Genomic DNA, 72089 nt, shown 5'->3' with positions numbered 1-72089 from the left:
GGCATGTTGAGTAAATCCAGTAATAATGAAAAACCAGAGCTAAAAAGTGGTAGTGTCACTTTCTTGTTGGATTCCTTCGGAGAACATGCACAGTATAAAAAGCTTTAGCTGTAGGTAGCTGACAGCAGTGGACAGTAGTGCTTATAATCAGAGATAAGCTAAGTGTGAACGAAATCTTGCTAAATAGGACAGCAGAAATAGGACAGTAAACATTATGTGCAGGACAATGCCATGCCCCTGTGGGCACTCAAAAATATAGGATGGTGATTATGACAATGATGAACGGGACCAGGCCCCGCAATCAGTGTCTAGAGCCATTAGCGAAAAGCCGTGCACTTAGGCCAGGGAGGCTGCTGCCTCCTCGCCCTGCTGGCACCCATCTTCACACACCAGGTTACAGGGCAGTGATTTGGGAAGGGGAGGGCTTCGAGAAGACAGGAAATGGCCTGTTTTGTGACCCAAATAAAATGCTGACGGTCTGTCATGAAACCCATTTTCAATCTCTGCCTTCAAACCTGATTTACATTTTTGTTCCTCTTCAATGTCCTATCTTTGAATAGGAAATTTATTTCCCCAAGGGGAAATTTCCCCAAGGGGGGAGGGGAAATGTTTTTTGAGCTTTCTGTGTCAGAAAGACATCAACTTACGGATATAGCTTGGAAGTTGCTTCAACTAACTATCTGAGGTAAAGCCGAGAGCGTCTTTATTTTCAAATAAGGTATTGATCAGGAGAAAGAGGGGGAAAGGCTAAATAAATAAATGGGACAAGAAGAATTGAGAAATGCGTCTCTGTTTTTTGTCTTTTTTTTCTACAATAGGCAGATCACTTGCCACCACCTATTCTCCCTTCCCTCCCGGCTAGAACAACTCCCACTTTGTTGGAGTTGATCATCAATGTCCCCAGTTCAATATGTAAATATCTTCACTTCCCCAAGTAACTTTGCAGCTGGGGGAAAGCTATGTTACCCAGTTCTGGCCACTAAGATATAGGCAGATTTATCTGGGGAAACCACCCTTTCTCAATACAAGACAAAGCCTTGTGGGAAAGCCTCCTGGACCTTTCCCTTTCTTCTTGCAAGGGAATAGGAATGTGATCCCTGGAGGAGCTCTCACAAACAAGAATACAAAGGCCACCCACTGAAGAAGGCAGAGGAGGGCAAGTCAGTCCTTGATGACCTAGCTGAGCATCAGCATTAGCAGCCTTGGGACTACCTATCTCTACCCCATCGGGTACATAAGACAAATGATCCCTTTCTGTGTTTAAGCCACTATTTTTCAGATTTTCTGTAGCTCAAAGCCAAACATGATATCATGCAGAAACATATGTTATTGCCAGAATTGGTTTAAAGTTTAAAACATACAAGGGTTGGAACCTGATTGTCTTGGATAAGCTCTCAGGAGGGCTTTTTGTCAAGATTGTGGTAAAAGTCAACTTCCCAGGAAGAAAAAGATGCAGAGAAGTTCAAGGACTCCAGGAATCTGCCCTTACCCATCCCACAGGTGACTCTCTCTGAGTCCAAAATCCACGTAAAGGATACAGTGTTGTCCTCTCATGCAGTTTGCCTTAAAAACCCTTGTCTTTTAAAGCCAAAAAAAGAGTCTGCCTGATTTAACTCGAGAGAAATGAGCTGAGACACCAGAGAAGGAAAATGAGGAGGCATTTGTTTCAGATGCCAGACAGTGCTAAGACTCAGTCCCTCCCTAGGGTGGGGTACTGAGACCCAAGTGCTCCAAGAGACTCTGGTTATCTGCAATTCCAATCCTATTTGATCAAGCCTCAATCCTGCCTTATCTACTCATCTCGCTTGGACTTTGTTTCTAGAAAAGTCTGCGTTGACTGTTGGCATTTCCCACTAGCTTCAATTCTGCCAGTTTCTTGGCCTACGTATATGTCTGGCTGCTCAGTCACCTCAGCCTCCTGGGTCACCGTGGCTCATCTTTCTGTTCCCTTCCCCACGGAGTAGGTCCTCTGTTCTTGTACCCATAGTCTTAATTTCTCTCTGTCTTATTTAGCTGAATGAGAAGAAAGCACAGGGGGGCCAAGGCAACACAAATCTCTTCGCTGGAAAAAATGATAAAAGGGCAAATTAAGAGCTTTTTTTTTTTTTTTAATTAGGCAGACTTTCTGCAAACTGTAAAATAATCACGAGGCTTAATGCTGAAAAACTCAAAATAGCATTTCCAAAGTATATGTCTTAGAATGCTTCTCAATGGTCAAATAGATTTGGGAAACAGTGTTCCATACTTCCCCTTTAGAGTTCCATAGTGAAGAGTTAAGACCCTTAGAAGTCCACACAAAATAAACCACTTTTACCTTTTTTTTTTTTTTTTTTAAAGATTTTATATGAGAGTTTGTGAGAGTGAGAGCACGAGAAGGGGGAGCAGCAGAGGGAGAAGCAGGCTCCCCACTGAGCAGGGAGGCCAATGCGGGGCTCAATCCTGGGACCCTGAGATCATGACCTGAGCTGAAGGCAGACGCTTAACCGACTCAGCCACCCAGGCGCCCCACCTTTCTTTATTTAACCCAGTGTTTCCAAACACTTCATTTTTCTTGGAAAACTTTTTTCAAATCACATCATGTGGGATAGAATTTGAGAAATGTTAACCTAAGGAGTGAAGTTAAAAATTTAAAATAATCGAGGGGGAGTATGTCTGTTGATTTCAGACAAGAGTCAAGGTGACATTACAGTACAGTTGAGCTTTGCACAAGGTGGGGGTTAGGGGCACCCATGCCCCCTTTGCAAAATCTGTATATATCCTCTGACTCCCCCAAAACTTAATTACTAATAGTCTACTGTTGACCAGAAACCTTACCAATATCATAAATAGTTGATTAACACATATTTCGTATGTTCTATGTATTATATACTGTATTCTTAAAAGAAAGTAAGATAGAGAAAAGAAAATATTATTAAGAAAATGATAAGGAAGAGAAGATACTTTTTTAGTACTGTACGCTATTTATCAAAAAAATAATCTGCATATAAGTGGGACCCACACAGTTCAAACCCATATTGCCCAAGGGGTCAAGAGATATTTTTAAATGGATATGAAAAGAATATTAAGAGCAGCGCAAATTTGAAACCTTGAATAGAAATGTTACGAAATTATAGATCCCTCAGTAATTTATGATTCATAGGGTGGGGCCATTGATGTTTTCAGGCCAGAAGTTGACCAAAGGAATTTACCATGTCTTTTAGTTTATGCTCCTAATTCTATTACAAAAAATAATTTGAAACTAACATTTTCAACCCTCTTTAATTCATGGACATAGTCAGTTACAACTATAGAGTTGGAAGGGTCCTGAGAAATCACCGTGTCCAAATCCTCTGATTTTATGGATCGTGAAGCCAGGATTCCAAAACACAGGTGATTTGTCCTGTGCTAAGGAATATGCCAACAGCTGAGCTAAACCCAAAACCATTTTTCCTGATTTTTACTCAGGGCCTGGTCACCAGAAAGACACAGGTCAGTAGATTCTCCAGCCTCAGAATCCCTCCTCTGCAATGTAGTTCACTGCACGTACGGGCATCCACTTGGGCCCTTTGTGTCACTTCTGGGGGCCTCAAGAAAAAGGGGGACAGACACAAACATAATGATGCTCATGCTGCTTGCTGTCTGTGAGTAATAAAGGCATTTGTCTCTGATCCAGGAGTCTCACATCTTCTGCCAGAATCTATGAAATAGTAATAGGTTAATTTATTAGCTTGTAAGTAGGATAAAAATTAAATGCCAGGCCTGCTATGAGCCTCCTAGTCAACACTGGGAATAGTTACCTCTTCTATTTTAAGTGACACTCTCCGTAGTATTTGCATTCTTTCTTTCTTAAATGTTTGCTAGAATTCGCCAGGAGAGCCATCTGAGACACAGGTTTTAGTTGTGGGGAGATTTTGATGACAAATTCAACTCCATTATTACAGGGCTACTCAGATTTTCTATGATGTCAGTTTTGAAACTTGTGTTTCTCAAGGAATTTGTCCAATTCAGCTAAATTGTCATGCACATTGTCATAAAGTTGTTCAAAATATTCTTCTTATTCCTCTAATATCTATAGTATTAAAAAAAATCTCTCATTTATTCCTGAAAATATTTAGTTTTCTTTTTAATTTTTTTGTCCTTATCAATCTACCTATAGTTTGATGGATTTTATTCATCTTTTCAGATGCTTTTGGTTTTGTTGATTTTCTACATTTTTTATTTTTTATTTCTTGGTTTATACTCATATTTATTATTTTTGTCCTTTTGTATATTTGGGTTTCAATTGCTTGTCTTTTTCTAGCTTCTTAAGGTAGGAATTTAGAGTAACCTTAAATTTTTTTTTAATCTTTAAAATCTTTCTTTCTTTCTTAATTTGAGAATTTTCTTTTTAAGTACTGCTTTAGCAGCATCCCACAAATGCTCATTGGTTATATTTTCATTATAACTTTAGTCAAATTAAGTTGTCATTTCCTTTGTGATTTTTTTTATCTTTGATCTCTGACATTTAGAAGGGGGTTCTTTAATTTCAAATGTTTGGGCTTATCTAGATATCTTATGCTATTTATGTCTACTTTAAGCCTATCATTATCAGTTAACATGCTTTAAAACATCAAGCCTTTTAAATTTATTGAATAAGTTTCATTTCCCAACATATGGTTTATCTTGGAGATTTTACTACCTGCATTTGATAAAGGATGGTAAAAATCTCCATTGGATTTGTCTATTTATCCTGTTAGTTCTACCAGTGTTTGCTTTGGGTTTTTAGTATCAACATAGCTTATCCTTCAGGTTTCAACTCTCAGGGCCACCATGTGAAGAGTGATGGTAGATTTGCTTTTGACTTTCTATCCAGTGTTGCCAACCTAGTACACCTCCCTAGCCTTCCTGCATGTATGAGTAATTGGGTGGTTGGTGGTGTTGTTTCGGAGCACTGTGGAGGAGTGAAATTAAGCAACAAGCTCTTAGGATGCCATCATTCCTTGAGAGCATCAGCTCTGTGAACCAAAGCTATATTAAACAAAATCCACTTCCAGTCAAGCAAAACAAGGATAAGAAGGAATGGTGTACAAAATCAGAATGTCATAGGCATCACCAAACCAGAATTAATACTGGTAAATATCTTGAAGCAACATGTGACAGAATATGCTGCTTGTCTGCCTACCCAATATCCATCCTCTCCTTGGTTTTTACCAAAAGGACCCTCCTTTACTTTTTATTGGCAATACAGCCAAGAAGGAAAAGAGAAGAGAAAAGAAGAGAAGCGAAGCAAAGAGGAGAAAGGAAAGGGAGAAAAAAAGAAAATAAAAAGTATCTACACCATTTCTCAGACTCTATTACAGCAAATACTGATCATATGACATTGTTTGGTCAATGAAATAAGCTGAAAGCCACCAGTTTTGCTTTCCTGACATAGGTGCCAGCCTTCTTCCTCATAGCTTTCTTATTCCTCCTGCCTGGAACACAGAAGGAGGTTCTATAGAGGTAGAGAAACATGGAGTATCTTGGAACCATGAAGTAACCATGAGGCCAAAGGAACAGAAAGACAAAAAAAAGCCAGGATGTTGATGATCTCATGCCACAACACCAACCTCGCCGACCTATGTCCAGACTTAATATCTGAGAAAAAGAAACCCTTATTTGTGAAGCTACCATAATTGTGTTTCCATTCTATGCAGCTTAATATATATATATATATATATATATATATATATATATATATATATATCCCAAACTAATACCAAAAGAGAAATTCTTAAGAAATTCACGAATCTATCAGAAGCCAAATTCAAACTTCTGCTGGAGACTTATGCTTCTACATTTTCTATTCTTCCAGAAGAGTTTTTATAAAGAAAAATCCTTAAAACTTTCTTTGTTCATTCAAGAACTCTGTGCGGACTTTCTCCCATCCATCAGGCATCATTGTGGTAATCAGAAATCCTCCAAGTAGTGTTTTTCTCTCTTTGAAATATCACTTTTTCTAAAATGAAGCACTAAATCCAAGCGCCACTGAGGAAGATTATCGACTGCCCTGCTGTAAAACAATTCAACTTCCTATACAGTTTGAAAGACACTCTAAGGTGAAATTTGTACAAAATTATTTTCTTATCTGGAATCCTTGCAAATGTTTCTGTAACTTGCTTGGCCTTTTCTATCTGAGTTGATGTCATGCTTACCCCTACCCTTCTGGGGAGTTTTGAATTCCCGATGTGCTGGGCTAATCCATCCCTTTCACATTAGCACTCAACCTCGGAAGCAAGTCCTGATGTGCATGTGCTGAGGAATTAATCACACTATTGATAATCAAGCTGTCACATAAATGTCTGCTGAAGCAAACCTCCACATCTAAAATAGACTGTAATTCCACTCAGTATTTAGGTTATAGCTCTGGATGCCTTAGTCGAATTAATGCAGGAAGAGAACGCAGAATTTCTCAGCTTTGTTAATCTAAAGTAGAATATTTTGTAAAGGTGGATACTTATCCCTGAAAGGCTATGAAACATGTACGTGTGCGCACGCACACACACACACACACACACACACACACACACACACACCGCTTAGCATTTTCCAATTGCTTCACAAATAAAAACAGTGGAACAGAAAAATCTCAGGTGTCAGTATTTAGCAAGTAAGCAAAAAGCCCAGAATTTTAAATGTCGAATCGCTTTGGGTCTGATAAACCTTTCAAGTCCAAGAGATTAATAACGGAAAATAGAGCCTGTTGTGGCTTAAATTGGGTCCAAGCCAACAATAATTAGATGAGAAATGCCAAAGAATCCTTCTTGAGGCTTAACAGATAAACTCTGGACCCTTTCTGCATAAAATGAACAATATCAAAATATTGTTCTGGGTTTTTTTTAATAGGTTTCAAGACATCTACAAATAAGACTGAGTTTTTTTGTTGCCCTTGGTAACTGATTAAAATTATATGCTAAAAGTTAGGGCAAGAAGTGATCTTGTATTTGGCTGTTGAAATGGACCCCTCTGTCTGTTAGGAATATGAATCCATTTCACTACATTCTAACTATTGTGTTCTCATTAAGACATCAAACACAATGGATCAGACTCAGTCACCCCCTGAGATTTCTACTTGTTTTATTACATAGGTAGAGACAGATACACATCTAGCTGACAAGTTATCCCCCAGGTATATAAATGTGATTGAGAAGGATAGAGCATACCCAACTGTCTTTAATAAGCTCACTATATTTATATCTGACCTTTAGCTAATGGTATAACCTGCTTCTATATGGTCTGTCAAGCTCAGGATTGAGTATTTTTGCTCAGACTTTGCACACCTTTGATTACTTCATGCTAGCAAGGTCCATCTGTTGCTGTCATTCCCCAGCTCTCAATTTCAGTGTTGCCTGAATTTCAAATCATGCCTCAACACAATCCAGGTAAGCTTGGAATGTCCACAAAGTAGATGACAAGGCATAATGGCCTAATTGAAGCATTTCTGTTTTAAACTCCAGGTTCATTCTCAGGCTCAAGACCTTCCCGTGTGTCTTCTTCATAGTGGCCAGAAGGATTTAGCTTAGTATCTGCTTTTCTTGTCAGCTGCCGCCTCCCACTCTGTCCTTTGCTTCCACTTCTCCAAATGCCTTGCTGTCCCTACAAATAAGCACATGGGTTAGGTTGTTAACTTTTTCAGAGTTTTCCAGTTCATTACGTAAAACCAGCAACCGTTAAAAATAACAATAAATCTGCCTTCTGCACAGGTAGTGATCCCAGGGTTCTGGGATTGAGCCCACATGCATTGGGCTCCCCACTGAGCGGGGAATCTGCTTCTCCCTCTCCCTCTCCCCCTCCCCCAGCTTGTGCACTCCTGCACGCTCTCTCTTTCTCTCTCTCTCTTTCTCTCTCCCATAAATAAATAAAATCTTTTAAAAAATGCTAGTAAGTCTTCTATTTCTCAGCTTTTATTTCTTAAGGGGAGCTCCTCACCAAACCCACCCCCCAAATTCTGACGCAGTCAAGGCAGGTAGGAATCCTGCATGTTTGAAGAATGATTACCTTGATGTATCTTCTTACTGGAACAAACCTGGTCCCCAACAGAATTTTAACGTTTATAGTAGTCACCTTCTGGGACCTGATCCCTTTTTGTCTTTCAATTTGACCAATAAAACATAGTTTATGTTGACAAAGTTATTTCAATTCTTTGCATTAATAATCTGGCAGGAGTTGTGGGGGAAATGGTCTTCAAAAGCAGTTGGCCACATGAAACAAATATACATAAGTGTTAATGTTCCTAATCCTTTTCCAAACTGCCAAATACTATGAATTTCAAAATTCTGCTATGAAGTTTTAAGCTCACTTATCTTATGATGAATTGCAGAAAATATTTAACCGAGTAAATCAGCTTCCTCTAGAAAATGCCATAACATAGCTTTGGTATCCCTCCTTTCTTTCCTTGCTAACTAAATACCTCAGAGTTAGTTGAAATAGGGTCCTTTAAAGATTGATAAGTGAAAGTTTAAAAGGCAGATAATTTTATCTTGTGAAAGCTCTTCCAGAAAAAAACAAAGATGGCACAAGTCACTTTCTAAGCTTAATATCTTGGTATAAAAATTGAATAAAGACAATATAAAGGAAAAAGGGGAGTAAATAGTCTTAGTTCACTTCTGAACACAGATGAGAAAATAGGAAATAAAACAGTAGCCAAATAAATTCATAATCAGTTAAGAATGATACGATGTGAATTGGTAGGAATTGTTTTGGGAATGCTATAATAGTTTACTGATCAAAATTCTATCAGTGTAATTCATCATAATAAATTGTATGCTTATTTTTTTATTTTACTTAATATATAATAATAATATTATATAAAGGACTAAACAAGAAAAATAAACGATCTCAGTAGATACAGAAAGCATTTAATAAGTTTTGTGGTTATGTACTGATAAAACAGAAGAAAAACTAAGAAAACTGAGAACAAATATGATATCTTTAACTTGATAAGAGTATTTACTTAAAAGGCTCAGCTAGATAGTGCTTACTGAAGAAATTTTGAAATCACCAAAGTAAGGATACCTCTTATCACCACTACTATTCAATATAGAACTGAAGGCCCCAGCCAACACAGTAAGACAAGGAAAATTATTAGGAATGATAAGAATTGGAAAGGAAGAGATAAAATTGTCATTATTTGGAAATGATAAGATTATCTACATAGAAAACCCAACAGAATGAACAAATGAGGACATCTAATAAAAATGTTAAGTGAATTGCCAGATACAATATAAACTTCAAAGATTAATAGCATTTTTCTACTAGTCTCAAAATATCGCTTCCCCTAAAAGTTGATAAATAAAACACAAAAAATAACAATCTTTAGAAAGCAAGCCAACTGATCCTATGAGCCTAGCATGACCCCAATATTTATTTATAAACTGCAGTTACATAGTTTACATGCAAAGTAGCGTATATACTATGAGCAAGATTGCCCTGGGTTCAAATCTTGGTTCTGTTACTCGCTGCTTGTGTGAACTTAGGCAAATTACATAATCACTCTCTGCCTTACTCTTCTTGTCTGTGAAATGAAAATAGTAATAATAATAATAATAGCAACACTTAACCACTTAGGATATTGTGAGGATTAAGTAAATTCATACTTGGAAAGCATTTGTAATGCCTAGCACAAAGTTAGTGCCTCCTGAAAATTAGCTCTTCTTCTTATTATAGAACTAATGTATTAATACATTAGATACCGTTTGCCTAAACATAAAAATGTTAAAGTAAAATAAAAAAAATAAGCATACAGAGAAGAGCTACTATTTTCCTCTCTTCCCCAGTGTATATGTTTCACACTGGAGTCTAGCCCCTCACATAGAAATTCAACAACAATAACTAGAACTATAATAGAAAATAATATGCCACTTAAAATAGGAACCCAAACAATGAAACAAATAGGAATTAAACGAAGGAAGAAAACACAGTATCTTAACATAGAGACTTGTAAAATTTCTAAAGTTGATTAAATGGACCTTAATAAAAGCAGACATGTTAACATTGTAACACTATGAATGGTTTCCCAAGCTTATCTACATATTTAATGTATTTATAATCAATATTTCAGCAGAATTTGGGAGAGAACAGGAAACATTGTCTAAATATAACTTGAAAGCTTGAACATTCATAGAAGGCTAGTATAATTTTGAGAGGGAAGACTGAAAAGCAGGAACTCACAAGACATTAAGACACAGTATAATATCACAGTCATAAAAATAGTATAGAATTGGTGCAGGAACAGATCAATGAAATACAACAGAGAGTCCAAACATATTTGTATATTAAGGATAACTTTGCATATAACAATGATGGCATCATAGCTAAAAGACTTAAATATAAACATAAGTGTTTTAATTACATTTCCCTAGGTTATGCTGCATAACGAACCATCCCAAAATCTCAGTGGCTTCGAACAATAAACATTCTATTTCTCCTTCACAAGTTTATGATCAGATAAGAGAACTCATGCTCCATTGAGCAAAGGTAGTTACATGGCTGGTCCTGACAATGGGGTGGTGAAGTCTAGTCCTCTATAAGAACACATGGCAAGGGTAGGGTTAATGATATTGTTTTGAAGAGGTGAGTAATAATTGGGAACAATAACTAATTGATCATAAGAAGACTATAAATAAAGTTAATAGAAAAAATGTAGAGAGATATTTTATGACACTAAAATGAACTTGGATGGGGAGGGGAGTATGAATCATAATGTGAAATCCTGATAAATTTGAATATATTAAAAATAAAACTTTTTTTCAAAATAGAAAAAGTTAGCTGATGTATAAGGGATGGGGAAAGGAAATTAGCATTATACAAGAGATGATTTTCTGGAGTATAACAAGAACTCATATAAATCACTAGTTTGTAAACTTCAAGAGAGCAGGAATTTTGTTCGTTTCCTGCCTTGCTCACTGTTGTATCTCTAGTGCTCAGATAAGTGCCTGGCATGATTGACATCTCCTTACTGTTTATTCTGCCTGAAGATTTGCTTCCTATCTATCCCATCCTCCAAAACAGATATATCAATTTCCTATTGCTGCTATAACAAACTACAAGTTAAGCGACCTAACACAACACAAATTTATTCTCTGACTATTCTGGAAGTCAGAAGTCCAAGATCAGTCTTACTGGCCTGACATCAAGGGGTCAGCAGGGCTGGCTCCTTTTGGAGGCTCTCAGGGAGACTCTGTCCTTGCCCCTTCTAACTGCTAGAGGCCACCTACATTCCTTGGCTCATGGCTCCTTCTTCCATCTTCACAGGCATCATACTGGTGTCACCACATCTCCTTCAGTGACTGCTTCTGGGCTCACGTTACCTTTTCTGTCTCGGACCCTCCTGCTTCCCTCCTATCAGCACTTATGATTACACTGAGCCCATTTGGGTAATCCAGGCTATTCACCTCATCCCACAATCCTTAGTCACATCTGCAACATCCCTTTTGCCGTGTAAGGAAACAGCCACAAGTTCCAAGGATTAGTGCATGAGCTAGGGGAGCAGGGCATTAATCAGCATAGCACATCAGGGTTTCTCAACGTCAGCACTGGACATTTTTGGCTGGATACTTCTTTGTTGTGGTGGCCTGTCTTGTGCATTGTAAGCTATTTTGCAGCATCCCTGCCCTCTGCCCATTAGATGCCAATAGCACTCCCTTCCCCCTAGATGTGACCAATCGTCTCCAAAAAGGCAAAATCGCCCTGGTTGAGAATCACTGCTTCACACTGTTCTGGTGATCATTAAGTAAAGTTTATATAATCACGTCATTCTCCTGCGTAGGATTCTTTATTTGCTCCCCCGTTACTCTCAAAATAATATCCATACCTCTTTGCATATCATCTTAGATTTTTCATAATCTTAGTTTGCTGACTTCTCTGGAAGCCATCAGCCCTCACTTCCTGACCTCTTGTCTTCTGGACATTCTTACAGTTCCCCTAATATGAAGTTCTCTCACACCTCCTGGCTTCAGAAAGTGTTTCTTCCCCATCTGCCTGAAAATCCCCTTCTCTGACTCTTCATGAGATGCACTTCTCCCTCTTCCTCCTCAAAAGGGAGCTGGGATGTCTGGAATCCCAGGTCTCCTGACCACATCTGCTTGTGGCGCTCGGAGTTTACCTGTTAAGAGAACTGGTATCCATTTCCTCTTCTCCCTGTGCTAGTCTATGAGCTGCTTCAATCTCTGACTTCCACCTGTATCTGCGGATCTAGCACCCTTCCTGCAACATAGGAGGAGCCCAGTGATTGTTTTTTGAATGAATGAGTAAATGGTGCATTTCATGCCTTAACCTGAATCCATTCTCTGGAGGCTGAGACTGATGAAGAATGTTGCCCCAAGATATTAACAAAAAATAACTCACTGGTCTCTTTCAAAATAGGAAAGAAATCAATTCTCCTATCCTCTCTCATGGAGGAAAACCCTCACAAAGGGATTATTTTGGCTCTTCTGTGAGTGATTAATAACTCTTTAGCTATTGATTTCCCCCAAATCAAGTTCATGCTCAGAAGCCACCTTTAGTTGCTTAATATGCTTAAGTTACAGACAAATGAGAAGAATCCCTTCTGCGGAGAATTGTGCGAAACAAAGCTGGAATGAAAGCCCCGCCATCCTTGATTTCACAACACTCTGAAAAGACTCAGTGTGTCAGGGTGGTGGTGTGCATCACCTAGGAGGCTGTGATTGGTTTCGTAGTTTCGATTGTGACTTTGCTGGCGGAAAACTGTCACCTGGCTCTTCCAGCCTTGGCAGTGGGACGAAATCCACTGCAACGTCTCAACATTTGGTACCTGCCTCAAACAATAAAACTGTCGAAATGGTTTCTGCTGCTGTGTGTTTTATTATTCTTCGGGTAGTCGAATGTTACAAGTTTCTCTTAATGGGTAGAAACTGGAGACTCTTTAGTAAATACCACCAAAAACACCTGCACCTCATGTTCACTAATGACTGTTTGCTCTATTCAGAGCTCAAATTAAGAGGATGTTGAGAGAGGAGGGATGTTATCTCTCTACTTGTTAAGTATATTCAGGTAATTTATGTAAAACACAGAAATTAAAGAAATTTCCCCCTTGCTACATTTTTATCATTCCACCTAAAAAAATCTGCCCACAGACTTTGTAAAGAGAGGGCTGAAAACAAAATTTCACCATCCAAAATATGTCAAAACTTAATACACTAAGGGAAGGTTTTAAGATTGTCTTTAATTCCTACATAAGGCTGACTAAACAGTTGCTTTTCCTCTAAACCACCATTTCTTAAGTCATTGCAGAAAATATCTGGTTGAAGGCCCGGATGATATAATTAATGTTGCTGAAAATATGTGGCTAAGACCGTGGCTTGCCTGGTTGGATCCCAACTCTGTGGCCTTGAACAAATTACCTAACCTCTCTGTGCCAGCTCCTTCATTTGTAAAATGAAGATAAGGATCGTGCGAACCTCAGAGGATTATTGCGAGGATCCAAAGAGTCTGTATTTGCAGAACACTTTGAACAATGCCTGGCACAGAGAAGCACTAAATAAGTATCTGGGATAATTGTTACTGAAAACAGAGGAATTTTCAACTAAGGACTCTTCAAAGTGGTATGAACTCAGCATTATGTAAGCAACTCTGCCCACTTACTGAGCAACTGTGACCCACCTATTTCTTTTCTTTTTTTTTTTAAAGACTTTATTTATTTATTTGAGAGAGAGAGAGAGCACAAGCAGGGGGAGCAGGAGAAGGAGAGGGAGAAGCAGACTCCCCACTGAGCAGGGAGCCCGATGCGGGGCTCGATCCTGGGATCATGACCTGAGCCGAAGGCAGACACTTAATGGACTGAGCCACCCAGGCTCCCCCATCTATTTCTTAATGAAGAATAAGCAAATAAGGGATCCAAACTGCAGAGCGGGTTCCTCTTCATAGTTTGAATGAAGTTCTGGATTTCAGTTTTGGTAAATAAGTATCATGAATTTGTGGGGCTTGGGGTCCCTACATCTGCTCAAATGTTTCATGGTTGCCCATATCCCAGGAAAATGAATTTCATTCTTCCTTATCCTGGGCTCTCCACCAATGCTCCCTAGGAGTCTTTCCAGCATTATCTACCACTACTCCCCTGCCTGACAATGTCTGCTTTAATCACTGTGTTTCAAATACATCACATGTTTGCCTGTATTCCTCTGACTTAGAAGGCTCTTAATTGATCTTTCTACTTGCCAAGGGCCCTCCTTCTTAAAGGACTGGCTCAGACTCCATCTCCTCTCTGAGCCTCTCCCAGACATATTGCTAGGTAATAAAGATCATTACAGCTTTCTCCTTGCCTTCTCTTTTAGATCATACCTCCCAGGGAACTCAGCTGCCATGTCGGGAGAAGATTCAGAGGATGAGACACCAAGACCTCCTGTCAACAGCTGTGCAAGTGAGATGGATCTTCCAGCTAAAATCAAGCCTTTATATGACTGCAGCCTTGGCCAACATCTTCACGGCAACTGCTTGAGGAACCACCCAGCCAGACCACTGCCACATTCCTGACCTGCAGGAACTCTGAAATAAAAAATGGGATAATTTACTAGGTAGCAATAAATAATTAATACAAAGGTAGAAGCAAATAAGGTATATAGCACTTTCCTCCATCAAAGGGCAGAGATTATGACTGAATTTGGGTTGTAATGAGCAGGAGGATTCTTTCTCGATTATTTAGTAATCGACCTAGAAGAGTAAACAACAATTAAACAAGGGAGTAAGGTACAAAGAATCCTGAACGTGATCCAGCTAACCTGATCACTAATCTCTCCCCACAAAGAGAAAGATTTAATGCTTCTTAAATGTTTGAATTCAAGGCTCTAGTACATATATATGTTCTTCTGGTTGAACTACAGCACAGTGATGGGCTGATTAAATCACAGACAAATGAACATTCTGTTTTAATGTGCTATATTTTAATTTTCAAAAAAGATTAGATTTTTTATTATTTACAGAAGTGTAAAAATTAGCTTCATATATTTATTTGCATGCATCTTTGTGTAAATTTGAAAAGCTATGCATTGCCTTCATATTTCTACAGAGCCCTGCCTTTTACAAAGCAATTTCAAATAACATTCATCTGGGGCATCCCATAGAAGAATGGTTGATGAATTTGGGTAGAGCTCACTTAGCTATCTAAAAAATGAAAGGGCTTTTAATATAGAGACTATAATGAATTTGGCATATAAAGCCACATTTTCGAAAATATGCTAACTCTACAGGAGAAAATATATAAGCTGCTTGTTCTAAAAACCCTTTTCTGAGTCCTTCTCCTCCTTACCCACATCTGAATAGGGCGTACAAAAACCAAAGGCTGCCAAGACTAAGGACCTTGAATTTTAGGGCAGAGTAAGAGGACAAGATCACAAAACGGACGTGTATTGAGTAGCTCAAGGGCAAGAGCAAAACCTCAAAACAAAATGTTGGAGTTTCTGAGGTCCCAATTGCTTGGGCTCTCACAGTTTAGCGGGGTTGGGTGGGCTCCACGCACTGTGGGCGGGTTGGGGCGGGGCCAGGCGTCCCTCAGCGGGAGGGGCTGGGGCGGGGCCAGGCGGACCGGAGCGGGGCCGGGGCGGGGCCAGGCGGCCCTCAGCGGGAGGGGCTGGGGCGGGGCCAGGCGGCCCTCAGCGGGAGGGGCTGGGGCGGGGCCAGGCGGACCGGAGCGGGACCGGAGCGGGGCCGGGGCGGGGCCAGCTGGGCCTCAGCTGGGCGGGGCCTGGCGGCCTAGGCGGTGCAGGAAGCGCGGGAGATTTGAATTTCCTGTCCGCTCAAGTGCCCGCGTAGGGATTAAGCTGCCCAGCGGCTTTCTCCGCGGGGGCCTGCAACTAGTGAACCACAGTTCGGGGAGGCGACATGGTGGAAGGGCCAGGTTGTACCCTAAATGGAGAGAAAATTCGGGCGCGAGTGCGCCCCGGCCAGGCGGTGACGGACGTGCGGGGAAGCGCCCTGCAGAGCTTGGGAGGCCAGGTGTGGCCTCCCGCAGCCTCGCTGGCTGTGGTCTCTTCCCAGGTGAGCCATTACTATAATTGGCTATGGGGTCAGCAGGGGACAGTGGAATAAAGACGCCGTCAGGTTTCCAGGGCCCAGAGTGTCATCTCTTTGCTCGGGAGCAGGCTCCCAGGGGCTCCGCGTTTCCCTAACTTTCACTTGGCTTTGCAAGAGGGACAAGTCAGTGCTCACGCGCCTGTGTAGTTAGGGACTGCGGGACAGCCGAGCGAAGGCTGCCGGAGAGGGATGCCCAGGCAAGAACTGACCGAAGGTGTTTTATTACGAATCACCTTGCTTAACTTGCTATAACCCAGCAAAAGATGTTCTCCTTGTGTCTGTAAGTGCATTTTCTGCTGTTAATATTATCAGACCTCTCCATTTTTTTTCTGCACATTTTTAAGACAATAAATTTTAGCGTGAAATTCCAGCTTCTCGCCTGTCTACTATTCTGCGGTTGATAAGTGTAGCAGAACTAACATATAATTCTAAAATTGCACACAGAAAATTTAGCGGTGACCTTCCCACTCAACTTAATATTGCCAGTCTAATGAAGGGGCTGTGGAACCCAGCTCTGGTTCCCTTAAGTGAATTTCTTTCTTCTTAAGATAAATTGTAGCACAGCTTCTGGCCACTCAAGGCATTCATTGCAGATGGTGGAATATTCATTTGTTAAGAATTTAGAACTTGTCCTAAAAATATTCTGATTAAGCCATCATGCCTTAAAAGCCCTTTAGATGTGTGGATGATTGTATTTCATGGATGCATGCAATATTGTGCTGTACTTAATTTCTCCTGCAAAACTCCCTCCTAGCCTTTGGTCCAGGAAGAAAAAGTGGCTTGCTATGAAATTAGCATATGCTTACAACTTGAAAGAAATGAGGCTCTAAGGCTGAGAAATAAATATTTTTCAAACTTGGAAAAGAATAAGTTTTGCATCTTCTTCCAACAGTCCTTGTATTTTATTTATTTTGACTTAATACGTCAAGTGCTCTGCACCTATTCTTTTAGTGTAGTGTTTCTCAAAATCGGGTCAGGGTACCACAGGGCTGGATCTTGAGTGTTCTCTTAGAATATTAATGTTTATAAAAATCACGCATTCCACAAAATTTTGAATACTCAAGTCACCTGGGGAGCAAAAACAAACGGTTCCCTTGTGGAGCCTACACTTGAGTTGGGAAGGTACATGGGCAATCATTAAGAACATAAATATAAATTGATAAATTCTCTGAAGCCTCTCCTACCTGGTTCTGTAAGGACTCAGGAAGGTCAGGAGAGGCTTGGCTGACAATTAAACTGAGGTTTGAAGGGGGAGGAAGGAATAAGCAACACCTGGGAGGGAGGTTGGCGGGTAGAACACGTTAGGCAGAGCATTAGCAAAGGAAGAAAGCTTCAAATATTTGAAGGATTGAAAGAAAATCAGTGTGACTGGAAAACAGAAAATGAGCTAGAAGGTAGGTCTTTTGAGGTTGCTGGGCAGGAGCCAGACCATGGAGATCGTAGACCTGGTTAGGGACTTCGTATTTATCTTACGAGTAATGGGAGTCTTCAAAGGGTGGTAAGATCCACTCACACTTTGGAAAGATTACTCTGTCTTGAAAAGGAAAAAGAAAAGACTGGAGGAAAGTAGATACTGCACCCTTACTTAGGAGAGGGCTGCAGGAATCCAGGGCAGGGAGGGCTGGTGGTGGAGGTGAAGAGGGGACAGAGTTGCTATTTCCCAAATAAAGGCAGTAGGGCTCAGAAATGGATATGATATGAATATGTGTATGGGTATCATGATTTACATCATTTAACAATCATGTATTTTATGTTATGTTTTATCCTAACTCCTGGGGATGCAAAGATGAATAAGATAAACTTCCTGCTGTGAGAATCCAACTTAATGTTTTAAATAAATATCACCTCATGGGTATTTAGGCTAAACTAGCAGGAACATTTCCTCTAAGTTTGTTGTGATTATCTCTGGTGGCAAAGCATAAAGTGCCTTTGAAGAACCTTTACATTTTATGTAGTTTGGAGAAATAATAACCCTGTGATTCTACAGTTGAGGAATGGGAGGTTCAGAGTGAGTTTAATTAAGTTGCCCAAGATCACATGACTAGTAAGGGGTTGAACCAGGGGTGAAGGGGGGGAGGGTTCCCTCTTTTGGGATCCAAAGCCTATTCTCTTAATTGTAGTTTTTCTCAGATATAAAAGATTCAGTGGGAAAGTGGCTAATTCAGAGGCAGAAACACCATATTGCCAATATATAGCAGTGATTATTAACTGGGGAAATGAGACCTTGGGTTTTTGGTTATATCCACCCACTGTTTGTAGTTTTGTTCAATTATCAATTTACCTAAGCTGAGAATTCTCTTTTAAGGACTTTCAATCCTCTGTTCAGATTGCACAAGATAGTGCAACCTGATAATAGAACGCAAATGCTTCATTAATTGTTGGGCAATTGTTAACATCTCTCTCGGAAGCAGTACTAAGTAAGCTATACTCCTTAAATAAAAAGGCCTGCACTTAAAGCTGTTCTGTTTAATACCTTGACATAAAGAGGTATTAAAAATTGGAATACGTCTTTATGACTGGGATCAGGAATCTGGTTTTATGGGAACTGGGTTTGAAAATCAATATGGAATTCATAGCAATCTCTTTGTGGTTGTCGGGAAAATTGTAAATATTTTGCCATGGTTTCGCTTGCTGGGCCTTTGATCAAATAATAATAACGATAATAATAATCTTTGTAAACAGAAAGGGTCTTTTGCATTTTAGAGGGTTGCTGGATCTATAGTAAATTTCATCAGCATGTGGTAGGTCGTCACCGATCTCCAGCATGGTCATTACTGTAACAGATGATCCCGCGTTTCCTGGGCATTTACGGCAGGGAGTTAAAGCTGTTTAAATGTTTCTGCTACTGGCTTGAAATGACTAGTTTTCACAAGGCAGAGTTTAAAAATAAACTGTTGTTTAAAAATAAGTTGTTAACTTATTTTTAAATTTCTTTACATTGCACTAAACATGAAAAAATACAAAGAGTTAAAGAAGTATTAACTGGGCGTTTAAAATAATTCAGGTAATCACTGTACTGAAAAACCAACCAGAAAACCCCCCACCTCTGTAGCTGCTGCCATTAATGAACCAGTTAGTGTATGGGATAGCGTTCCTTGCTTTTTGCTTCAGTTTGGAGTTCAGAGAGAACACACCATAATGTGTGTCTCCTTGTGACAACTGATCCTCGTTTTGAAGAAGCCGTACAAGATCTCAGCATCTGCTAGTCGTGTATGCATTGTATTATTTCTCTGAGTTTTGATCCACTGTCTTGTCAGCATAAAATTATGCCACTGTGTAAGCACATTGCATAAAACTCGGCTAGAGCTTGTGGAACCTTATGGTAAGAGACAATATTGGAATATTGATGAGCGTTTCTGGTTGATGAGCTGCTAAGAGTCAATCCTCCGATTTTAATTGTTGGGTAGATACAATATTTTAGTGAAATCGGTGTGTAATCTGCATATGTTTTCAATCTCCTTTTCACCAAACTGGATATGAAACAGTTTATTTATAAGCATTCTTTTCATTTGAAACATGATGCCCTGGCTCTTCTATCCTTCCTTAAGATTTGATACATGTATTCAATATGATAGCGACTCTTACTCATCTTTTTATGTCCTTCACAGTGTCGTGAAGAGAGTAGGCATTTAATAAACATTTTAAATGGATGGAGAACAGAAAATTTGAATAGCCCAAAATGATTAAGGATTTAAAACTAAATTCAGTCTGGACTCTTTCGTTATGGGTATGTGTATTTTGTTATGTATGTTATGTGGAAATTCCTACCATGAGAAAATAATGAAGCCACAAAGTAAAAGATTTCCTCCCTTCTTCCTCTTGTTCATAGTGGGGAAAAAAGAAATCATAGCTCATTTTAGTGCCATTGTATGAAGGGATGAGCTAATCCACAGAGATTCATTTTCTAGCTAAAGGAAGCTCATTCCTTTCAATACAAAGGGGTTTTAAAATGTCATAGAACATGCAATATGATACTGACCTGGCAGGGGAGATACCGTGATCGAGAGAGAACATGCATTATATAATCCCTTATCTTTTTAAATGCATACTGATAATGGTTTTACCTTAATGACTGAGGATCATTATTATCAGCATTCAGCCTTATATGGAATCATGGAACAAAGAATAACGGAGAACAGGTAACAATCTTACAGATGAGAAGACTAAGGAAGGTGATTTTTCATGGCCATTGTAGCTTTTAATCTGACACTGAAGTATTTGGTTTGATGTAGAGAAGAGAACATTTGACCATCTTGATTTTGAATTCCAGCTCTTTTGTTACTTCCTCCTATAGAGATGCATACACTCACATCTTTGCGGATTTGGTCAGGATTAGATTAGAGGACGCATGAAACTCTTAGTTTAGTGTCTAGCAAAGTAAATGTCCTGGTAATTGTTACTTTTTCTCCCAGATCGGGCTTTCTTGCCAGACCCATACATTGGAGGAACGCTCTTTTCCTTAATGAAGGGTTTGCAATCATCTGGTGCCCTCAAATTATGTACAAAGCATTTAGCCTCTGGGTAAATGCTTGAAGGCTCTGCTCTTAAAAAGATTGTAGAATATGTTTTGATGTATGAACCTAAAGACCTCTCTTTTGGTACTTAGAGACCATTTTAAAATTAGGTTCTTTGATGGTTTAAATTGGTAGGTAAGTGACCTCTGATTAAGAAAAGTGTTGTAATAGGGGAGAAAAAGGCATGTGGCAAAAAAAAAAAAAAAAAAAGGAGGAGAGACTATGAAAGTAAATATGCTATTTTCTTTGTGGGGAAAATATATGGTTGCACTAGAGTTGAAACATTTATCTATGGAAAAGTCTTGCTGTGTTCTGAAAAGTTCATCTTCCTTGTTCACCCATTGATAGGCAGGATAAATGGTAATCAGCACAATAAATCATGTGCTGTCTCTGAAGATACATGTTGTTTTGATGATTTCATATTATTAAGCCACTTGAAAATGGGAAGGTGAGCCCTTCTCAATCATACTTAAAATTGTGGCATAGGAGATTTTCGTCTCTATTTCAGGGGAAAAAAATGAAATGTTCAAATCACACAGTAACAGGATTATAAGGGTCAATGTGAGAAAGTCAAGCACATATTGGGCATTTGTGTATAGTTATAACAAAGATAATAGGCTGGTGGAAATTAATTTCTGAATTTGTCAGGGCAGCTAGAACTTATATAAAGAGGTGATAACCCCAGATTCTACAGTAGCACAAGTGAATATCTTGCAAATCTTAGGTTTATTGCAAAAGCCTTGGCCAGTTCATACACAATAGCTCTCAAGTGGAATAAGCCATCATTGGTATACCAGAATTTCCTCCTAAGATGGAATTAAAAAAAACAAAACAAAACAAAAAAAACCTCCAAAATATATGTAGGTGCTTGAGATGGTCATTCATAAGTTGAAAATTTTATTATGTCCTAAGTATATTTTCCAAAGCTGATTATTTTATAAATGATAGTGTGCTGGGAATCAGGTAACTTGGGTCTAGTGCCCAAACGATAGACAACTGAATTAAAAGAACTTCATGTATCATTACCCTCAAAACCCACATGAAGCATTAGAATCGATGTTTTAAAGCAACCATTTAAATGCTGAGTAAACATCTCAAACAGAAACCAGGGCATGCAGCACTGGTGGCTGAAAATACATCAGTCCTTTCCTACATCCCTCCCCCTGAAGAATTCCTTTTTTTTTTTTTTTAAGATTTTATTTATTTGGGAGAGAGAATGAGAGACAGAGAGCATGAGAGGGGGGAGGATCAGAGGGAGAAGCAGACTCCCTGCCGAGCAGGGAGCCCGATGCGGGACTCGATCCCGGGACTCCAGGATCATGACCTGAGCCGAAGGCAGTCGCTTAACCAACTGAGTCACCCAGGCGCCCCGCCCTGAAGAATTCCTAAACAGAATTCCTAAACCTTCCCATAAAGCTTACTTTATTCGAAATTCTGGTAAATACAGGATTTTACTCCCATCTAGCTTTTGGTCCTTATGCGAATGTGGTTCTCTAAAATGTAAGCCTCACTCCATTGTAGATCATTAGAAAACAAGACATTGGGGGTGCCTGGGTGGCTCAGTCGGTTGAGCATCTGACTGTTGATTTCAGCTCAGGTCGTGGTCTTGGGGACGATGAGATGGAGCCCCGTGTCGAGCTCTGAGAGTCTGTTTGGGATTCTCTCTCCCCCTCTGCCCCTCCCCCTGCTCGCATGTGCTCTCTCTCTCTCATGCTCTCTCTATCAAATAATAAATCTTAAAAAAAAAAAAGAAAGAAAACAAGAGACCGGAGTGTTAATAATTTTCAGAGGAGATGAAACAGATAGTGGAGTAGAAGTTTTTGCCAAGAAATCCTGGGAAAGTTTAAGTAAGGATGGAGATGGTAGGTGGGGAGACAGCCTGTATTTTTTTTTTTTTTTTAAATCATTAAAGTATAGTTGATGCGCAGTGTTGCATTAGTTTTAGGTGTACAATGTGGTGATTGGACACGTCTATACATTATGCTATGAGTGAGCCTGTATTTTAAAGCCATGCGTAGTTTTAGGAGGGGAAGGAGGAGGGATCTGATTAATCCCACACATGTTTACTTCACTCCAGGCATTGTGTGAAGCTCTCAAGAATACCAATTAAACACCATAGTCGCTGTCCCCAAGGAGCTTAGAGGCAGTCAGAGGAGAAACACAAGTCCCGGTCAAATACTCGCTCGGTATGGAAAGTACCGTGATAGTGGTTGCTGGATTTGGCAGGGAGAAAGCCTCAAGATGACTCTGCTTCCCAGGTGGGGAAATCCTAGTCCCGGAGAGAAGTGCAATCTATATGTGTGAGCAAGGAAGAGGTTAGGCTAACATTTCATTTTAATTCCCAAACACCTCATCAAGTATTAAAAAACTATTTCCGAAATGTATTCAAGCCCAGGTCACGTAGCATCTGTAGCTGGAACGGTTTCAGCCGCCCTGAAGTCGTCTGAGAGTCCTTGCCCTACGTGCGACCCTTCCTGCATTTGCCCTCCTGCGGACATCTGTGTTGTCCTCCGCACCATCGTCTGGCCGTAAACCTCTTTTTTCAGTATGTGTAAAGCTGTTAGTTTCATGACCGTTTCAACATTTCTTTCTTTCTTTCTTTTTTTTTTTTAGATTTTATTTATTTATTTGACAGAGAGAGACACAGCGAGAGAGGGAACACAAGCAGGGGGAGTGAGAGAGGGAGAAGCAGGCTTCCCGCCGAGCAGGGAGCCCGATGCGGGGCTCGATCCCAGGACCCTGGGATCATGACCTGAGCTGAAGGCAGACGCTTAACGACTGAGCCACCCAGGCGCCCCTTTTTCTTCCTTTCTTCCTTTCTTCCTTTCTTTCTTCCTTCCTCCCTCCCTCCCTCCCTCCCTCCCTCCCTTCCTTCCTTTCTTTCATGTCATTTTGTGTGTTATCTTTAATCATAGAGAGGAGGGTAAAACACCAGTAAAATAAGACCTGTATTACACCTGTTAGGATTTGGTGTGTGGTTCTCTTGGAGGCCCTCTCAACCAGAAGGACATATTTCACTTTTCACTGACAGCTGTGCAAAGAGATTTAATGGTCTCATTCATTTTAAGTATATCGGCCTTGATATTTTTGGATTCATCCTCCTAAGCACAACAGAATTTATTTACAAGGGCACGTACTCCCCTTTGGTCTTTTAAATATGTGGTCCAGTAACCATAAAGTTTTGGAGGGCCATCCACTGAGACTTTCTTTTGCTAAATAGCCAAATTTCCTGTGGTTGGATCTCTTAGACTTTCTAAAGTCTCTGATAGTTGACAATAATTTGGGGAGCGTAGAGATGCCTGCACCAGGACAACCTCTGATGCCTTGAGGAATTGATCCTGGATATAAAAACTTTTTTTAACCTACCCCTTAGCATTGGCCATAAAGGATGTTTCAGCTGTGCTCTCCGTAAGCTGTCTGTGGAACCAAATTTCCCACAGTGAGGGTTCCAGATAGTCCTGAGGAAGGACCTTATAGACCCCTTTCACCCATTATTAGACATTCCCTGGGAGGGAAATCTGGGATAGAAATCAGGATAAGCTAGGTTTGAATTTCTTCTTGATAGACAATATTAGGAGCTCTGGGGCATTTGACTACATGGATTAAAACAAAACAAAACAAAAGACAGAGGTTTTTATTAAAAACCCATATGTTTTTTTAACCAGGTTTTTACTGTTTCTTTCGATGAACGTCTTCTAAATGTATGTCATAGAGTGGTTCAAAGAATGAGTGGCACAAAAAATTTGATACGAATTGTACTCTTAAATATTTTGTTTAACCAGTTGCAACAAGACCCAATGATGTACGACTGCTGAATTAAATTTGGATGTTTTGATAATGGTGCAGCTATGGATGGTCCAGTCTAGCCACTGAACAGTGAGCACTAGTCCTTACGGAGTGGAAAACTTCCCAGGAAATAATCTGGGTTTTCAGAAGGCATAGAATAAAATAAAAAATCAGGGAACATTATGATCCTAGTAAGCCCGATTATGTAGACAAATACAAACGGGTACTTCCTTTTAAGAAGATTGATGCCATCAACTGATGAGCATTAGGTTGATGTAAGTAATTAAGGATACCCAATGTGGTCCTAAATAGTGGGGTTTTAATGACATTTTTTCATAGATGTCTCTAGAATGGATTGAGGGACACCATTTGTGTCCAGCCATTGGCCTCTACCTATGAATGATGATTCTGAATCTGGTCAGAATCTGGCAAAAATGAATCTTATTATTAGGCGCTACATATACCTAGAGAGGAGGCAGGGTCGTGAGGCCTACCTTCCTCTTAGCTGATACTTTGATTCCCATTTTACTGAGAAAATGTATCGACCACAAGAGAATCGGCACAACCACATCTACCTACGAGCATCTGTACCCATATAAGCTGCCTTCTTCCTGATGCCATAGATGGACTGTCCATGTTCCCTGACGGTTTCCCATTCCTCCCCTGAGCCCCACCACCAGGACATGGCAACGTGCTACACACCGTTCTTGGGCCCCTTCTCTTCGTGATCCGTACTCACGCTCCTGCTGACGTCATCCAGTCTCAGAGCTTTGGAAACCGTCTATCTGAATGCTGATGACTAGATACATTTACATCTGCAGCCTAGACCTCTCTCCTGACCTCCAGACTCACACCCAACTGCCTGCTCGACGTCTCACCTTAACTTCCCTGAAACCCAGCCCTCACCTTCCTCTCCCACCCAGTTCCACCCAAATCTTCATCTTCATTGCCAGCGCTACTGTCTTTCCAATAATTCAGGCCAAAAATCTCCCACATCCAGTATGCCAGCAAATCCTCTTTGCTCCACCTTCAAAATCCCTCCGGCAATCTGGCCACTTCTCACCTCCTCTGTCGCTACCGTATCGGCCCAGAGTTCCTTCCTCTCTCGTCTGGATCGTTGCACTGGTTCTTCTGAGTTCTTGGCCTGCTTGCACCCTAATCCCCGGAGCCAGAATTCTTTTTTCTTTTCTTTTTTTTTTTTTTTATAATTTTTTCCGGAGCCAGAATTCTACCCAGCAACCAGAGAGAACATTTTAAAAAGTAATGCAGGTCCTATTTTTCTTCGTGCTCTTTTGTGTCGAGAAGCAGCCAGTCCGTAGAGTGGACCTTGTGGGCCTCGTGGTCTGGTTCTCATCTGTCTACACCTTCCCCTGCGAGCCATCCTCGTCTGCTCACTGGTGATCAGAAACACTTTACTGGAGGGCCTTTGCATCACCGTTCCCTATGCATGGATCATGGCTCACTCAAAACCCCCTTGAGACATGCTCAGATACCATTTTCTTCATGAGATTATGACTGCCTCATTTAGAATTAGAACCTGCTACACCCTCCCTTAATCTTGATTTCTTTTCCAAATGTTTTAACACAGTTATTATAGTTATTGCTTACTCTCCCCTGCCTGGAAGATTATAAGCTCTGTGAAGGCAGGAGATTTTTAATTTTTTTTTTTTTTTCTCTCACTGATGCATCCCCAGCATCTGGAACAAGGTCTAATACATACTAGAAGGTCAATAAACTTTTCTAAAATGAATGAATCTGATGAACAGTCATGAATGGTGTGTCTTTAATGGTGAGGGACGTCTTTCCAGATGTCACATCCCACCTTTGTTGTCAGACGGGGTCAAATTACAGACACAGCCCAGTGAAGAGTGAATAACAGTGAACTGTGGTAGCTGTTGACGGTGCGTTTTAACCTGAATGGTGCGAGTGCTCTCAAAGCTGTGAATCTGGCAATGTGAGCAGACCTCACAGGAGACAATTGGGACTCGTGTGCTGTTTTATTAGGTGTTGTGCCAACCTGTCTAGCTCAAGGTTACCTTGTCTGTCTCTTTGCCAGGAGCCATGATAACACGCGGTAAATTCGGAATGAGGTGGAGGAAGGGAGGTGTGGGCAGGGAACAGAGAAGTGGTTGAGTAAGAGCTGCTTCCCATTGGGTGAAGTAGCGCGGGGGGCAAGATTAGCTTCAGGGCTATACCGTGAGAAACAGAAACCGAAACGTGGGAGGTGAGAGGGATACCGTGTTTCACTGTTCCCTGGGGGTCAGCCTGTGCGGAAGGCTAGACCCTAACAGGACGGTGGCCAAGGTTAAAGGGCAGCTAAGTGCTACTGGAAGAAACCAGCCCGATCCCAAGTTGCTGAGAAAACATGCACAGCAGGTTCAAGGGGTCCAGTATGCGCTGACAGCCCGAGGCGAGAGAGAGCCCAGACCCAGCCCCTCACAAGGCATGGGCCCCACGGCCAGCATGCCCCGTGTGCAGGAGACACGTTCAGTGTGACTCCACACCCCCCACTTTGTGCAGAGGTGGAAGGACGCTGAACCCTCCCCCTGGGGTCTGCAATTCAGAAAGCTGGGGTCGTGCCTGAGGGCCTAGTGGCGCACACAGGAATGTACATCAAGCCTGGAAGAGGGAAAGATACTCGCTCCCAAGGCAACAGAGTGTGAGGGCTCTTTGTCTCTAGATGGGAAGTGTTCCAGGCCCAGGGCTCCTGCTTAGGCAGCCAAGGGGATGGATGTATGACGGACTGCATATGATTACCTTCCCAACACACTGGAGACAGGTTGAGTTCTAGATGAACTTGTAAAACTTGGAGGGTTAAAGGAGATGAAAGCACTATGGTGGCAGTGGTCACCAGTTCCCCCTCGGCCAGCAAGCAGGAAAGCCACGACAGCGTCTGGGCTGTATGTATGACATGGGATCGACCAGCTGGCCTCTGCTGGGAACCCTGACAGAAGCCAAAGGACTTTGCAGGGCGTGGCTAAAACCACTTGCTAGCAAACAGTGTTGGGAGAGGATAAGAGATTGTTGACATGGGAGTGGTGGGGAAAACAATCTAGAAATGAAGGTTTTTAAAATGTCCCTAGGACCTTAGATCCAGGATCCAAAAATGTATCAAAATGTATCAAACTCAGTCTATGCTGAGGCAAAGGTGACTCATAACAGATCTATATCTGCTCTGTATATCATCATCTTAAGAGTGTCCAGGCTAGTTTAGAAGAACTTTTTACCTACTAATTGGTTGTCATGGAAACCTGCATTGAAACCTACCCTCTTAACCTACACTTGGCTCCAAGTGTATTTATGTGGCAAGGTAAAGTCTTCCGTTAGGCAGGAAAACATCAAGACTCCTGGTGCTTCTCAATTCAGGGCTCTAGCAGATTCCCTTTTGAAAACAAGGCAAATGTGCAAGTGTATTTTTCCCTCCCTGAGTCCTCAAGCCTGTTGTGAGAGTGCTTGATGATCCCTGCTAGGTCCTGGGGTTCAGCCAAGAAAGAGGAAAGGAATCAGAGGCAGACCCATCACCAGGCTAACACATCCCCGCACCCCCCTCCCCTCTAAAACCCTCAGTTTGTTTCTCAGAGTCCATAGTCTCTCATGGTTCATCTCCCCCTCCAATCCCCCCCCACCCCTGCCCCTTCATTTTTCCCTTTCTTCTCCTAAAGGTTCTTTTTGCGGTTTGGGCAGAACTGGAAGGCTGCTACTTGTAATCCCTTCTGTGCATTGGTTCGTTGGTCACTCCAAGCGTTGTGACTGATTCCCAGTTCTTATTACGTGGAGGAGGGATTTGAAGCCGATCCCCTGAACGTCAGGCAGCTGGGAGATTCTAGCATCGGCCGTAGCCATTGTAACTGAACAGGGTTTAGTGGAAGGATGGTGTCTGTTCCTGTCTTAGTCTGCTTGGGCTACCATGACAAATGCCATCACCCAGGAGGCTTACAGAGATTTATTTTCTCCCAGTTCTGGAGGCCACAAGTCCAAGGTTAAGGTTCAGGCCAGTTTGGTTTCTGGTGTGAGCTGTCTTCCTGGCTTGCAGACACCACTTCTGTCTGCCGTGGCACCGCTCTGAGCACACAGGATGGGGAGAGCGAACTCTCTGTGGTCTCTTCTAAGGATGCTAATCCCGCTGGATCGGGCCCCCACCCTATGACTTCATTAAACCTTAAGTACCTCCTTAAAGCCCTATTTTCAAAGACAGTCACACTGGAGGTTAGAGCTTCAACATAGGAGTGTTGGAGGGGACAAATTCAGTCCCTAGCCATTTTTAATCTTTGTTTTTTGTTTTTTTGGGTTTCTTAAAAATCTCTTATCCTCCTGTTCCTTTGAACTAAATACTATAATGTGTCTTTTTAAACAAGGGCCAAATGAGGAAACTAAAGAATAGAGTGGACATACCATCTTAACTATTTAGAATGGCAGATGTCTGTAAACCAAAAGTTTGAGAATCACTGAATATCATTCTACCATAAGTGGAGGGGAAGTTGTGATTTTCTCCTAGATTATGTCTAAGTTGTTTTATAATTATCTCCCTGTCACCCCCATCATCACTACCTCACCCCCCCACCAAGATTTTATCCTGGATCTTCTGAGAATGCATAGGTCCATTTGAGAAAAAGGAAAGAAGGGTTAGAAGTATTTGAGGATATTCCCTTAGATGAAGAGTTAATGTGTAAATATAATTATATGTACTTACTGTATCTTATAGACTAGCTAGGCATTAATGATAGTTTTAAAATTTTTATTATATGCTGATTGCAAATTAAAGAATATTTATAAACGTATCTCAAGAACGAAAAATAATGATACAAAGAACATCAGTTTACCTACTGCCCATTGAGAAAAAGAGCCTTACCAATATCTAAACCCAGTACCATTCCTTTCCCTGCCCCACAGAGGGGAAAGTTTATAACTTCCTTGATCTTTACAGTGTTTAGGGCATTTTTGTAATTATCACAATATATTGTTTGGTTTTGCACGGTGATGGGAGGAAGAAGTAGTGGGTTTCTTTTTCCTTTATTCTTGACGTTGTGGTTTGAGGAGGGAGAGAAGAGCAGGTCATGCATTAGATCCTGTCACTCAGGGGAGCCCGGTCTTTACCACTGATTCCCTACACCCCACAAGACCATGGAAACTGAAACTCCTTCCTTGGGGCCCGTAAATGCCTTTCTAACAAAAGCCTGCTTCAGAGAGCTGCTTATCTTTGGGGTTCTCACCCATTTTTACTTGGTTTTCAACCTCTTATTGTTCCTTCCTGGCCTTTGAGTTCATCATCACAGGTAAAAATATTTGGTTTCCATATTTTATCCACTGTTTTTTAGCTGTTTCTTTTTTTTTTTTTTTTTTTAAGATTTTATTTATTTATTTGACAGAGAGAGACACAGCGAGAGAGGGAATACAAGCCGGGGGAGTGGGAGAGGGAGAAGCAGGCTTCCCGCTGAGCGGGGAGCCCGATGCGGGGCTCGATCCCAGGACCTGGAATCGTGACCTGAGCCGAAGGCAGACGCTTAACGACTGAGCCACCCAGGCGCTCCTTTTTAGCTGTTTCTGAATCCTCTCTCAGAGACCTTGGCTATGCTTCTGGAAATGGAAGACTCTCCTATATTTTAGTTTTAAAGCATTCACATCGTTTTTCTGTGCTTTCTTTTTATAAGTGCACAGCTATATGGTCCTGGAAGAAACTCATTTTGGTTGTGAGCCAATTACTTTCTTTTCCACTTAATTTTTTTTTTTTTTTTTTTTTGGCCTCTCTTTTGAAATGACTCCATAGTAATTTGACAAAATGTATGTAAACAGCTGATTACATTACTTGACTTGCTGGAGATTATTCCTCTTACTGGGATGCACCTGGGCATGAAGTAGTAGAAATACGTTTAAGAACGAAATTATAATTTTGTTTAGAGTTTGTATGTGTGTTTACGTGGATGTGGGTGTATTTTCTCCTAGGCTGCTGCACTGAATAATAACAAAGATTCCAGCCCGAATTCCTTGAGACTGTTTAATGGATACGTTTACAGCGGTGTCCAGACTTTGGGGAAGGAGCTCTTTATGTACTTTGGGCCAAAAGCTTTACGGTAAGATAAACCTGCACAGTACATCTTATCTCTCTGTTTAGAGATGTGTAAAAGGCTTTTCTCGCCGCTCACCCAGTGTCACATTTAATCATGTAGAAAGTACTCCATTTTTAAGAGAGCTCTAATATAAGAGGTTGAGATTCTATCGTGGAAAGCAATAAGATGATGAATAGGTTGTGATGTCATCATTACTTGGAGGGCTAGTCAATTTATTTCTTTCAAGAAAAACGGATCGGCTAGACTGGCTTCCAGGAGCTGGTAGAGCTACACAGCTCGGCTTGGCTCTTCGCAAATTTCCCACACGGCTCTTCTCCCGGCCCTTCTCCCCTCCTGTTTTCCCTCGTGTTTTCCCCAAGCTTTTATTGTATTAGCGACATTAGTTTCTTTATATGTATAACAGCTTCCAGTTTGGTTTCAACCGGTCTCTAGATTTTTATAGTTCTCTGTCTTCCTTCTTTTTCTGAAGCCTTGTACGGAATTGGAAACTTATTTATAGAATTTCAGAACTTTTCCCAGAAGTCCCAAGTTCTCCATTCTTCCACAGTCCTTAGGGAAATTCATTGCTGTTGTGTTGGCAATGAAGGACAGGCAATCTCCCGCGTTGGTTGACTTAATGATAAGAATGTCAAAATGTGTGTACTCGCCAGAGCATGATCACCTGTTCAATTTTTGCAGGAAAAAGAGAAAGGCCTATGGATTAACATGTCTACCAAATCTTTGTCTTCTCTGAGTTTACCCTAAGGTATTGCAATGCGTGAATGAAGGTAGTGCTCCTTTGAATCTCTCTTAATGTTTCTGGAAGCTATTGAACAATATCACCTTAAAGGAAAGCCCTGTTACTAGGCCCTGGGCCTCTAACTGAAGGTGACTGATGCTCATAGAGAGCTAATATGACTGTATGATGGTTATATGCTGCCCCTCATCTACTGAACGTTTCGAGAATGTCAGAGTTTATGTAATTGCTTCCCCTTTGAAATGTTCTCTTTGTTGTCAGCGGCTGCCGTCCTTGGACAACAGCGTCACTTGGTGGGTTTTTTTTCTCAGTCTGGAAAGGATAATGTCAGCATAGGCTTCCTGGCTCATGCAGGAATGATCTACTGCAGATTATATTGTTGTGGTGGTAGATGGATGTGATGGAGAAGTCTTTGCTCTGAATGGAGGAGGACACAGTGGCATCCATGGAAGACGGTTGAACATTGATATGCTATTGATTCCCTGGTGTTAGGTGCGGATTTATTTCTGTAGGATGAGACGGAGGTTTTTATCAAGTGTTCTCCACCAGACTGATAAAGGAAGAATCATTTCTCAGTGCAGGGCTGTCAGTAAATGTTCCCTGAAGTTCTAAACGAGGGCAGTCACTTCCTTAAACTCACTGAACTAGTACCATCCCCGGGGAGTTCGTATCTCAGTGTATGCATGGGGAAAAGTGCAGTGGCTTGCTTCCTTTTAATTTCCTACAGCCCTAATGACTATTTGATAAAATAATTCAAGGGCAGTGGCAGATCAGCTATTTGAATACAAACCGAGCAACCTAAAATCAACTGCATCCCCTTTCACAATTTAATAGAAGTTTGTTTATATATATATATATATATATATATATATACACACACACACGCACAAACACACACACTCCCAACCTACGCTTCTTAAGAGAATGGATGACTCTGTCACAGAAATGTGATCGTTGTGTGAGGTTGCAAGTCTGTGAGCATGACATAGACATGTAGTCTTCATTCCTCAACTCTTCTTGCTACCACCAGGCTAGTCTGCATTTTAGAGAGCATGTAGCAGGAAACACGCTTAATGCTCACTTATATTTACCTCTTAACGCGCACCTCTTTACAGTTAAAATTGCCCTAGATTTTAATGCATCTTACAGGGCAGGCCATGAATCTTCCTAGGATTCATTTGTCACGGAAATAGAATACAGACCTAGCCCTCTGAGAGAGAATCTGCCATGCAAAAATCCACACTTCAGAGAGATACAAATTAGAGTAACTATTTCTGTTACTAAAAGATTTATCAAAGTGCTCAAGTTGATCCTAAAAGTGCCATAGAATGCAAAAAATTATTTGATATGCATTTATTCTTGGAGAATGGTTGTGGTGTTATTTGTGATTAATACCTATACTCCTGAATGCTTTAAAGAAGCTCGTCATCTTTAACAAAACACAGATCATTTTTAATTTTTTGGCTGTATATGTAACAGATACTCATTTGAGAAAACTGAGGCATAAGGAACAAGCAAGGATAAATTTATACATTCACACTCTCACTCCCAAATATAACCTCTGTTAACTGTGGATGTATATACATTACCAGTAGTGTGTGGGCATGTATCTACCCGTCTATTCACTCAGACACACCCACCCTGGAAGCTGCCATTTTCCATCAAAATGAACCCAGCTGTTACATCTTGGACTCGCATTTAAAAGATATATTTTTTTAATGAATCTCTCTTTCCAAAACACTTTGCTATTTCCAATTTGTGATTTATATGACTCAGATGGCTTGCAATGATCCTCTTCCGGAAGCATATCCAAAATATTTTACAGGCTTTGCCATTTTAGAGAAGCCTTATACATTATCCATTTTGTAATTTATTGGAGTTTAAGTAATCTGATCCTCGAAACAGCAATGCATGAGATAATGTGACAGTTCTTTGTAGTTTGTGAAACAATCTTTAAGGAGTCTATTCTACACTACTCAAAAAAGGGTTTTACAGCTTAGACATAGTTTTTGTGATCTGCCACATTACCATGTTAGAAAAATTGAAGCGTGATAAAAGTTCTAAATGAAATCAGATACTTGAAGCGTAGTCAGTCCTGCTTTCTGTCTGCCCAACATGCTCACTTGTCTTTTAGGGACAGCGTTCCTTCTGGAAACTGGTCATCCGGCCACACTGACCACAGAGTTCAAGTTAACTCTAGCACGATCTTTCCAGACCTTCTGTCTCATACATTGTCAGTTGGGTCAGTGTGGTTCTTCCGTGAGATTTCCTCATCTGGAGCCAAGGAGGGTCAGGCTCTGTAACGTAGGGAAGCTAGGATGTGAGGCCTTAGGACTTGTAGGTGGCCGTGTTACTTGGCTTGTGAGGTGGTGAGAAATAAAACCAGCCTGCACAAAGCTGAGAATCCTAAAGGCCTTCTAGCCCCTCCTTCCATCTGTTTCTGAGATCCAGCTGCTTTCCTTCCTTTCCTACAGCTTGATTCTTCAACCCTCCCTCAGATCCTGTGAGCTACTAAGTATTCCTTAGTGCCTAAACCTGTTTGAGTTGGGTTTCTGTCACCCGCAATTTAAGAAAACTGACCATTATCAAAAGGCACAAACTTCCAGATAGGAAATAAGTCCTGGGGATGTGACATACAGCACGGGGACCACCGTGTTTCACAATACTGTGCCGCAGAGTTGAAAGTTGCAAAGAGAGTAGATCTTAAAAGTTCTCATCACAAGAAAGAAATGTAACTGTGTTTGGTGACTGATGTTAACTAGACTTAATTGTGGTGATCATTTTGCAGTGTCTACAAATACTGAATCATTATGTTGTACACGTGAAACTAATTTAGTGTTATATGTCAATGACACCTCGATTTAAATGAAGGAGAGAAGGAAGGAAGCAGGAGAGAAAGAAAGAGAAAATAAGAAAACTAACCATTAAAAGTAATCTACAGGCAGAAAATGAAACATCTTTAGTTTTTGAAATGGTAGATTTTGAAATTTTTATTTTCTATTTCAGTTACCATGATGCTTTCAGGTATAACTGGAGAAAATCTAGAAATCTTTACCTTTTTCATTGGCTTTCCCTTCTGCACCCGACAGCCTACATGATTACTAGTTCTGCTTTCCTTTTCTTGCTTTATTTAATAATACACATCATTTTATTGCATTTTTTCTCTTATTTTAAAAGTAATATAAAAGTCAATTATAAAACATTAAGATAGTTCCAAAAAGTCTAACGGCAAAAATAAATACCACCCATAATTATTACCACCAAAAAAGGGCACATTTAACAGTTTTTGTAAATATCATAGATAAAATATAAATTGTGTATATACCATATATTCATACATAATTTATATTACATATACACAGATCATGATATCACTGCTGATTAGAATTTTCCCCCATTTTTCACTCTAATGAATAACTCTGAAGTTAACGTCCTTGAGCATATATCTTTTACCATTTTGATGTTTTCTTAGGATAAATTCCTAGACGTGGATTTGCAGGATCTTGGTTACTGATGCTTTCTTATATCCCTTTTGAAGGCATATAGAAATCTGTCATGAGTGGGAAGCATCTACAACTGGCCATATGACAGAGAATGGCCCATGCATGGCCTGCCTTGGCTCTGATTGTGTAGATTTATCCACACCTCTGTGCAAGGTTATAAAAGCCTGGAAACCTGTTAGCATAAAATGCATGTGCAGCACTATAGTAGTTGTGGAAGGTTAGAGATCTTATCATAGCAGAATTACCTGGCATGGTATTCTCAATTGACAACTGTAATTTTAATTGTTAAGTTGATTTTAAATTATCTGCCTCATAGTTCCAACATCTGGCACATCTTTGGGTCTGGCTCTGTTGACTGTTTTATCTCTTGACATTGAGTCCCTTTGTAGTTGTTTTTTCCTTATGTGTCATAATTTTTTTGAATTCCAGATAGTCATGTTTAGAGGAACAGTAGAGACTGAATTAAATAATATTTAACCTCAAAAATAGTAATGCCTCTTCTATCAGGTCATTAGTGCAGGGGATGAGTAGTCGAGCTTGGTTTGGATTTTGTCGTCTGTAGTTGGCTTTGGTGCACCAGTGACATCAAAACCTTCAGCGGCTCCGACTTCTTTATGCCTCAAGTGTGGCCTGGTGTGGCTGGAGCCGGTTCGCTGTGTTTCTGCCCTCTACTCGCAGCTTTTAGCAGACCCTGGGTATTCGTATCACGAGGGGATTTCTCCACACGCTTCCCCTCCCCTCTTCCACTCCCACCCCAGTGGTAGACTGCTGTTGTCCATTTTTCAGGGAGAAGTCCATGATGGAGAAAATGGTTCTTCTAGACCAGCCTTAATCTTAGGCCCTGTGCTCACTGACCTCAGGGTTGCACTTTTCTCAGAGCTACTGATCCTTTCCTCCCCAAGGCAGTCAAATTCTTCCTTCCATGTGTGGGTGATCTCCAGTAAAAGAGCATTTCCTTCCTCTCTCTCAGTGGGAACAGATGTCTCCACATTTCACTGCAGGATTCCGTGACAAAGCTGATGCCCTACCTCACCCCTAAAGACAGATGGCTTTTGCTCTGCTCATCCTCAGCAGAGTGCATTTGGCCTGAGCCTGGTGGCAAACACTTTCCTGCCCTCCCCCGTGGCCTCCTGCTTCTGTTTGCTGCCCGGTGCAAGACTGACTGTGTGTGCACGAGGCTTCCTGTTATTCCTTCAGGGACAGAGGGCTTTTGGCTGGACCTCTCCCTCGGCTACAGACCGGTGCCATGTCACCAAGAGTGGCTCTGTCCATCCCCTCCCATGACTCATCTTTGTCATGCCCAACTGGTGCATACCCGTGGACCAGAGCTTACGTGTGAGCCCATGCTCTCCTTGTGTCTGGGACTCCAGGGATTCTAAACAGTTATACTAACCACACCCAGTATTTAGAAGTTTGTGGAAAATTTTAGCTGTTTCCTTCTTACCTATTTTTACACTAGCTGTCTCTTCTGCCTGTACTCTGCCACAGGTAAAATAATTTGTGTGTCTGTCTTTCCCCATGGAGGGGGAAGGGGCTTGTTACTCTTTGGAATTTAGCTCACCTGGCTCCCTGCAGCCTCATGTCTCTGATGGATTCAAGAGAATTTACGGTTCTGTAAATAATATGACTTTTCTCTCCATGTTAGGATAGGAGCTCTATGTCCTTTGAGCTTCTGCACCCTAAGTAGATGCAGAACTCCCTGTTCCTTTTTTAACATGGTTCATTCCATATTGTTTTATAACTTTTTTCTTTGAATTCCTAGCATAAGCTTTACAATAATTATATTCAACTATTTTACACTCATTATTATCCTTAGGTCACTTTTGACCACTTGATAATTTTCATAAACAGTTGCCTTATTAGCAATGTATAGTTAATCATCACTCAGATGAACCTGTGACAATGCCATTATTTATGCTACTTATGTTTGCTTAAGGATGTTCTGATCATTCTGATCATTCTCATAGTGATAACCTGGAAGCATGTGGCTGATGTTTAAAATAGTATCAGGTCTTATTTATTGATTTGTTTTAGGAAGTTTTGTCTAACTAGAGGCATTTTCTTAATATCACTTCAGTGTTTAGTTTGGACATAATTTTTATGTTAGAACTTTGGTTGTAAGTGACAGAAGCCCAACTTAAATGAGTTCAGTAATTATTTCTTACAAGATTATGGGGTATCTTACCTGAAGATAATGCGGTCAGGTTTCAGGCAGAATTGGAAGCAAAGGCTAACTGCTATGAGGTCTCTGCATTTTTTGATTCTGTCCCTCACTGAATTCTGCTGTACTCTTCCTTTCTATAGACAAGCCTCCCTTGGCTTCTCCGCTGCCCATGTTGGGTAACATTCCCGTAGACAGTTCCCATGTTGGATCTCCTAGTACTAATGGGAAACTGATCTCTCTGCAGCCAAAATCCATAAATTCGTCAGGAGAAGGCAGATGAATCCAGGTACTGGATTGGTACCTGGCTTGACTAGCTTGACTCGGGTGTCCATTTCTGATTCAACTATGTCAAAACACAAGATCTGAGGAAGGAACAAGACACCAACTCAAAGTTGGGCCTAATGCCCACTATTGGCAGGCAGTCATGTTATGCAGAGTAAATGATCTTAGGTAACCAGTTGGGTTGGGGGTGGAAGGGATTTGAGAGGGTAAAGAGTTAGAAATAAGGATCTAATAAAATTTTCTTAAACTAAGTTGATTATAATGAGGAATCTTGAAAAGCAGATCGAACTCTTGAATGTAAATGTGATATGAGCCTATGTCCTGGTCTATAAAAGATCAATATGGCAATTGTTATAACAGTACAGATGTTACTGTGGCAAAAAATTTCCATGATAGTGGTGTATATTTCTCAGATTAATATAAAAGGTACTTAACAATAAACCCAACATTTGTTGGTTGATTTGGGCTCAATTATCACAACATTTTGCTATTTAATAATAATAAAGTAAATAAGAATGAACTAAAAATTTTGATTTTTATGCATATTTTCTTCTAAATTGAATAGATTTAATAAGGCTAAAAAAAGCATAATTTGATTCAGAGTTCCTATGGGGGGTACTCCTGCATTTCATTTGGGTCTTAACCTTTGAGATTTTTAATGTGGATGCAGTTTCATTATAGAAAGTGATTTAGAATCCACTTTATGAGCCATGCAGCTGAAAAGATTTTAGATATGATGGCTTCTGGGCATGACAGTTGTACACCTTTCACTGGGGTTGAACCTCCATAAGCTAAATTATGGAGTACTTACAGGCATACATTTTTCCTGTCAAGAACTATGGGGCATGTAAAATGCATTTATGATTGATAGTAGGGCACACAGAGTTTAAAACCCACATTTTTAAAGTTAGACTGGTTAACCTTGTACAATACTAAAACATGGTGCTTTGGAATTAGAAGCACAGTGCAGTAACATTTGATGCCAAAAGAGCCATATTTATTAACTCAACAAAGCTAGAAAGAGAAGGATTTGAAAGGCGGAACACAGTATTTCATCTTGAGAATCATTTTGATCTTCATCATCAGAGGTCTCATAAAAACCACTTTCTCTCTCTCTCTCTCTTTTTTTCTTTTGTTTTTACTGGACATGCTAATCAATCCTATAAAAACTGAAAGGTTATAAATTTTTCATCACTGCATTGTGGCTTTCAAGCTAACCGTAAATATTTATAAATCCCCTCTTCCCAATACATATAAAGGTAAGAGAAAACTAAAAGAACTGAAGACAATAGCATTTTGACGTGTTTTCTTCTCTTTTGATGCATAAGATTTTGCAAAAAATTGTTTCATTGTGTATCCCAGAGCAAGGGGGAAAAAAAGAGTGTCTTAAAGTGTAGATTATCATTTTGGAGTAGGTAAACATTTCCCATCCATTGTGGCTAGAAATATAGAATTTGAATGTCAGTGGCTTTGTAGAATTTATTAAAAAAAACCCAAAAAAAACAAAACTGTAGGCAATTTAAATTTAGCCTCATCTCATCCAAAGCCTTTGAATCTGAGAGAAAGCTGAAACACTAGACTGTTCCATGAATAAAAGTACTTCATCTGACAAGAAAAGAAGAACAGGGTATGTTTTCTTGGTCTTATTGTCGGACCCTATTATTTCTCTAGGAATTTATTTTATTTGTGGTTTGAAAAACTGAATTGTCACATCTTCTAGTTTTATGAGGATACAAAACCATAACAGAAAAAGATATAATATTGGCTATATTTTTTGCCCCCTAAAAGTGCCTATCTTGACTAACATTTGTTTGCTTATAATCCAAAAAGTGAAATGAAGGAGCAAAAATTAGGTACACTATGTACTTTCTGCCACTCAAAACTGCGCTTGATGTTGTTTCAGGATTCATTTTGGAATGAAAGGGTTCATCATGATTAATCCACTTCAGCATAAAAATAAGAATGGAGTTTCTCCTGTTCTTGAAGTACAGCTCACCAAAGATCTGATTTGTTTCTTTGACTCATCAGTAGAACTCAGGTAAAAAAAAAAAAAAAGAAAGAAAGAAAAGTACTTCAGCTGAAAACTTGCAGTGATGAGTCTGCAGTTTGGTTTGAAATGTGGAGATAGATGTTTTAAAAATGGTCTATAATTGATAAAACCTCATTTTGAAAGCGCCTTCAGATAATCTAGTTCGTTAGGGTCTTCAGTGTTTGGCTCTATAACTCATACCCCGATTAACAGAAAGTGTTTATATCAAAGCTCTTTTTAAATGACACTTTGTGAAATTATAACTAGACTTAGGATTAATGTGTTTTATATGCGTTGCTACAGAAACTCTACAGAAAGCCACCAGAGAGTAAGAATGATGGAAGAATTAGATGTATGTTCCCCTAAATTTAGTTTCTCAAGAGCAGAAAGTGAAGTGAAGAAGCAGAAAGGACGGATGCTGTGTGATGTGTTAATGGACCAGAAAGTGTTGCCTGGGGTAGGGAACATCATCAGAAACGAAGCTCTCTTTGACAGTGGCCTCCACCCAGCTGTTAAAGTAGGTCATAAGTATTTTTTAAAAATGATTTCTGTATTTTTATTTTATTTTTATTTTTTATTTTTTTATTGTTAATCACCATACATTACATCATTAGTTTTAGATGTAGTGTTCCATGATTCATTTGTTTGTGCACAACACCCAGTGCTCCATGCAGAACATGCCCTCCTCAATACCCATCACCAGGCTAACCCATCCTCCCACCCTCCTCCCCTCGAGAACCCTCAGTTTGTTTTTCAGAGTCCATTGTCTCGCATGGTTCGTCTCCCCCTCTCATTACCCCCCCTTCATTCTTCCCCTCCTGCTATCTTCTTCTTTTTTTTTTTCTTAACATATATTGCATTATTTGTTTCAGAGGTACAGATCTGTGATTCAACAGTCTTGCACAATTCACAGCGCTCACCATAGCACATACCCTCCCCAGTGTCTATCACCCAGCCACCCCGTCCCTCCCACCCCACCCCCCACTCCAGCAACCTTCAGTTTGTTTCCTGAGATTAAGAATTCCTCATATCAGTGAGGTCATATGATACATGTCTTTCTCTGATTGACTTATTTCGCTCAGCATAACACCCTCCAGTTCCATCCACGTCGTTGCAAATGGCAAGATCTCATTCCTTTTGATGGCTGCATAATATTCCATTGTATATATATATACCACATCTTCTTTATCCATTCATCTGTCGATGGACATCTTGGCTCTTTCCACAGTTTGCCTATTGTGGACATTGCTGCTATAAACATCGAGGTGCACGTACCCCTTCGGATCCCTACATTTGTATCTCTGGGTTAAATACCCAGTAGTGCAATTGCTGGATCGTATGGTAGCTCTATTTTCAACTTTTTGAGGAACCTCCGTACTGTTTTCCAGAGTGGTTGCACCAGCTTGCATTCCCACCAACAGTGTAGGAGGGTTCCCCTTTCTCCGCACCCCCGCCAACATCTGTCCTTTCCTGACTTGTTAATTTTAGCCATTCTGACTGGTGTGAGGTGGTATCTCATTGAGGTTTTGATTTGGATTTCCCTGATGCTGAGCGATTTTGAGCACTTTTTCATGTGTCTGTTGGCCATTTGGATGTCTTCTTTGCAAAAATGTCTGTTCATGTCTTCTGCCCATTTCTTGATTGGATTCTTTGTTCTTTTGGTGTTGAGTTTGATGAGTTCTTTATAGATTTTGGATACTAGCCCTTTATCTGATATGTCATTTGCAAATATCTTCTCCCATTCTGTCAGTTGTCTTTTGGTTTTGTTGACTGTTTCCTTTGCTTTGCAAAAGCTTTTTATCTTGATGAAGTCCCAGTAGTTCATTTTTGCCCTTGCTTCCCTTGCCTTTGGCAATGTTTCTAGGAAGAAGTTGCTGCGGCTGAGGTCGAAGAGGTTGCTGCCTGTGTTCTCCTTTAGGATTTTGATGGACTCCTGTCTCACATTGAGGTCTTTCAACCATTTGGAGTCTATTTTTGTGTGTGGTGTAAGGAAATGGTCCAGTTTCATTCTTCTGCATGTGGCTGTCCAATTTTCCCAACACCATTTGTTGAAGAGACTGTCTTTTTTCCATTGGACATTCTTTCCTGCTTTGTCAAAGATGAGTTGACCATATAGTTGAGGGTCCATTTCTGGGCTCTCTATTCTGTTCCATTGATCGATGTGTCTGTTTTTGTGCCAGTACCATACTGTCTTGATGATGACAGCTTTGTAATAGAGCTTGAAGTCTGGAATTGTGATGCCACCAGCTTTGCTTTTCTTTTTCAACATTCCTCTGTCTATACCGGGTCTTTTCTGGTTCCATACAAATTTTAGGATGATTTGTTCCATTTCTTTGGAAAAAGTGGATGGTATTTTGATGGGGATTGCATTGAATGTGTAGATTGCTCTAGGTAGCATTGACATCTTCACAATATTTGTTCTTCCAATCCATGAGCATGGAACGTTTTTCCATTTCTTTGTGTCTTCCTCAATTTCTTTCATGAGTATTTTATAGTTTTCTGAGTACAGATCCTTTGCCTCTTTGGTTAGATTTATTCCTAGGTATCTTATGGTTTTGAGTGCAATTATAAATGGGATCGACTCCTTAATTTCTCTTTCTTCTGTCTTGTTGTTGGTGTGTAGGAATGCCACTGATTTCTGTGCATTGGTGAGTTCTAGCAGTTTTGGGGTGGAGTCTTTTGGGTTTTCCACATAAAGTATCATATCATCTGCAAAGAGTGAGAGTTTGACTTCTTCTTTGCCGATTTGGATGCCTTTGATTTCTTTTTGTTGTCTGATTGCTGTGGCTGGGACTTCTAATACTATGTTGAATAGCAGTGGTGATAGTGGACATCTCTGCCACGTTCCTGACCTTAGGGGGAAAGCTCTCAGTTTTTCCCCATTGAGAATGATATTCGCTGTAGGTTTTTCATAGATGGCTTTTATGATATTGAGGTATGTACCCTCTATGCCTATACTCTGAAGAGTTTTGATCAAGAAAGGATGTTGTACTTTGTCAAATGCTTTGTTTGCATCTGTTGAGAAGATCATATGGTTCTTGTTCTTTCTTTTCTCAATGTATTGTATCACATTGATTGATTTGCAGGGTAACTTGAAAGATACGAATTTAGTGCCATTGTATTGCCTGTAAGGTGACCGTTACTGTATATTGTCTGTGTTCCTTTCTGGTCTATGTTGCTTTTAGGCTTTCTCTTTGCTTAGAGGACCCCTTTCAATATTTCTTGTAGGGCTGGTTTCGTGTTTTCAAATTCCTTTAGTTTTTGTTTGTCCTGGAAGCTTTTTATCTCTCCTTCTATTTTCAGTGACAGCGTAGCTGGATATAGTATTCTTGGCTGCATATTTTTCTCATTTAGTGCTCTGAATATATCCTGCCAGTCCTTTCTGGCCTGCCAGGTCTCTGTGGATAGGTTTGTTGCCATTCTAATGTTTCTACCATTGTAGGTTACATATCTCTTCTCCTGAGCTGCTTTCAGGATTTTCTCTTTGTCTCTGAGACTCATAAGTTCTACTATTAGATGTCGGGGTGTTGACCTATTTTTATTGATTTTGAGAGGGGTTCTCTGTGCCTCCTGGATTTTGATGCCTGTTTCCTTCCCCAAATTAGGGAAGTTCTCTGCTATAATTTGCTCCAATATACCTTCTGCCTCTCTCTTTCTTCTTCTGGGATCCCAATTATTCTAATGTTGTTTCATCTTATGGTATCGCTTCTCTCTCGAATTCTGCTCCTGTGATCCAGTAGTTGTTTATCTCTCTTTTTCTCAGCTTCTTTATTTTCCATCATTTGGTCTTCTATATCACAGATTCTCTCTTCTGCCTCATTTATCCTAGCAGTCAGCGCCCCTATATTTGATTGCACCTCATTAATAGCCTTTTTGATTTCGACTTGTTTAGATTTTAGTTCTTTTATCTCCAGAAAGGGTTTCTCTAATAACTTCCATGCTTTTTTCAAGCCCAGCTAGTATCTTTAAAGTGATGATTCTGAACTCTAGATCCGACATCGTACTAATGTCCGTATTGAGTAGGTCCCTGGCAGTCGGTACTACCTCTTGTTCTTTTTGTTGAGGTGATTTTTTCCATCTTGTCATTTTGTCCAGAGGAGAATAGATTAATGAGAGAACAAAATGCTAACAGGGTAACAACGTCCCCAGAAAATATACTCTAAACAAATCAGAAAAGACCTGAAGCCAGGGGAAAAGGAAGGGAAAGAAAGAAAAAAGAAAAAGAAAAAGATAAAAACAAACAAAAACAGAACAAAACAAAAACAGAATATGATCAAATATGATCAGGCTGGTGCATAGATCAGTGCCACACAGTAGATTTTGGGTGTATTTTGGTCTGATAGAAGAAAGTGCCTCCCAAAATTTTAAAGGAAGAAAAACTTATATATGTACAAAAATAAGGGTTGATATGATGAAGGGATAGAATATGACTGTAAAGATGGAAATTATAAAAAGTTTTATAAAAGAAATTGATAAGAAGTTGTTTGAAAAAAAGAAAGAAGAGGATTTTTAAAAAAAAGGGAGAGAATGTGATCAGGCAAGAGAGTAGAACAAAACCATACGCTAGAGATTTAGGGTATATTTTGATCTGTTAGAAGCAACTATGTCAAAATTTTAAAGAGAGAACAAATTATATATATATGCCAAAAATAAGGGTAACTACTATGAAGGGATAGAATATGACTCTAAAAATGAAAAATAAAAATGTTTTTTTAAAAAAGAGATTGGGGGCGCCTGGGTGGCTCAGTTGGTTAAGCGACTGCCTTCGGCTCAGGTCATGATCCTGGAGTCCCGGGATCGAGTCCCGCATCGGGCTCCCTGCTTGGCAGGGAGTCTGCTTCTCCCTCTGACCCTCCTCCCTCTCATGCTCTCTGTCTCTCATTCTCTCTCAAATAAATAAATAAAATCTTAAAAAAAAAAAAAAAAGGGATTGGTAAGATGTTGGTTGAAAAAGGGAAAAAGGAAAATTAGAAAAAAAAGACAGTTAAAAAAAAATTAACTTTGAAAGACTACAGAATCATGGTAAAAAAGCCATGGATTCTATGTGCAGTATTCCCCTAGCGCTGGAGTTCTGCCGTTCTCATTGATCGGTAAATCTGGTCTTGGCTGGCTGTTCTCGCTGATCTTCTGGGGGAGGGGCCTGTTGCCGTGGTTCCCAAATGTCTTTGCCGGAGGCGGAATTGCCCCGCCTTTGCCGGTCCGGGCTAAGTAATCTGCTCGGGTTTGCTCTCCGGAGCTTTTGTTCCCTGCAAGCTTTCCGTACAGCTTTGGAGGCGGAGAATGAAAATGGCGGCCTCCCAGTCTCCGCCCGGAGGAGCCGAGAACTCGGGGTCCCGCTCCTCAGCGAGCCCCCAGAGAAAAGCAGTCAGTCACTCCCGTCTGCCCGGTCTCCGGCCACACTCCGTGCTCACCCGGCCTGTGACCGCGCCTTTCTATCTGGCACCCGACCCCGGGTGGAGTCTCCAAACCCAGCAGATCCCCACGGTGCGCTCCCGCACCTCTCCTCCCGGGGGAAGAAGGTGAGTCTCCCCGGATCTGCCGCTTGTTGGGTCCCTGCTGGAGGAGCAGTGGCCCGACTGTGCCGCGGATCACGGTTTATGGCAACCCCGAGCTGAGAGCCCGCGCCTGGGCTCCGTCTCTGCAGCCGGCTTCCCTGCTCCGATACCTGGGAGCTCTGCTGCACTCAGGCATCCCCGGTCTTCCTGTGACCCCGAGGGTCCTGAGACCACACTGTCCCGCGAGGGTTCCACCCCCCGCTTAGCCACCAGAGTGACGTCCCTCAGCGGAGCAGACTCTAAAAGCTCCGATTTTGTGCTCGGCGGCTCTATCACTTGCCAGAAGCGGCCGACGGAGGCCCCTCCCCCGCCGTCTATCCTCCCGAATATCACCTCGGATTCACTTCTCCGCACGTCCTACCTTCCAGAAAGTGGTCGCTTTTCTGTTCAGAGAGTTGTTGCTCTTCTTTTCTTCGATCTCCTGTTGAGTTTGTAGGTGTTCAGAATGGTTTGATCCCTATCCAGCTGAATTCCTGGGACCAGACGAAATCCAGGTCTCCTACTCCTCCGCCATCTTGCTCCGCCCCCCATTTCTGTATTTTTAGATACTGTTGAGGGACCAACATGGAACACTCAAGTCTGTGTTTCAGTAAAACATTGTCCCCAAAGAGAGACTTCTGGGGTCTTTGCTCGTGTCAGCTTCTCGACGCATCCAACACTGACCACTCCGTGCGTCCCCTCCTCCCACTTCACCTTCCCTGTCTTCTATAACTTGCTTTGCTTTGTATTTCCCCCATACCATTCATCACTTTCGAACATAACCTAATTTTTACTTGTTAGATTTATTATTTAAAATCTGTCTCTTCCTGCTACATCGCCATCTCCTATGAGGAAGGTGTCTGTTGTGTTCACAGGATGGATCCAAGCCTCTAGAACCTGGTGTCTAGCACAAGGAAGGCATTCAGGAATTATTTTTTGGGTGTAGGAATGAAGTAAGCTCACAACTTGCTCTTTGTACCTGGCATATTAAATTCACACTCTATACACACTCCTGTATTCCTATTTCTCGCTACTTTGACATTAGCAAATGCTGTTTCGAGGGAATAAGCATTGCAGTTGGGGAGCGGGGACTGAGGAATAAGGGACTAGTGGGGACTGAGGAATAAGGGACTAGTGGGGAGATGGAAACAAAATTTGGATCACTTGTAAAACAGCTCTACTGGAATAAAGGGAAAACACAGACCACTGGGAGTGGGGGGGGGTCAGGACAAGGACCATGTTTGTTGTATTTTCCTTGTTCTTCAACTGCAGAGACACAAACTTATTTATATAAGAAAAAAATAGTCAGGAGGGAAAGGTTAAAATTGTAGGAAAGAGAATGGTGATTAATAGGGCCAAGTTGTAAGAAAGTCAGAGAGATTAAAACCCAAAGCCAGGTAGAAGGCTATGTATATTTTAGTTTCTAAGGGAAGAACTCTACTTTAGGGCTTTTGTCTACATCCAACTGGTCTCTTTAAAAGAAATCATTTTTTACATGAGTCCAAAGATACCTTTTGATTTTCTGTAATTATTTCCTAGATAGTTTTTCGTTAAATCCAAATCAGTAAGAAATAAGTTTTCAAAGAAATCAGTTAGTGATTTTTCTAGATTAGGTTCTGCTTTTTGATTCTTGGAACAAGTTGGTTAAATTTCTGTAACATGGGAGAAATGAAACAGAATTTTAATAAGAACAAGCTTTTTAAAATCATCTAGACCTCAATGGAAAAATGTTTTAGAAAAAAAGAACCCAGAGTATTGTTACTCAGAGTATTGTCATTATCTGTGATAAACTGGGAATTTACTTTTTATCTATATATCCAGCAGGCCATTTCATCTAGTAAAAGATCATTTGCCCATATGTCTGGGAGTTTAAAAATTAATGACAATTCTCAAGTTTAGCTATTAGCCGCCTAAAAACGCATGCACAATTATTGAAAAAGTAGTTTAACATTTGGCTAAACATAGTATATAAAATATGCTAAGAAATAACTCAGTTTCAAAAGTGTTTGTTTTAAACTTTAAATAAATGAAAAATATACATAATATTCTCATAATGATTATGTTGATTCAATGATTTTAGGTTTTATAGTCACTGATAAATTAGTTTCTGTTGTATATAGATGTTTGTTTACATTCATGTACATAAGCAAGGGTAAGTCATCAGACAGCATATTTTCTGACATCACCATTGAAAGCACACGCCTAATGATAATGTATTCTACAAAGGTAACACTGAGATTTATGCCAGGTCATGACACAAAAAATTCTTCAGTAAGGGCTATTTCTGAGTTCTTCCAGGTGTTAACAAGTCCTCTGATATTAATACATGTATATAAATTCATATCTTTTTAAAGCTCGATAGTGACCTTGATGGTCATCTATTCCTGTGCTGATTTTTCCCTTTTCCCTCCCTTCCTTCTTTCTGTTTTTTTGTTTTGTTTTGTTTTTGCAAATCCAGCGAGACTTTTCAAGGTGGCTGACACACAATGCTGGGACTTTGACGATGTCTGATACAGAAGAGATACTCATTTAGAATTACTTGTATTTAAAATTTATAAACAAGAATGGTATTTTTTTATATGTAGTGCCGTCACTTAAAGCCATTGTTAATGACATTAAATAGATGTGTGAGGAATGGAGATCTAGAAGAAATGTATATATTTTAAATCTGTGTATAGTTTTCTTAGAACTCGCAACTGGCATTATTTTTCAACAGTGACAAGTTACGAAACTGTCCTCAGTTATTTTTCTATTTTAAGGTTTGTCAGTTGACAGATGAACAGACCCATTACCTTGTGAAAATGATACGTGACTTCAGCATTCTTTTTTACAGGGTAAGAGGAAAAATGTTTCTACTATGTAAAATGTCAACTATTTCCCTTTGGATTGCGCCAAAAATGTTAAGGCTGTTTGTAGCCATCTAGTGGTCAGTGTGTAGAGGTACAGGAAGGGAGAGGGACGTGTGGGTGGCATAATTCACTTCTAGGAATTTTATGTCATGGGTCAGTCTAAACTTGTCTAACAATAATTGTATTAAATTATCTTTATACTAAGTTGGGGAACAACAGTGTTAGCATTTTACTTAGATTCTTGTTCTATTTATGGACATCTGAAAGTAAAATGTAGGAACTCCAGAGAGAGAGAGATTCAACTCTTTGGAATAAATGGACCTCAATTAGGTCAGATTTTGCCACTTTCTATCTGTGTGGTTTAGATTATTTAGATAATTTAGGTTTAGTTTCTTCATCTGTAAAATGGGATAATAATATTTTTCTATCTACCACAAAGACTGTTTTGAGAATGAAGTACTTGTTGACCTGTAAATTTAGTAAGTAATATATATGTGTATACATGTGCATGTATAGAGTTCAGAAAAACACATGTTCTCTTTTCAACAAAGTATAATAAATATGTCTTTTTTTTTTCTCCACAGTCCATTTTCTGTATTCAAAATTTTTATTTTTACTATGTTCAGAAAGGCAGGTATGATAGGAGTCTTCATTTATTGGCCTAAAGTCTTAACGAACTTCTTGCTTTACAAGTCTGCCTTGAGCATTATGGCTATTTTAATATTCTGTGTGCTTACTTACTCTTTCAGGGAAAGGTGATTGTAGACCACTACCCATTTTTGACCCCGATTAAGTTTTGGATATTTTAATACTTTGCTTAAATCAATAGAAGTTGTTTGTGTAATTTTCAACTTATGTATGGCGAGTCATATTTCTGCGCCCTGAGATTTTTACAGTGCTGATATAAACCCAAAACATTGTCTTTTTAGAAGCTTTAAATATATATGGGTAGAATAAAACTGTGACAGAATATCAAAATGTTTTTTGAATTAGAATGTATACCAAATGGGACATGTTCTTTGCTAGGAAGGCATTTGAATTTTTATTTTCCTTTTTAGTGAATTTGTGGGATTAAAAATGAAAAAGCATCCTTTGTCAGGTCAGCGAAAAAAGATGATCTCAGGTTTTTCACTGTAGAAATAAATTTTTTGTTTTTGGCTGTTGAAAGAAAGCAGCTTTAGTGTTCTAAAAATAATCAGATTTCTAGCTAATCTAGTCTTTTTTCTTATAACCACATAATTATGTTTAATTTTAAAAAAACCTAAAAGCATAAAAGACATTTTAAATTGTAGAACTTTTACATCCCAGTTAGATAAAAAGATAATGCTATGCAAAGAACAATTTTGAATACTAATAAGTTATAAAATAATGGCTTAATTATTTCACACAAATCTTGTTTGACAAATATTGCTGAATCTTGTCAATACCTTTTTTTCAGATGAAAGAAAAGATTATATGGACTTAGGTACAAACATGTAAATTTTCAACAGATTATTTTCAGAAATGACTTTCGGGAATGTATCTTTGGCTCCTTAGCAACACTGTTTTATAGATAATATTATAATGTTGTTTGTTTGTTTTTAGTGCCATAAAACGGGATCTGTTATCTCTAAACACTATAAGGTTTATAAGCGTCCTAACTGTTGTCAGTGCTGTTGCAAAATAACAGTGTGTCGCTTAGGAGAGAATAACAGAATGACATATTTCTGCCCTCGCTGTCAAAAAGAAAATCCTCAACATGTTGACATTTGGTGAGTTATCCAATTTAAACGTATACTATTTGCCCTAATCACTAACTCAAAGGCTATTAATAAGAACATAATTCAAAGATATTTGAACCCTTGGAAGGAAATAGTAAATAATATCATCAAAAAAACTGGAGAAGCTGAAGATGATGTATGGACCACTTCGGGATTCAGTAGAAAATATCCAGCTCAGATGTTGATATCAAGCATTTTGCTTTAATCCCGTTCATAAAGTGATCACCAGGAGGTGTAGATATGTCAATAATTGGAAAAATGCAACTATCTTCAAAAGTTTTTGCTTTATTTAGAAGTAATACTATAAAACACAAGCAAGATGTCTTTACAAAATTCATGTCTTTTTGGTCAAACAGTCGACTTCTTACCAAACACATATGCAGTGCTTCTTCCAGCTGCTGAGTATGTCTGTTCTAATTACGCCTTCCACAACTAGGGAAATAAATGCAGGATAGGCTCAGGGACGCACTGAGATGGATATGAGCTACAACTCCGTTCATCACCTGACTTCCACAAGCCCCAGCTCTGACTGGTGGAGCATGTTTTGAGTCTCTTGGAATTAGGATCTGTTTGGAACAGTGTCCAGCAGTTCCCAAGAGGTCTGATTACTTCCTTTTCCCCGATGCACAGTTACCCTGAATAAAAGGCCCTACCTACATCCCTTTGGGACAGACCAGGACAAATATGAATAATATAAAGGAGTGTGTGATTATAAGCAAAATAACCAGTGCAGACATTAAGTGCTACAAGAGTTCAGGGACTTTAGAGGCTTATATATGCACACAAAGCTGGAAAGATACAGAAACAGTGTGATTTTGAAGTTTACTTTAAAAAGACAGAATTTTGGGTAAGTAAAGGAGAAAACAAAGATTATTTAATTGGAAAGACAGAGCATAGCCGCAACCCCCCACCATTCATAAGCATGGCATGTTGGAGGGTTGATGGGGCCACCGGCCAAGCCACAGGAAGGCTCCGAGGTGTTGGATCGTAAAAGCTAGTTGCACAGGTAGAATGGGATCAAATAGGAGGAATCGTTAGTCGTTCTGGGAATGGTTGATGTCTCGCCGAAATCCGTAGATTAAGGACTTTTCAGTGGGTGGGAAATGGTGAGACTAAACCTTGGAGGTAAAGAAGCTAGTGCAGTGTGACAGTGAGAGAAGGTGACTGGGCCTGAGGTCAGGACACTGGACATGGAAAAGAAAATAGGTACTTCAGTTAAAAGTTTTAAAAAGTCGGCAAGAATTGTGACAGATTTGATTTTGTAGAACAGTGCAAAAAGTTTCAGACTAAGTAAATGTTCACTGTATGGGTCTGGGAAAGTTGGGATAGAGTAGGACAGATGAACTTTGCTTCTGTGAAACAACAGAGACGTGTTGTGGGTCACATCCCAGGTGGCAGGTGATGGCTTGACGGTGGTTAAGTGAAGTATTCAAAAGAGATCAGTTCACAGGGAAAGTAGAGAGGAGGGAACCGAGGTCTGAACTTCAGGGAATATCCAGAGTAGGAAGAAAAGAGTGAGCCAAGAAAGCACAGTGATGTGGGTGGGAATAGGTGGCCAAGCAGGGCAGGATGCCGCTGTGGAACCTGGGGCGGGAGGGGCGCCATCCTGCCCGTGGCAAGCTACAGGGCCAGGGGCTGGACGTGGTGTGCGGGGAGGCCCCCACCTGCGCCGTCCCTAGTGTCTGTGACTTTCTTCCTGTCCTCTGCTTGTGACTCCCTTTTCATCTCTCCTTCTCTTGTTCTCAGCTCCTTCTCCCTGAATCTCTCACAGCTTCTTCCTCGCCCCACTGTACTGTCATAGAGATCTGTGATATATTTAGATAATATATCTATTGTGCAGATTTGTGGTTTTCTTATTTTTAATATTATAGGTGTACATATGACCGAATGTGTTTAACACAGTATCTGGTAGATAGAGGACATTCGATAAGTGTTTGTCTACTGAATAAATGCTTAATGTTCTATATTTGTTTTCTTTGAATTGATAACTTTTGAGGCTTTAAAAGAAAAAGTGTTCTTGGGGCACCTGGGTGGCTCAGTTGGTTAAGTGTCTGCCTTCTGCTCAGGTCATGATCCCAGGGTCCTGGGATCGAGCCCCGCATTGGGCTCCCTGCTCAGCAGGGAGCCTGCTTCTCCCTCTGCCCCTCCCCCCTGCCCCCACTCGTGTTCTCTCTCTCGCTCTCCTCTCTCTCTCAAATAAATAAATAAAATCTTAAAAAAAAGAACAAAAAACAAAAAAAGTATTCTTCCAAATCATCAAAGAAATATGTTACTTACCATATAAATAAGATAATTGTCAATTTCAAAGATTTTTTGAAATTAGGTTTTAAAAGCTCAGGGGTTCCCTGCAAGAGACATGGGGCACCGATGAGCTAGAGGAGGCCTTGCTCTACTGGAAATATTCTGAGCCCTGCAGTCCCTCCTCCCTCCTCAGCTACTTCTGATTTATGTATTGGCATTCAGCTTAAGATGTCATTTGGAAAAGCAACTAAAAATAAATGTGTACATAATAAAACATTTGAAAACCAGTAGTATTTGCCTTATTAGAGAGTTCTATAATGAAGTATATTCTGTTAATTTTCTCCATGAGTTTTTGAACATTGTATGTTGACTACATTTTTTCATTTTAAGTCATTTCGAATTAATTTGAAGCAATAGGAAAAGCCCCACAGCATTGATCTAAATCCCCGTGTTCCTTCAGTTGTAGAGTTTACTTCACTCCTTCATGAAGTCCTCCCCAAATTTTGCAGTCTTTATTGATCACACTACCCTTTGAATACCTGTATCATCCGTTGTTGGCTCTAATTTATATACGAGCTAGCATAGTTTATACAGGTGAGTATTTTTTCCTTGAGAGGAAACTGTGCTATCGTTTCTTTTTCCGTACTAGTCCTTATTTTATAAATTCTTTTTTTTTTTTAAGATTGTTTATTTATTTATTTGAGAGAGAGAATGAGATAGAGCATGAGAAGGGGGAGGGTCAGAGAGAGCAGACACCCCACTGAACAGGGAGCCCGATGCGGGACTCCATCCCAGGACTCCAGGATCATGACCTGAGCCGAAGGCAGTCGCTTAACCGACTGAGCCACCCAGGCACCCCTTATTTTATAAATTCTTAAAAAAATCATTTGTTACTACTTTTTTTTTTATTAGTGTCTGTCATATGTTGGGTAGTGGGAATACAGAGACAAAATAAAACGCAGCCCCTCGAAGTACTCAAAGTTTAAGGCGGGGAGTCAATGAGTAAATAGTTCATTAAAACCCCACTGGGTTTGGAATGGAAGCTCTGCAGAGGTTTCACTAATGGCAGTGGGAATTGAGAGGAGGAAATACTTAAATCTATGCAGGAAGAACAAGGAAGGCTTTCTGAAGAAGGTGAACTTTGAGATCAGTGTGGAAGGAAATAGAGATTCATTGAAGACAAGAGGAAGGGACGTGTTTTGTAGAGCCACATGAAGGGGGGGGTGTTTTCTTCCTGTAAGAAGATACACTCGGTGGGACACCTGGGTGGCCCCGTCAGTTGGGCATCTGCCTTCAGCTCAGGTCATGATCCCAGGGTCCTGGGATGGAGCCCCGCTGGGGCTCTCTGCTCAGCGGGGAGTCTGCTTCTCCCTCTCCCTCGGCTTGCTGCTCCCCCTGCTTGAGCTCTTTCTCTGTGTCAGATAAATAAAATCTTAAAAAAAAAAAAAAAAGTTTGGGTCTCTGAAAGCCATCTAGTTTGGAAAGTATTGAGAATTGGTTGCTAGTGCATGAGAAGTTACTGATGTTTGCAAGCCAATTGTTAAGGCAGGTCTGAGCTGGTAGAGATTTTTGAGGAGGATGGAGCAATTACAGAGCACTTGGGAGACACGAATTGAAGAAAATCTGTAATGGGTTAACCTTGATAGGATAGGCTTGTTCTGGCAAGAGGGTTTGATGACACAGTTGTCATGTTTAAAAACACAATTTAAAAGGGAGTCTTTTGAGGACAATGAAAGAAACCCAGCTCAAATGATCTTAAACAGAAAGGGGAATCTTGGGGTCGTGTGGCCAAAATGAATATTGGTGGAATTCACAGGATTAATAACAAAGCTATCAAAACTTGAGTCTCGGGACCTGGAACCCGTGAAGGCCACCTTGCCTGGGCTCTCCACAGCTAGAACAAGGAGAAAGAATAAAGGCAGGTGTGAGCTGTTTCGTGCTCAAGCCTCACAATAGTAAATTCCTTCGGGTTTCAGCAGAAGAAACACATTCTGGAGGGGCTTCCACAAAGTATTGGTGCTCCGTGAGTGAGGGATCAGATTAGACTAGATTGCACTAAAATAGCAATTGGGCAGCAGCTTAGTCATTCTTTTTATTCCAACCCTTAAATGCTACTTTATTTTGTGTACCTTCTTTTGTTTTATTAACATTTACGATGCTGTCCTTAAAAAATAATCTGGTTTGGTAGACAAAGGGAAATCATTTGCTTGCCATGCCAGCAACTGGTCTCCACTGAGAATTGCCAAGACTCCTTAGAGACACGGTCATCCTCCACCTGTTTTTCATGCCTCTGGCTTCTGAGAACAGAGCTCCTCCCCATGACCTATCTTGGGATAATCTGAGCTGAGAGTCGAATCTGGTAGTATTTGCAGTCCCTGAGAGTATGCAGAGAGAGAAACTAGGAAGGTCCAGGAGAGAGCCTTGAGGTTACCTGGACTTTGCTGACCAAAAGAAGAAAACGCGCCCAAGGAAGAGCAGTGGGAAGTTTTGACAGAGTGACATCCAGGGAGTTCGAGCAGGCGGGGCTTGAGGGATGGCCACTGCCTTTGACGACTCAGAAACGCTGATCTTCCAGAAAGCAGCCTTCTTGGGCACGCAGGGCAAAATCCATTCCTTTCACCTGTATTTGTGGCCTGTTCATGGAACTCTATATTCCAGTGGGAGGAGATCTTAAAAACAAAGCTCCATGTCCCTGGATGTATAAGGTATCCGGCAGCGATACACGGAGCTCTGCCGACACATCCCCCTCAGTGAGGGGACACCTAGTGACGGGGAAGTTCATTTTCAATAGTTTGGGTGGATAAAGTCTCTGAGGAGACCTTTGAAAGAGTCTGATGCCTCGTGACAGTGGAGGAGACGGTGACTGGAGAAGCGTGAAGTCTCTGACTGGTTTTATGGGGAGAAAAGAGGCAGGCTTGGCTGGGAACTGAGCAGAATGAATGCGGGCCGAGGGGCAAGGAGTTTTGGGTTTATTCTGAGTATGATGAGGTGCCTTTGGAGGTTTTGAACAGGAGAGAAGTAACTGATTTATATATTCAAAGATGGCTCTGGGTAGCGTGGGGTGTATTGACTTTGAGTTAGCTGGGAAGCCGCGGGAACGTTGTGAGCGCGGGGGGGGGGGTGGTGACATACATGGACTTGTGTTTTATGAGGACCGTGAGGCCGCCATGTGGACAAGGGACGGTAAGTGTGACCAGAGTGAAGAGCTGGAGCCTGGGTGCCCTCAAGAGTAGCGCCCGTGATAAACGATGGCAATTTGTGGAGGGAGTGGGCGCAAGAAATGGCTGAATTAAGGATCATTTTAGAAGTTGAGGTAGGGTTAAGGGCTGAAACTTACACAATTTAGGGGGCCTTCTTTATGAAAAAAAATGTATGAGTATGAATGCTAAGTTTGGTCCTACTATGAGTATTCAGAATAAGAAACAACAAATTATAATTTACAAACACCACAAACATGAGATAAATAAGACACTTATCAGCTGCAAGCTACAACTGTGTAATCACTTTCTTCCACGTTTTGGCCTCATACTTCTTGCCTTTGCTAGGGGTGCGTGTGTCAAATGGCCTTGCAGCCTGGGTCAGAAAGGCCCTCGAGCAAAGAATGGGGCAGACGTCTTCAGGTCCTTCTGAAAGTAGACAGTGCTGCTCCCGATGCCGCCGGGGCACCTCGTCCCTGGCACTGAGCAGATGCAAGATGGTGCTGGTGGTGCGTGGGCCTTGCCTGGCCAGAACCCCAGGGCTGACGCCCCCGACAGTGCTCTTAACCCCATCTCGTGGCTGGGGTTACTGCCTGCACTCTCCCCGCTCCCCGCTCTGGTCCGTGAGAACACACCGAGCTATGGAAGCTTCAGTAGCTTCAGAGTAAATTTGCGTCTGGAGCAGAGCCGACAGGATTTGCTGGTGGACTGGATGTGGGACGTGAGGGTAAGAAGTGTTAAGGATCACTCCCGGGTTTTTGGCCTGATCCGTGGAGGGCACAGTGAAGCCCTTTACTGAGATGAGACAAACTAGCAGAGTTGCAAGGTGTGGGTGGGTAGGGGGGTGATCTTGAATTTTATTTCCACTAGTTTCCTTGGTGGCCCTAACAAATGACCACAAGCTTGGTAGCTTAAGGCAGCAGAAAGTTATTCTCGAAGTTCTGGATGCCAGAAGCTCAACATCAGCTCTCTGGGGCGAGAGGTGTGGGCAGGGCTGTGCTCCCTCCAGAGGCTCTAGAGCAGAATCCGTTGCCTTTTCTAGCCTCTGGTGGTGGTCGGGGCTCCTTCCTTTGTGGTTTGCCTCACTCCAGTCTCTGCTGCTGTGGTCACATCGCCTTCTCTTGCAGGGGTATCAAATCTCCCTCTGCCTCTTTCTTACAAGGACACTGGGGTTTGGATTAAGGGGCCACCCAGATGACCCAGGATAATCTCCCCACATCAAGGTTTTTAATTACATTCTGCAAAGGTCCTCTTTCTTTATAAAGTAACGTTTACAGGTTCCTGGTATTATGACCCATTATCTTTGGGAGATGGTTACTCAGTCCATGACAGATGTATATTAACTTTGAGATTCCTGTTGCACATCCAAATGGGGATTGGAAAGAATTTCTTAGTAGGTGATTAAGAAGTGGGACAGTAAGGGGAAGAAATGCTTCCAAAGCTTCTGCATGTAACAATGAACATAGGTTTCTGATTAGTGAAATCCGTAGGTTAGAAGATAAGAATGGTGAAAATTGTAGTATAGAAAATCTGAAGATTATTTAAATTGTGTTTATTGAATTATGAATAAATGCATTTAGCTCCCTTTCAGAGTAAGTTGGTAGGACGGCAGGAGTTAGGTCAAGTATACAAATTCTATGGGAGGTCTGGGGCTCCATCGGAATAAGAAATACTGAGGAGCATTAAAAGTCAGTGAAGATAAAAGAACCATAATGAGATGCGTCTCACTTTCAGACTTTCTTATGCTATTTGTTATTTCACCAGACAAGCCTGAATATAAAAACTGGTGTAATTATATGTAAGGAGCAAGGTGTTACAAGAGACAGGGTACCTCTGAAGTCAAAGAACTCATGCTTTGAAAAGGGAGGTCCCATAGCTTTTACCAAAAAGCTTTTCTCAGTATGAATGTTTGGAATCCTGAAGGAATCTGCGATGCTCTCATGTTGCTTACCCACATGATGTGCTCTGCAGAACTAGGTATTTAAGAGTAGGACTTTATCAGAGCTTTTAATGGCATTTTGTGTAACAATAAATAGTCAATTAAGAATTCCAGGTGGGAGGGGTCCCTGGTGGCTCAGTCGGTTAAGCGTCTGCCTTCGGCTCAGGTCATGATGTCAAGGTCCTGTGATCGAGTCCCGCATGGGGCTCCCTGCTCAGCAGAGAGTCTGCTTCTCCCTCTCCCTCTGTTGCTCCCCCTGGTTGTGCTCTCTCGCTGCCAAATAAATAAAATCTTTAAAAAAAAAAGAAAAGAATTCCAGGTGGGAAATCACGATTTGCATTTGTGTCCAGAAGTCAGGGTTGGTTTTATTGTTTTCTTACTGATCTATTCATTAGATACCTAACAGGAAACGGTTTTACCTGAGGGGAAGTAATATGAGGCCAGGTATCTTTTTCTTCATTATAGATCAGCTGATCGATATAGTGCTTAGCGGACAGTGTTGAGAAATTCTAGAGAGACATGCACATGAAGTAACTAAAATTTCTCTCATTTTACTTTCCATGTTTTAATTTCTGCCTAATTCTTTTCTCCCCCCATCTCACCCCCCACCCCCCAAATTTGGTTCAGTAAAGATATCTTAGTTTGGCTTTGGGAAGAGTACCACGTACTTAAAACCTTATTTGAGAAATGCTTCCTAGCAGTTATTGTCAACTATTTTTAGTGAGTTAAAAAAACAAAAACAACTCTTGTTCTAAATAAAAAGGTTTGTTATTTCTGTCTTTAATAGCAATCAACAGGGCCCAAGAAGAAACATCTTATTCCGAGAGAGTTAGGGCCTGTACCCACTTGGGTATTAATGGTTATAAGAATTTCTAAAATACCTAGAAAGTACAGGAACAACAGTAACAGTGTTAATGAGTAACCTTAAAAATCCTTTTGTAGCAAGTTGCCCACGAGAAACACTACAGTCAGGTGGCCATCTAGCAGCGGGGAGCACTTGGCTGGCGAACGTGAAGAGCAATGGACGTGTGTGGTCTGCACGCTGATAAATAGGCCGTCTTCGAAGACCTGTGACGCTTGCCTGAGTTCGAGGCCTACCGGTAAGCCTGAATTCTGATTTTGAGTTCCTAACACTTCAAAGAGGGCTAATGATACAAAGGTATATATCTTGTTCCATCTTGATATTTCATAACTAAGTAAAATGCTCTCTTTCTGAAAGGTTTAAAGGAATTGCCAGACTTTGCATGTAAACCACACTACTATTCTGTTGAGGACTTTTTTTTTCCCCCCCAACAGGGAGGGAAAACATGCTTGTGCTAAAAGAGTATGTGCCTTTGTATCTCAAAAAACGGAGATGATCACATCTGTTCTCTACTATTTCTAATGAATTATTCAATAAAGCTTTGTTTTATGCAGACTTCAGCAACTTTTGGGTTTGTTATTCAGTCCAAATGCTTCATAAACTGAAAGGGAGGATTTCTGCAAGAATATCGTTGCAGGTGGAATAGAAAAATGCTGAATTTTTTCCCTTCTTTATCCTTCCTACCCCTTGTTATTAAAATCTTTACCCAGACAATTGTACTGATTTCATTGAAATCCTTCAAAATAAGTCTTTACAGCTCACAATTTCATGCGTTCAGAGAAAGTTGAACCTCAGAGAGAGCCCGTGATTAAGAACCCGCTCATTGATGCAGCTCCTATTGTGTTCTCAAAGCGTTCTTTCTTCCTTCAATTAGAGATGAGAAAGTTCATCCTTGACTTGTGGACCCCACATTGTGCTGGCTGTCAAGCTGCGTTTTGTTCTCTGGGCCAGAAAGGCGGGCCTGGCCCTGCACACAGCTCTGCTGGAAGGGACAACGCCTCCTGCTTCTGGATATTTGAGCAGAGAGCCCTCAGAAAACCACAGTCTTAGGTCTCCTCGTTCATTTCAACAGAAATGCCTCTTCGCCTCTCATTAACTATTTTCTTGTTATTTCTCTGAGTACAAAAGACTACAATTTAGAACATATTACAGCACCGATTCCAAAATCCTGGGATGCTTTGCTAAAACATTTTTAATTAACGTTAAGTCTTTGTAATTCATCTTTGTAATTTTACTAAGCCTTTCCCTTTACTGTGTCATTCACAGAAACATTCCTGATAATCTAGAGACAGGTCTCTAGCTGCTGATCTGAAACCTCATGGCATACCAACCTCTTAATTACAGCTGCTTTAATATGTTGCCGCATAGTAACAGAATTGATAGCTGAATGACCTTTAAATGGTTAGACATAGTAAGAAGCAAATATAAATCTTTGTTAAACCCTCCTCGGAGCCTCTATGAGTAGTTGAACTTTTGATACTTTATTTTCCTAGCCGAGAACGTGGCTAATCCTGAATTTTCCAAAATAACTTTGTGTTATTCGTTCTATGTATTCACTATCATAGGGGAGTAAGTTGTAGTCATATAAATAGATGTTTCAAATAGTCAATATTACAAATATATATGTTTATATATATTTCAAATAGTCCATATACTATAGGAATACTGCAGAATTACCTCTCTCTCTCCTCCCAGATTCAGTAATCAAGAATGAAGAACATTCTATTGACTTTAACAGCTTAGTGAAGTATCCGTGTAATAGCTTTGGAAAACCAAGTACAGAAGTGAAGATCAACAGGAAAACGGCATTTGGCACTACAACACTTGTCTTGGCCGATTTCAGCAATAAATCCAGTGCTTTGGAAAGAAAAAGAAGCCAAAACCAGATACTAGATGGAGAATTTCAAAACCCTCCTCTGGCTGACGTTTGTTTTAGTGATCCACTGCACCCTTGCGAGGAGAGAGCACACCAGATAACTCAACCATCTAACAAAGTAAACGTATCGCCTACGGTCTGCTCTCGGTCTAAATTATTTAGCCCAGCATATAAAAAAATGAAAACAACCCACACTTCATCACCAGACCTCAAAAGTGGTAACCCTGGATTTTCTCACAGGTGTGATACTTCTAACCTTGATCTTGAAGGTATTTGCATTAAGTTTTAAGAAGGCAGGGAAGTCATCCATTTGGAAGGTAAATCAAACCTGGAAAGATGATTATGGTAATTTACTTCCCTTGCTTTCTCTAGCTTATAATGTTAGAGAAGGAAACAGAATGAAAAGAGAACCTTCTACATCTCTTTGTAAAAAGTTATTGTATTCTGACTGTAAGTGTCTACAGTTCAATACAGAATAGTTGGGAAATACTAGAAAGTATAAAGAAAAATGTTTAAATCCCCCATAATCCCACCTGATATCAGTCACCACTGTTAGCATTTTTTTATATTTCCTTCCAAAGAAAGATAGTTCTTCTAAAAGGGAGACTTACTCATGACAGTTTAGTTAAGTGTCTTCACTTCTAAAGAGAGGGAATTGCAGATACTTTTAGTGACATTTCTGCTAAAGAAAGTGACTTTATCTCAATAGCCATGTGGGATGGTGTTGTTTGTTTCAGCCAATAAGGCCCAAAGAACATGTCTGCCACTTTTGTATCTGAACTTGAATAGTTGTCATTTTGATTAGTAAATACTAGCAGACCAGATATGAGACTATGAACTTCACCTCTAGAAGCCCCCACCCCCCCACCGTCAGTTGCTGTCACCAGAGATATAGCAATGTTAATAAACAAGGTCACCCCTTCTCAGGATTCTCGGCAGCACCTAAAACTCCCTGTTCCATACTACCTTGCTCAGACCCTTTATCTAGACTCCCTTACTCTCACAACCTGGTATTAGGCTTCCCTCAGAGAGAGACATTTCTCCACAATTTTTTCCCCTGCTGTTCTGTGTTTTTTTTTTTCCTTCAGAAAGCAAGGGCTGTCCATCCTGCATTTTTACAATGAAGTGAGGGTGGAGAGTCTTCTTCCCATGGGTCTCTTAGCACCCGTGGGAGACAGGCAGAAAAGAGGTGGTGTGCGTGGGACTCAAAGTGATCACTGGCGGGGGCTTGCATTATTACCTTCTCCTCAGATGGGCTGTGTCTTTGCTGAGGGGAAGATTCCTCCCTCAGGCGGCAAGACGGGGGACCAGTTGGGGTACCGTCCCAGACTAGCCTCTGGGAACCCTTGGAGCTTATTTCATAATTCTGAGGCGGTGTTTGGTCAATAGATTCTTTTGTCTCGAGTCTTCTATCCCAACTCTAAATTTACCATCAAGTTAGTCTTGATGATTTATCCTTGGCTGATTTCTTAAAAAAAAAAATCTTGTTCATAATCATTTATAATAACTGCTTTAACTTTTGTCCGTAATACTCGGGAATGACAGACATGTGAATTAAGCTGTGGAGGCCAAGCATTTAACTGCCTGGATCAGGACACTCCCTTTACACTTTCATCCTAATTAATGTCTAATGAACCCCAATCAAAGGTCATGAAGGAGCTAGGGTCTGGAGCGTCTGAGTTGGGAGGCTATTCTCTAAGAAAATCCCTGAAGTCTTTTCTGTGCTGTAGCTTTGGCAGAAAGAAGTAGATGCGAGCAATTTAAAGTGTTGTGGCCTTCCTTGTACCCAGATGAAATATCTTGGCATATTTTTATTTCCTCGGTGCTTTGTAGAAAATCTCAGACAATTTAACTAATGAATTAGGGATTTAAAAAAACATTAATGTGACCCTAAATTTAAATGATTTCTTCATAAGCCATTAGTAATAGGGTCACATGATTAATCACAGCACACAGCATTACTTAGAAACACTGCAGCCTGTGTATGTGTTGAATATAAGAACCCCAGGACTGAGACTCTAAAATCAATCAAGATCAACTAGCAGAATAAATGTCAAGTGATGAAATACATTCACCCAGCAGCCCTTCTGCACCCAGCTACTTTACAAGGAATAAATTGCAAATTACTGTCATTTATTTCATTTTTCTCCTTGTCTGGCAGCTACAGTGTTCATCTTGTGGACAAGATGCCGAGCAGAAGCTCACAACATAATACGATTAAAGCAGGTGGTCCACTCAGAGAATTTATAGCCAGTTTATTTCTTTTTTCTTTAATAATTATATGGTAATTAATTCGCCTTTTGTTCTCTTAATTACTGATCTCATCACCACATGATACATGCTATGTTGATGAGGCATATTTCCAGATTGGTCTTTGGATATACTTGAATTTTATCCAGCTACTGGATTATAAATTAGAGGGTTGAACCGGTTTTTAAGCAGCTCAGAAGAACTGCTAGAAACAGTTTTAAGTCTTTGATCCAATTATTGTAAATGCAGAGCAAAACACTGGGGTGCGTATGCAAAGAACACATGTGTTTTCGGTTAAGGCTTTTCCCGAGCTGAGCCGAGGTTCACTCGCAGGAGGAAATAAAACTGGCAGAATCACGGACATTGTCTCCTGTCCCTGGTCAGGGTTGGCAGGGTCCACCTCTCACGCCGGGGAACACTGACCCCTTAGACGCACTTCCTGTCCCCTTTGCAGTTTGCAGCCCCCAAGGATTTTAGAACCACCTGGGACCATCTAGGATGAGTCACTGAACCTCTGTTTTATTTCTTGAAATACCACTGAGCTCCAAAATCTACATTCAACGGCACTGATTAGTTCGAAACATTATAGGCAGTGTTTTCATTGTAATGAATCACCCTATCTGTAAGAGAAGTTAAACCATGATAAATCGATCGTTGAAAACTGTCCATTTTAAAATTACAGACTATGCATGGTCATGTCCTCATTCTTGATAATAGTCTTTATCTGATCTCTGTTCAGTGTTATTTATTAACAAGTATTTATTGAGAACCTATTAGGCATCAAGCATTGCTCACTTCTAATGACTTTTACTTTAGCATTGGCAGGGCCAAATCCGGCTCACCGCCTGTTTTTATAAATAAAGTTTTATTGGCACACCTTCCATTCCCATAGGCTGACGTATTTTCTATGCCTGCTTTTTATGCCACAACAGCAGAGTTGAGTAGTTGCAACAGAGACTGTTAAGACCCACAAGCCGAAAATATGTGCCATCTGAAAAGATTTGTCAACCCTTGATCTCTCATATTAATAGGCCATTTATAATCCACTGTTAATATTCAAAATGATGGTCCTAGTTATCAAAATAAGTTAAACTATTTTGTATGCTAAGTTTACCTTAAGAAAATGCTCTGCTACATTTTAGAAAGTTTTTAAATAATGATGGAAACAAAGAGGAACCAAGATGTCCTCAATTAATCAGAACATTTAATTATCCTGGATAATGTTTTCTATCATAAAATTAAAATTAGCTGTGCATATTTAGAGTTGATGTGATCACAGGTGGCATCAATATCTTGGTCACATTAACTCAGTGCCTCACAAGTTAATGTGCATATGAATCACCTGGGAAACTTGTTAACATCCAGATTCTAATTCTGCGGGCGATCTGGAGCAGGGTGGATAATTCTGTGTTTCTAAGGCTGTCCCGGGTACTGCTGATGCTTCTCGTCAGCGGACCCCACTCTAAGTGCTAGGGATAGGATAGCATGTGGATATTTTTGTCTTTAACTTATACCAAGGAGGAAATGGAATGACAGACAGAAACGAGGAGCCCGAGGGGGACATGGGGGCCTTTTCTCCCCCCACCGTAATCCTACCTTCCACCTTGCCCCTCACCAAGAAAGCTTTACTGGTAAGAGAATTTAAACCTCTCCTGGGTATTTGGAGCCCTGGAGATATCTAGGTTGAAGCAAATGGGTTAGAAAATGTTCAACTAATTGTTATCTAAGGCAGCCACCTTCAAAATAATGTAGAAAACTGTGTTTGCATGTGTGCATTTTTTTCTGTAAGAAAGCATCATTTCACTCCTTTTTATTAGCATTCTTTACCTTTTTTCTTTCTCTCTTAACAGTTTTTTTTTTTAAAGCATATTTATGATCCCCTTGCTTTGGTTTTGACATTTCTTGACTTCTCTGCAACCATCTACATATTTAGCTTCTCTCGAAGTTTAAGTTTTAATATCCCCTCTCTTGGAAGGGGCATTGGTAAATAGAGGGAGTATGGAAAAAGAAAGGCCGGTTGTCTTCAGGTTTTGCTATTTCGGAATGGTATTACCTGATTCTAAAATACTGACTACCGTCCCCCACCCCGAAGAAGGTAGCCACAGAACAGTTGCTGGCAAGATATTGAACTATAATGCTTTCCTTAGCAATGCCTACTGCCTGACCAGCTTCAGAAACCACCCTCAGAATATTTGAGTTAATTAATTTCTTTTTAAAGCTTTTATTTATTTAAAGTTAATTTACTTAAAGTTGAGTTAATTTAAAGCAATGTATTTAAGTGTCTGTTTTATAGGTGACTTTAAACCAATTTCATCACAAATAAAAGACCTCGTATGTTAGTTCTATCTCAATAAAACTGGAAGGAAAAAATACCTCAAACTCTGAACATTTCAATTAGATATGATACCTTGAGGTATCATTATAGGAACAAGTATATGAAGAATGTAGCTTAGGAAGCAAGAAAAAGGGGACGTATTTATGATTTTTCAGTATTTTTAAAAAAATTAAGAGTGATATTTTATTCCATCATAGAAATTATTTAATAATGATATTTTAACCAAAACAAATGAGAAAGGATGAATTTTTTATCATTAAAAAGTTTTAAAATAGGGATATTAAGGGGAAGGACTTCCGGTTTTAATTAATGTGAGCTCTTTTTCTCTTCAACCGTTTTATTAAAAAAACTAGTTCTTATAAAGGCATTATTAAAAAATATGCAAAATATTAAAAAAAAAAAAAAAAACCTTAAAATAATCATGAAGTTCCTTTTCCAAGAGAAAATTCTGCTTTTCCAGCTACAGTAGAAGTCCGGCTTCTGACCTTAGTCCACTCTGTGTGGGAATAACCTGCAGATACTCTTGATCGTAATTGTGGGGGAGAATAAAGCTCCCCTAGTAGCTTTCAAAACACACATTTCTGCTCTGCCAGGCAGCCCGTGCCTTGCTGAAATATGATTGCAACTATTATAGCAGCCTTGATCAAAGAAAAGCATAGAAAATTGTCTTTAAAGTGGACAATAGAAAGGGTGATCTCTTTGGCCTTGTCGGAGCCATCGGCGAGAGTTTGCTACCGATGAGAACATAATTAGAGAAGACTCATTCTGGTTACTTCGGGGGGTGGGGAGCAGCGGACTTGAGAATATTTTAGGGGAAATAAAAGGGGCCACACTGTAATCCTGAGGAAGGGAAGAACTGGATATCACAAATGAAAAGTAGGTAAAGTGGTTGTACTGGGTGCACATTTCAGCTGTTTTTATTCTTCAGAAATTTTAATTGTGTGCTTTGGGTGATAGGTAGCTTTGGAAGTGAATTTGGATTACCTGGGGAACCCAAGAGTTAAAAAGATGTCACAGTGTGTGTAATGACCTACAGTTGGCCATGGTCCACTCTTTGGTACCATGTCTGGGTACCAACAGAATTCTAACACGGTGGGGAGGTGGTGGGAATGATCCCTTTTAGCGCTGTTACACTGCAGTAACTTTGTAACCTGTCATTTCAGTGAACTTGGAATTAATACGACAGATGGTACTGGTGCATTAAATGCTGACAGTCCTCGCTGCAGTAAACACAACCGCCTCTGCGTTCTCCAGGTTGTGCGGAAGGATGGCGAAAACAAGGGCAGGCAGTTTTATGTTTGTCCTCTACCTAGAGAAGCGCAGTGTGGATTTTTCCAAGTACGTGTAAGATTTTTCAAGCTCCCTCTCATGTAATTGAATACTTCTGTTATTAAAATGTAATGAATAGTGGGGCGCCTGGGTGGCTCAGTCGGTTAAACATCTGACTCTTGATTTCGGCCCAGGTCATGATCTCAGGGTTGCGAGATCAAGCCCCATGTCGGAGCTTAAGATTCTCTTTCTCCCTCTGCCCCTCCTCTCTGCTTCTCCAAAAAAAAAAAAAAAGTAATAGCAATTTTTTTTCCAATTTCATCTTTAAATTTTATTTCCTTTTTCACCTTTAAATTTTAAATTGCCATATTGACACTTAATTTGAAAGCCTGAATGTTGAAGAACTTAAAATTCAAAGAGCTTCATCAAAAAAAGAAAAAGTAATCAAATAATAGCTGTTAGATGATTCTAGTTATGTCACATGCGTAACCACAAGTGTAGATGTGTTGCCCTTGGTTTATAAAGATAGGAAGGTATTACCCAGGTGGCGAATAATCCAAGATGCAAACGTGCTCTTCCTAACTTCTGCTACGAAACCCTTGGTTTGTGCATTGGATAGAAGTACACAGGAAAAATAGTTTACATACCTTGGATTTAGAGTAAACATAGTTAATCCGATTACACAAGCTTGCACAATAACAATGTAAATAGAGGGTGATTCCTCCCTCCTTGCCGATCTGTGAGTGTCCCTGGAAATGACAATGGGATAGGACACTTGAATCTGGGGTCCTTCTCCTTCCTCAGGCTCACCTTCTGTGTTTCTCAAGGTGTGAGCCTCTCACTATGCTGAGTGTGACTCTGATGTGTAAAGATCTGTGTTTTTCCAGTTGTTGTATCTGGTGAATAACTGAAAAAAAGAAAACACTGATCTGTTTCAGTGCCGGAACAAAAATTTTTTGGTTGGGCTCATTGAGAGAGAAAATCTCTGTCTTCAGGAATTTTCCAGGTCTTAACCCCTGCACAAGATGTAACTCTATCGTCCTGAACTGACACATTTCCTCCTCAAGGAGCTTTTGTGGATGTAATGGAAAAAATATTAGGTAGCAAATTAATAATATTACAGCTTGTTCTAAAGCTCCCTCGAGGCCAAAATTTATAAGAATAATACAAGGGAATCTGCCTAAATTCATCCATGTAATTCTGTATCGGATTCTTTCTTTTCCTAAGAGATGAAGGAACTTTAGTATCAAACTCATAACAAATCTTTGATCTTAATCGTTTGAACTGAAACAGACTGATAGAAACATTGGTGATTGCTTTCCAGCAAGATTCTGATCGTTTCCAAATATTTTCAACAAAGAGGAAAGAACTCCTCTAAGTATGCCTTCAGACAAAGAGAAACTCAGAATCATGGCAGTTTTCTGCATAATTCAAACAGATTTGTAGAAGAGATGCTTCTTATAGTCCGTAAGCTCTTTTAAGGGCAAGAACTAACGACTTGTGTCAGTTTTACAATGTCAGAGTAATAGTAGCAGGGAACGTGGGGCATGCTGATCATGAGCAGCCGGGCTCAGCCCGTACATATTTAACTTCACAATCCTTCTGTTTTCACCCTGCAGTGGGCAGATTTGTCCTTCCCATTCTGCAACCACGGCAGACGCTCCATCATGAGAACGGTGTTGAAGATTGGACCTAATAACGGAAAGAATTTTTTTGTGTGTCCTCTTGGGAAGGCAAAACAGTGCAATTTTTTCCAGTGGGCAGAAAATGGACCAGGAATAAAAATTATTCCAGGGTGCTAATGTTTTCTCCTTCTGTAGGATATCTGGCATTTGATTTCTTCAAACCATATATAATGTTTAGTCCCCTTTTGTTTAATTGTTTAATCTTTAATAGAAAGATTGTAGAATGTGGCACATTTTATAGTTCTTGCAATATTTGAGACCTGTTCATTTTTCTTTTTTTTCTTAATGTGTGCCATCTTTCCATTCTTTGGGTATTTCTTTTACCTTGACAAAGACTGGGTGTTTCATCAGATGTACCATATATTCTATTTATCATGTATATATAATGCATTTAGTAATGACAATAAAGTGTTTTTAGTGTGCTGTTGGTCTCTTGTAACTTCTTTGGGGAAGCAGTGATTTTTTTTTTTTTTTTTAAGATTTTATTTATTTATTTGATAGAGAGAGACACAGCGAGAGAGGGAACACAAGCAGGGGGAGTGGGAGAGGGAGAAGCAGACTTCCTGCTGAGCAGGGAGCCCAACGCGGGGCTCGATCCCAGGACCCTGGGATCATGACCTGAGCTGAAGGCAGACGCTTAACGACTGAGCCACCCAGGCGCCCGATTTTTTTTTTTTTTAAGGGAAAGTTTACGTAGTCCAGTGAAATAGCTAAGTCTTCTATCTGTAATGAGTAATGTTCTTGGGTATCGCCACTCTTCACTGCATACGATTAAAGTACGTCTTTTTTCTTAAATGAAATTTAAGGAAATGAGATCTCCTTTATGGAAAAGAACATTTGCTTGGTTTTATTCTATTCAACAGACATCAAGTTCCCCGTTAGATGCCAGAGATAAGCCAAACACTTGGATAACTTCAAATGCATTTTCCTAGAAACCTTTGGGGATTCAGAATATAAAAGTAATATTTAGGAACAGAAGTTGTCTGTAGATCTTTAAAAAGAGAAGTTGATCTCAATTTTTCTGATCTTGATTTTAATATCTGAAATTAATTTTTAAAATCAAGTCCATTTAAAAAGCTTACTAATGTGCTATTGTTTTTTTATTCCTCATTTTAACTTCCCTCTGTTTTTTTGTACCCCCCCCCCAAAATTTAGTGCAGGTAACTATATAATTATTTACCAAAAGAAAAGGAAAACCTCAGTCTTATGTTGTTTCTGCATGTTTGTGGAAAATTCCACTTAGAGCTGGTTGAGTCTATTAAAAAGATTTTTAGACAAGAAAAGGACTGCAGAGAAGATGGCTTGACCCCCTTTCCCATTCTGTCGCTACATTGTCCATGCAGAGCTCTCGGAGTTCCCAGCATATGAAATTCTCAGCAAGGCCAGAGCATATGCTATGGTGTAATCTGTGTTTGAACTCTATGTTGAAGAGACAGACTTGGAACCAGCCCAAGATCGGTGATCCCAACCCGAGGAGCTCAACAGTGACAATGAGTACAAGGCAGACCCGGGCTGGCTGGACCACAGGTGAGCTTAGCTGACCCGGGTGTGCGTTCAGAACAAAACTGTAGACTCCTTGTGCCACAGGGAGGGAAAGGCCCGTCCCTAACGAGGCTTCCATAAATGAGCAAATTAATGCCAGGGAAATAGAGGCAAATGAAATGCAATTAATTTCAGTATAATGCATGTAGATACTTACCTGGTGAGAAATATGCAGGATTTATATGAAGAAAATTTTACTGAGAAGCATCAAAGAACCAGATGGACCGGCAAAATAGGATCTTGTCTGGAAAGAATGGATGTTTGAAAAATGACATTCGTTCAAACCTGCTTCTGTGTTTTGACCACATTTCCCTTCAAAACCTCAAGGAGGTTTCTGCTTCCATGGTGGGGCAAGCTCTAACTGAACCCAACTCTAGTTTCTGGGCAACCGGATAACCAGATTCTGAACACACTCAGCAACAATCCTAGGGAGCGAACCAAAACTGGCAGATTCTGGCGAGGTGTAAGTTTTGGGAGGCGAGACCAGCTGGGGGTAACTTCCCATGTGTTAACAGTTTTTATTCTGAGGGCAGAACAAAGTCAGTACCAAGCAGGCTGGCTAAAGTCTGGCAGAAACAGGGCCTGAAGAGGCCACTGGAAAAGGGGGAAATAGGTGAGATCCCAGAGGGGGAGCCCCAAGTTCTGTGCTTAAATTCTGCCCTTGTCCTCGCCTGACCCCTGGACCACCCCTGCCACGTTAACGGACAGAATGAACACAGAGCAGCTAAGGACAAAAGAACCAAATCAAGATTTGATCCATTGCCTGAGAGAATTTGCAGTTCGAATCCAACCAAATTCATTGCCAGAAGAGACAAAAACATCAACACTCTAGAGGAATATCCCAAATCCAGACCCACCTCCATGTGATATTCAGGATTCCATCCAAATTATGCAACATAAGAGGAACCAGAATAATGTGACCCAGTTTCAGAGAAAAGACAAACACGAGAGATCGACTCCAAGATGACCGAGACATGGGAATTAGCAAACACGGGTTTTAAAGCAGCTATTCGAACGTTGCTCGTTGAAGTCCATGCCAAAGGAGCGTGATGCCAGATGGAAATGCAAATCGTTAGGAAGCAATACAGAAAACCGGAAAAGGCAAATATCTAAAAAAATATGAAATATTTCCTATTTTCTCTTAATTTCTTTACAATACATGGGGCTGTTTGTTGAACGCAAGATAACGTAACATTGTCTTGTGAGATGTGTCACGTGTGCAGGTATACTATGATGACTCGAGCGTGAAGGTGGAGAGCTTGAAGGAGCTATAAGATTCCAGGTTTTCTACATCTTATGCGAAGCGGTACCGTTTTATCTCAGTTGTCGGAAGTTAAGTATGTAGATGTAATGCCTACTGCTTTTCAACCACTCTTTCTTCCGACATTTTCTCGGTCCCACACACTGCTGCCATCCTTCTGAGATCCCAAGGATTTAAATATTAGCTTGTCCGTTTGCTGTGGTCCCGGAGGGGGCTCCCTGCCATCTCCACTAGGGAGACCATCCAGCAAGCTTGTTTATGTTGGAGACTGTGCTGCTCATTCCTGTAATTTCCAACCTGGTTCTTTTGTGTAACATCTGGTTGCTGAGATTTTCCATTTTTCAAATTGATTTCAGGAGGACTTAGAATTGATTCTGGAAGCACTTGGAAAATCCTGGTCGGATAATCCAAACATCTGATTCACCTCGTTATTGCCACCGGTGGAGAGTCTTTGCTTCTTTCGATTGTGGCTTTCCGGGTTTGGGGCATGACGGATGATCTTTTATTATATCCTGGATATTTGGTTATGATGTTAGGAAACTCTCGAGCCTGTTTAAGTCTTCTACTTTAGCTCGTTGTTGTTCCACTTAGATCGGATGCGTAGGTTCTGGCGTAAATTGTGGGCGTCGGGCCCAGGGCTGGTGTAGGTCACAGAGCCCTTGCAATGCGGTTCTGCTTGGCTTCCTTCTGATCTTGCTGAGGCTCCTGCTCGGGGCTTCTGGTACTGTCTCAGGCAAAAGGGTGACTCCCCGGGCTGCCGGGGGCGTCTGGGCCACCTTCTGCGGGGGGGCGAAGGCAGAAGCCATCGCATCTCTGTCTCCTGATGCTTCTGGCTGGAGGGAAGCAGGTATGGGTCTTGTCCCACATCGACAGCATGGACCGGGGCTCAGCCTCCGGAACCTGCTCTTCATCACTGTGCTGCACTTCCAGGACACGCTACGTGGTCTGCTGCTATTCAGCTCTTTAGAGTTAATCTGTCTGTTCCTTGGTATTTCAGACCCATATCGTATGAATATGAAGGATTTCAATGATGGAGCTGGGGGGGGTGGGATTGAGAATGAGGTAGGAGGTAAAGTGAGGAAGATGGTGTGAAGAACCACTGTTTTCCTGGGCCCTTCTTTTGTGACAGTGGCTGCCATTTCCCTGGAGCATCTCACTGAATCCTCTTGACCACCCAGGAAATTGGCTTTATTATTGTTGTCATTACTTCTCCTTTTCCAGTTTAGGAAGCCTGGTTCACGTAGGTTAAGTAGGAGAGGTGTTCGTGTCACACAGGCCGTGGCTTGAATGAGGTTTGCAGCATGCGAAAGCCCCCCCTCTGAAATAAGCTGTTCTCCTTTCTACGTGTTAAAGAAAAGTGCTGTTCTTAGAACTGCACAAATACCTAACATAACGCAAATGAAAATAATCGTGGTGCGATGGTAAGATTATGCTCATTTTCCCCCTAAAATTTATCATGTTAAATGGGCCATGTTAAAATGCCCATAAATTTGTGCTATGGTGAGCGCTATGAATTGTGTAAGACTGATGAATCACAGACCTGTACCTCTGAAACAAATAATACATTATATGTTTAAAAAAAAAAAAAAAGTAGATAGCAGGAAGGGAAGAATGAAGGGGGGAAAATCAGAGGGGGAGACAAACCATGAGAGATGATGGACTCTGAGAAACAAACTGAGGGTTCTAGAGGGGAGGGGGGTGGGGGGATGGGTTAGCCTGGTGATGGGTATTAGAGAGGGCACGTTCTGCATGGAGCACTGGGTGTTATACACAAACAATGAATCATGGAACACCACATCAAAAACTAATGATTTAATGTATGGTCATTAACATAACATAATAAAATAAGAAAAAATGCAAAAAAGAAATATCAGAAGCAAGAAAAAAATAAAAAATAAAAAAGATAAATTTCCACTGCCTTCTCTTGCTTTTATTTATTTAATTTCCTTTCATTTTTTTAACCCATTATTTTCATGTACTTTCTAAAGGCACCTGTCATTGCATATTCCAAGTCACCGTTACTAGCAAGTTGGTGTATGAAATGGAAGAGTAAGTGTTCTAGTGGGTTTCCCAAAAGATGTAACCCCTTTTTCTCTTTGTCTACCTTTACAGAACTTGCTGTGTCTTCTGCAGCGTACGCCACGGTGTGTCCCCTGTAATGTTACTTGTCCTAGCTGCATTTCCTGATGGTCCCCTCTGTAAGGGATTTTATATAACTCTTCTTTGTCCTTCACAGAATCTTCCCAGGCTCTGTGCCTTGCACACAGTAGAAACTTGGTAAGCATCTGTTGAATTTAATAGATAAAACTTTAATATAATGTCAGTCTACTGAACATTTTTAACCTTGTTACCACAACTCAAACATGAATGCACTTAAATGTCATTGA

General features: G+C 40.6%; 1 protein-coding gene across 1 annotated transcript; it reads left to right on the top strand.

Moving 5' to 3' along the window:
- The first annotated feature begins 15796 nt into the window (after positions 1-15796).
- NEIL3 (nei like DNA glycosylase 3) lies at positions 15797-67122 on the top strand. Its single transcript, XM_036121884.2, has 10 exons — positions 15797-15987; positions 30264-30391; positions 38977-39111; positions 39406-39619; positions 47396-47470; positions 49070-49236; positions 57565-57722; positions 59180-59600; positions 65109-65283; positions 66834-67122. The coding sequence occupies exons 1-10, from the start codon at positions 15832-15834 to the stop codon at positions 67014-67016; spliced, it is 1812 nt and encodes a 603-aa protein (XP_035977777.2). The 5' UTR covers positions 15797-15831; the 3' UTR covers positions 67017-67122.
- The last annotated feature ends 4967 nt before the right edge of the window (positions 67123-72089 follow it).

Source organism: Halichoerus grypus, chromosome 3 (assembly GCF_964656455.1).
Source record: "Halichoerus grypus chromosome 3, mHalGry1.hap1.1, whole genome shotgun sequence".
Taxonomy (NCBI): Eukaryota; Metazoa; Chordata; class Mammalia; order Carnivora; family Phocidae; genus Halichoerus; species Halichoerus grypus.
This window is presented reverse-complemented; position numbering and strand designations above follow the sequence as displayed.

Coding starts and splice junctions, on each gene's coding strand:
- NEIL3 (XM_036121884.2), top strand. CDS start 15,832: ATGGTGGAAGGGCCAGGTTGTACCCTAAATGGAGAGAAAATTCGGGCG. Junction 15,988..30,263: donor TGGCTGTGGTCTCTTCCCAG/GTGAGCCATTAC, acceptor ATTTTCTCCTAG/GCTGCTGCACTGAATAATAA. Junction 59,601..65,108: donor AACCCTGGATTTTCTCACAG/GTGTGATACTTC, acceptor CTGTCATTTCAG/TGAACTTGGAATTAATACGA.